Raw genomic sequence first — 72,089 nt, 5'->3', positions numbered from 1 at the left:
ATAAGGTAAGAGATAATTTGATTATGTATCAATCAAATAAGAAGGGTATTTTTGATAGAAAGGCCAAAGAAATTGATTTTAAAGTTGGAGACCTAGTATTAAGGTGGGATACTAGAAGAGAAGATAAGGGAAAACATGGGAAGTTTGATCCTCTCTGGTATGGCCCATTTAGAATTATAGAAGCAAGGGCAAATAATACATTCTTCTTGGAGAATCTTGATGGTGAAACTTTACAGCTACCTGTCAATGGGAAGTACCTCAAGTAGTATTTCCAGTTCTGAAGCACAAGCATCCTGTCATTGTAGATACCAGAGTGAATTCATTGTACAAATTCCATAGAATTTAAATTGGGTAAGCAATATATGACTCCATGCCCGAGGTGAAGGCACTGATCTACGGTTCTTAGTGCTTATATGGAAAAATCACTATCCCCAGGTGGAGCCAGATGTTGTAGCATCCATTGTCATTTTAATTTTATTTTCAGTTTTATCGTAAAAAAAAATAAAAATCAAATATTATGTTCTAATGGAATTAAAAGAAAATGTGGAAATCCAAAAGAAGTGATTTATTTTATATTATTGATAGCTTTTGAACGTGAGAAACCCAGGATAAGATCTGAGCCGTCCAATCGACAGGAAACAGATCTAACAGTAATCGCGTGCTAACAAGCGCATAGGATAACTCCAAAATCGGACGTGAGAAGTTATAAAACTGAGTTAAAACCTCAGTTAATCGAGGTCGTCCGCTTGAAGGATTCAGATATGACGGTAATCTCGTGGTTAAATAGGATGAGGTTTAATCCAGAAAATGGATGTGATGGTTTATGGAATGTGATTTAATCCATTGGAGCTCAGATCAATCACAACCTCTCATCAAGAAGGGACGAGATCCGACTGATATCGCATCAAAAAGTGCATGGGTTTTATTATGAATTTTGGACCCGAGAAGTCTATGAACTGTAGCTTTGTTTCCTTTCGGTTCCATGGGGAAGGTAAAGGTTTGTGGAAAAGGCAGACCCGATATGTTATGAACTAGAGTTTAGTTCCTTTTGGTTCTAGCCATAAGCATTTAAGGAATGATCCACGGTGATTGGTCGGGTTTCTTTGTGATTCCTCCAATTAAAACACTTCCGATATATACGTGGGCCATAAGGGTTTCTTTGTGTTTCCACCAATTAGAACGCTTCTGATATATACATGGGCCATAAGGGTTTCTTTGTGTTTCCACCAATTAGAACGCTTCCGATATATACGTGGGCCCATAACCCACAGGTCCATGCATAAAATTTTGTAAAGATGTAACTTTTTTGCGTTAAAGAAATTTAGCTATCATCAGGACATCTACAGGATACAGTTTGCAGAATACAGGACCACATACTCAAGCCACATATTCGAATAACAAGAAGCCATCACCAGTCATATTCTAATTTTTGTTACTTCTTGTTATTTTGTTTTCTTGAGAAGAATGATGTGTCTTTTACCCTCCAATGTAATATTTTGTAATGACTTTTACTTTAGATAGTTAGGCAATAGTTAAGAAGTCTGATAGTTTTGGTGATTACCAACTATCCCATGATGCATAAAAAGAGGCAAAATTATAGAAAAAGGGTTTGAATTTTCAAGAGCTTGGAGGCTATGCAACTATATTCTTGATAAATTGATGATTAATGAAAGAATCAGGAGTTTTCCACACATTGTTGGGTATGATTTTTTAATTTCTCTGCTATGTGTCATCATGTGTCTTCCTTTCTTTAAGTATGGTAATGAAGCTACAGGTCTTTGTTTACTTATGTGAATGAAGTTAAAATTCCTTAAAAGAGCACTCCTGTACTTAAAGTTCCTACTTCTACATTTCCTCTAAGTTACAGATAATAGTTTCTGTGAAAAACAACATATTGTCTCTAACTTCTCAAAGCGTTACAGATAATAGTTTCTGTGAAAAACAACATATTATCTCTAACTTCTCAAAGCATTCTTCACTCAACATTTATATCCAGCAATCATATGGCATTCTAAGACTTTCATATCAGCTAAGTATTAAGGGTTAAAAGTCAGTCCCTTCAGGTCCTTCACTTGAGGATACATCATACAAATAAGTGACAAGAATAATAAACATTAATGTGTTAGGCACGATTTCTACAAAGCCAAGAAATTGGTTTCTTAAGGGACAATAGAGTTAAAAATATAATGAGCTTGTATAACCATAAAATCCCCATGAAACTTTGTGTGCAAGGTGTACTTTCCTCATCAAGCTAGAATGGAGAAATAAAAATTCTAACAACTGGAAAGTAAATGCTCAACTAGTGAGCTTATTTATATAAATTCCTACTCATGCACATGGCTCAATTCACCTAAGTCAGTTCAACCCTCCAATGGAGCCAGACCAACATTAGAGTACTGGACCTTATGCCTTCACACTGCTGAAAAATAAAAATTAAAACAAGCATGCACCATGAAAAGTCTTCAAACAAAGAAGTTGATACAAGCTCTTGAGACAGCCTTTGATGCTGATTTAAGAATGTCGCTATGTAGTCAACCACAGAGTCATGGAACTAATAAGGATATTTTTCAGCTGCCTCTTTTTCAGAAATAGTCTACTGACCAATGTCTTCTAGGTCAGTGTAACCACAAACACTATTTATCTCCTCATCCTTAGATTTTTCAAGAAAACTTGTTGCTAATCGTTTACTGCTCATTCTTCAATGGGCCAACCCTCTTGGAAATACTCAATAGATTCTTCATTGTTTGAACTATAAGAGTTGTAGATTGGAGGATTTGCTGAGATTTCTTGGCAGGAATCTTATTGCGACAGGCAGTAACAGACTTTGCGTGGTCCTTTAGCTTTGGGCTCTTCTTGGAAAAATTGTTGTTGGGAGATTTCTCCCCGCTTCTTGTTCAAAAATTCCCTTTGAACCTTTGCGGCCATCTCATCCTCCTCTGAATAATATGAATCATAAATCAGAGGAAGTTCTTGATCATGTTCTCCAACTGAAGGATGGGCATCATGGACCAGAGCCTCTTTGTTGACCTCTTGGTGGGCCTCCTCTTCTTGTGCTTCCCATAACTGGGAGTGTTGTGGCTTTGCATCACTTGACTCTCCACCCGAGTCATATTCATCATAGGAAGGATAAACATCAAATTAGGTAGAATTAGACCTCCGAGGGTTTATTTGTAGCTCAATGATGTTTCATTCATCTTTTTCTTTCTCATTGGATGATGCTTCTTGATGCGAACCTTAAAGAGAAATGTCTAGTTCTGGTGGCCGACACACAACAACATGCAACTTTATATTGAAGTTGTAGTAAAGTGAAGAGGAGGAAAGGAAGGAGGGAATTTGATGCAGAGGGTTGTAGACATGAAAAAATCCTAAGCAACAATTTTCCAACAGAAATATGGAAGAGAGAGGATGTGGAAGAGTGGAGTACTTACTGAGGTTCCATACCAGATATAACATGGGTACCATTAGCGCTAAACAACAAAAGTAAATCTGGGCTCACACTGTACTGCAGGTTAATCAAATAACACAAGTAAATCTGTCTTGTACACAAGTACTATAGGTTATAGGCTAACACAAGTAAACATGTCTTATGCACAGGTACTATTCCCTTATTTAGTAGCCTAGATAAATCCACGAGTCAGAGGGAAACTGACATATTCATCACACTATTTTTAGAGAAGGAAAACATATATGAAATGAGATTACAGAAGGGAAAACATACTACACATCGATCTTCTTGGAATCACCAGGGAGTTTCATTAATCCAATATGATTCCAACATACCATTCCATTTACATTCAATCAGATATCACTCAAGTCCCTCATGGACAAGCAAGTAGAACCAAAGTGGAATTGCTGAAATCCTGACCCGTAGGTGTAGAACTTCGGAACCTTTTCTAAGTGTTTCTTCCCCATATTTATAAGAAGAGAGGGAGCTTGGGTTACAATTACAAAATATATTCACCAGAGTATCCAGCTATCTGCTAGACTAGATGTCTCAGCATGCAAATTTCTGCTTCCCAAAATGATTACAATCAGGATTTGATCCCGTTTTGGAAATACATAAAAATTACAAAATAATGAAAATAAAGAGGAAAATGGAAAGATGATGAAGGAAGTTATCATCCTGTGATTCCTATGAAGGCCCCTCATCAGGCCACATCTTTGCCATGATGTGCCAACGAGTCCACCCATTGCTTTTGGTCTTAACTGTTTGGCTTGTTTTCTCTTTGGAGTTGGGAATGGGAAACTGAGTTTGCTTGTTACAGAGAAACAACATAGTTTGCTCAGGTAGTCCTTTGTATTTATGACTGAGCAGGGCTCCATAATGAGCCATTAATTTTCCTTAGTTCCCCCATAATGATTTACTGCTACACCATACTTCATTCACTGCTTCAGCTGCCGACCCATCCACCCTTTAAATCTCTACACCATGCTATCAGAGTATTACCGCATCAGGACCTTTACTCTAAAAGACGTCATAGAACAACAGGTCCCGATCACCTTTGGCCCCTTGTGACCTAGCCCCCTTCTGTGTTTCTGTATAATAGGACCAAGGGATGTGACATGGGGCTTAGCCCTAATGCGCTAGAGCCTTTAAACTCTTCTCTAGGGGGTTTTTTTCCTTTGTTGCATAATATCCCGCATATCGATGGTTTATAATGCTCCCTTTTGGTATCTCTCCTTGAACCTTGCGATCTTCATTCTGCGGGATTGGGCCCACCCGAGGTATCACAATCGAAACACGGGAGAGGAAGCCTCTTTACCTCCTTTCATAGAGCTGGCCGATTGTCTGGACACAAAATCCTCATAACGTATAACACATAATATATCGCATCTGGGAGGGTCTTCACATTTTGTAATCACAAGCAGGGAGAGACTTTGGAGGAGGAAACTTTTCTTTGTGTGATCATCGATTAGAGGATTTATGATGTCATCAGTGCGATGTGGCACCTCCTAAGTGGTGACATGTGTCACTCGAAAAGGTCCCTATAAGACCCCTGAAAAAGCTAAATCTGCGTGCCACGTGTCCTTCGTACGACCACGTCATGCTAACGTCAATGACCCTATGGATTCTTAGGACCATTAGGATATTGCCACGTGGTCCCCCTGGATGAGAGAGAAGAGGGCCGATCTGCCGTTGGTTTTTCCTTGAATTCATATGTTAAATAAAATCTTCCCCTCCAAACACCTTAACAATAAAGCAAGATTTTTGGTGATTTTGTGTTATCGATGTGTTTCCTCTGGCAATTCCTTAAGAATGTTCCATTGGTACAACCGATTGCCAATTTTCTGATATTGCGGGACTGTGGGATGCAGGACTTTGATATCGCAGGAAAAGTTGATGGACTGTGGGACTATGATATCACAGGAATGTGGGATGCGAAACTGTGATATCATGAGACTGTGGGATGCGGGATTATGATATTGTGGGATTGCAGGATGCGATATTGCGAGATGCAAGACTGCGATATGGATGATATGTAGGATGCGGGAATGTGGGATCTGCCCCCATCGATATGTGGGATGCGGGACCGTGATATGGCGGGATGACATGATGTGGGACTGTGAGATGTGGGACTATGGGATATGGTCACCACCAATCACCAATTTACAGTGCCCGGGGCCCTCCAATCACCAATATGTGGTATTTTCTCTGCCTCGGGCCTGCTGAGATGCTCTTCTCTTTCATTTCAAGGCAACATGACCCCCATCTTCAATTTGCTCTAAATTCTGATCCAGATGTCCATTTTTGGACTTCTATATACCATTGGAAAGCTTATTCTGAGAAATATACAATGGAGAGGGTTTGATTGAGCTTAGAGAGCCTCTATGGCTTCAAAATTTCGCTGTTCTTTCTTACCCTTTTGATAGTTGAAAACAAATTTAACAGTGAGTGACAACGCACCTGATGTACTCTTTTGGTCTGATGGACTCCCTACCCAATCTACAACTATGAAGCCATACAAATTCACTCCCTCTATCCATATGTACCATAGTCTAAACTGGGTAGTGCCTCTAAGATACTGTAGAACAAGCTTAATTTCCTTACTAAAATAATTGGTTGGCCTAACCATAAGGTTGGCTTAGTTGGTTGACTGCAGAGCACATATTTGTGCATGTGTTCACAAGATACATTAGTGAACCCACCAACTGTCGGTAAATAGTAGAATCCACTTCCTCACCTAAAATGACATACTCTTTCCTCCATTTGGTCGCTAGAGGTGTCTCCATGGGTTTGCACCTATCCATACGAAACCTCTCAAGTATTGCATTGGCATACTTTCCCCGAGAGACAAACAGTTCCACATCACCTTGCAATACTTCCAATCCAAGGAAGTAGTGCATTTAACCCATGTCCTTCATTTCAAACTCTCTTGCAAGGTCATTCTTGCAAGATATGATCAACTACTCATCACTAGTAAAAATCAAGTTATCAACATATAAGAAAATAATAAAAAATTTACCTACTACCAAAATATGATAGAGGTTTTCATCTGCTTCACTTTTTGTGAAGCCCAAACCGGTGAGATAACTATCAATCCTAGTGTACTAAGCATGAGGTGCTTGCTTGAGACCATACAATGCTCACTTGAGTCTGCACACATGAGACTCTTGATCAAAAGTCTCAAATGCTTCTGGTTGCTCAATATACACCTCCTCAATAACTCCATTGAGGAATGTTGTTTTCACATCCATATGGTGGATCTTCCACCCCATTTGTGCAACCATAGTAAGGATTGATTTGATGGATGAGTACCTTGCTACAGGAGCAAAGGTCTCCTCATAGTCAATCCCCTCAACTTGAGAGTATCCCATGGAAAAAAATATGGCCTTGTACTTTTCTATGCATCCATATTCTGCATGCTTCATCTTAAAGATCCATATCGAACCCACCATTGATTTGTCCACTGGTCTTGGGATCACTTCCCAACACTGTTGTTTACAATGGATTTGTACTCCTCCACCATTTGCATCAACCCATACAAGTTGTGCTACTGCTTCCTCCAAAGATGATGGCTCAATCTCTACAATATTAGTCATTAGATCCATGTAGCTAGCGTACCGATCTGGTGACCTTCTCTTCATGTGTTGATTTGAAGGAGCGCCCACATTCTCCCTCACATCTTGCATGCATCTAAGCTTCCCTGGTCCTTTTCCTACCTTCTATAGATGGTTCTGCTTGAGTGGTTGTCTCCACTCTCTACACCTCAATTTGTGATCCAAATTGGATCATTATATTATTTGTCATCCATCTCGATGCATTTAGAGTGGAAAAAAGTGGAGGAATCAACTCACGTGACCGTTTTTACCAGCGAGACTGAAACCTTCCAAGAGCATTTTGAGGCGTCAAACAATTTTTTTTGGGGGTAAAATATTACCACTTTATTGTGTCACATTTTAATGTTATTCTACACAGAGAAATTTCCAACAATGCAAGAAGCGCGTCAATTGGAGTCCGCATGCAAATGTTATGCCACTCAAAAGTTGAAATTCCTGTTTTCACATCTATAGTTCGGGAGGATGTTGCATCATCCCCAATTATTCATGGAAAAGGGGCTAGCCACATGTTTTTAATGCAAAATTCTATAGAAGATTCTATATTTTAACTCTAGATAAAAGTTGACGTAGTCAAAATTAACCACTAGTAGGCTATTGGGTTGTGTTATAACCAGGCCACTAGGAGGAAGAGGCATTAAATTTTTTCGACATAATTTTGGTCCATAGTTAAGAAAAGATAGCTAGGAGAGATAGGAGGTAGAGCAAAAAGAGAGGATATGTACACTGTAACAACATATGGGACATAGGAATTACTTCTTTGTACCTACAACCATATTTCCAGATAGAGAAAGAGAGCGAAGCGACCTCACCTTTCAGCTGGTTTTTCTCCCGAAATGGTTTCCTAGAGAGCTTATCTTGTGTCTTATGTGTGTGTGAGCTTATTTTTCATTCTCTACTTTTTTGGTAATTTCCATTTTCATGCATGCACTAATTACAGTAAAAATCTATAGATCTAGAAATTAAATAAAACTGTAATAGTGTAGAACCTCAATTCTTTTAATATAATATTATGAGATATGTTGTGACAAACTGTCGAGTAGAATATCCACGGAAATTTATGGATTATTTGGTATCAAAGAAGGTTTATTTAGGTATTTTATGGAGATTGCGGGGATCTAGGTCGACGGGGCCGAAAATAGTAAAACCCTAATCATGGTTGATGAATCTATAAACGGACCTCGTGATCCTGTAGAGGTGAGGTTTTCACAGCTCGAAAAACAAGTCATAGATATAAACCGCAATGAAAATCTCCTCATGGTGGCCATAGAAATAAGCTGGGGATATTTGGAGAAGATGAGGGTTCAAATGCAAAGGAAAAATTAGAAGGGGGATTGGGAGGTCAGGAAGACACAGAGAACTAGCCGAAGAAAGAATTTGGAACCCAGTTTAAGTATCATGAATCAATCCATGTTTAAAATGGAAGAAAAAAGTTGATATCAAGCTATACTATGGTGAGATCAATGCTTTGAAGATGAACCATTATTTGTAATAACTGGAAGTTTATTTCAGTGTCCATCATATCGAGGAAGGGAAAAATATCTCTTTCGCATGACTGGAAATAGAGGGCCATGGACTGACTTGGTGGGAGGGCCACATGAAAACCCTGAGGTTAGAGGGATAACCTCCAATGACTAAGTGGGAGGATTTCAAAACCCTTATTAAGTCATGGTTTTATCCCATTGGGTACGTGGAGGACCAGTGGATCCAGTGGCATTACTTCAGGCAAAAGTCAGGCCAAAGCGTGCATGTATACACAAAAAAATTTAGAAAGATGGCTATAATGTTGTGTATCTCACCAAAGAACCCAAATGTACTCATCAAGTATTTTGGGTCTATATCTCCATTTGCATGAGCAAGTGATGTTGTTCAAGCTCAAATTGGTGGACGAGGCTTGTGTACAAGCACAATACCTGGAAAGCATAGGTCTGAAAAGAGCGCAATCAAGTGGATCAAAGTAGAAGGAGCAACATGAAGCTTCTAAGGAGTGGGAGGAGAAGAAGAAAGCGGGAAAATATAAAAATACGGTAGCCACAACACACCAATGAAAAGATCCTAGCAACCACTGCAACCACTGCAACATTGATGGCCATAGAAATAAGAAGTGTTGGAAGTTGTATCCAGAGTTAAACTCGAAGATCAAGAAGAAAGATAATAAGAAGAAGAATCTCATGGCCATGGATTCAAGCAACCATGTTGAAATAAACTCAGATGTAGATAAGAAGATTTTTTTTACATCAGTGTAGAAGGAGGTGAATATGAGCAACCTTTAGAAATAGGATGAGAAAGAAATGACCAAACTCTTCCATATAAAGGTATAGGTCAAGAAGACAAATATTGATGCTTTCATTTGACTTAGGATCACATGAGAATCTCATTACAATGGAGCTGGTCAAGAAGTTGGGGCTAGAAGCTTGTGATCATCCAAACCCATATCAGATGGGATGGGTAAATAAGGATGCAGAGTTGAAGGTAATAAAACAGTGTAAAATTCAATTTGCTATCAATGTTGATTTTACTGATGAAGTAGATTTAGATGTGGTTCCCCTTGATATATGTGGAGTTGTGTTTGGGAGTCCATACATGTACATGCATGATGAAATATTCATGAGGAGAGCTAACTAGTACTAGCTCATCAAGGATGGAAAATAGTTCATCATCAACGTGCACAAAGGAAAGTCGAAAATTTCATTGGTAAGTGCCAACTAAGACAAGAAATTGATCAATTTCAGCATGTAGTATGTTTTATTGTTTTTAAGAGAAATTTAGTCTGAAGAGGAGTCAATAAGAGGCAAGGAATCCCTAGAGGGGTGAACTAAGAAACATAAACAATAATTGGAGGAGTTTTTAAATGCATAGAATGATATTTTCCAAGAGCCTAAAGGGTTACCACCTAAGAGAGAAGTGGAGCATGTGATCTAGCTATTACCAGACTCCCCATTGCCAAATATTGGGATGTACAAGAAGTCTACTATAGAAGAAAGTGAGGTGAAGGCAACTACTGGAACAGGGTGTCATTCGAATGAGTACATCACCATGTGGGTCACCCATCATTATTCTATCAAAGAAGGATTGGACTTGGCGGATGTGTATAGATTACAGGGCATTGAATAAAATCACGCTCAAGAACATATACCCCTTGCCCAGGATAGATGATCTTCTAGATCAGTGGAAGCAAGAAAAGTATTTTACCAAGTTGGAATAGAAGTTAAGATATCACCATGTTCGAGTCAAAGAAGAAGATACATGTAAGACCACCTTCAAAACCAGGAAAGGTTTGTATGAATGGTTACTTATGCCATTTGGCCTATGTAATGCACTAGCTACATTTATGAGATTAATGAATGATGTACTGTGCCCTTTTATAGATTCATTTGTTATTGTCTATTTGGATGATATATTTGTATATAGTGCTAACTGGGAGGAGCATATGTCACATTTGACTCAAGTGTTGGAAACATTGAAGAAGCACCGCCTGTTGACAAATCTTAAGAAGTGCGAGTTTGCGCAACAGCCTTTGGTGTATTTGGGGTATGTGATCGGGGGAGGAGAGCTGAAGATAGATCCTTACAAGATGGAGGCCATCATGAAATGGCTGGTGCCTACTAATGTTTATGAGGTTAGGAGTTTCATTGCAGTACCACAGTACTTGATTTAATTCATAGCCTCATTTTCAGTGGTAGCAACACTGCTCCACACGATAACAATAAGCGGAAATAGTTTCCAGTGGGGAAAAGGTCAATAGAAGTCTTTCGAAGAGCTAAAGAAGAAGATCATCAAAGCACCAGTTCTGGCATTACCAAAATTGTAGTGACCCTTCAAAGTGGAGACAAATGTGAGTGGGTATGCTATGGGAGTTGTCTTGATGTAGGGAGGAAAGCTTGTATGCTACCATTTTGAAGTATTCATGGGGTAGTCGTTAACTACCCTACTTAAAACAAGGAGCTCTATGCCAAGGTGAATGATGTGAAGAAGTGAAAGCACTATTTGATTGGAAAGGAGACAATAATCCACACAGATCACCAACCATTATAGTACTTGCAGGCCCATAATAAGCTACAAGAGACCAAGCATTACAAGCGAATGGGCTTTTTATACTGGTTTCATTTGGTGATCAAGTATAAGAATGGAGGCACAAACAAATTCACTGACATGCTTTCAAGGTCACCCAGATCAAATATTACAACTTTGGGGAATCTTATGCACATGGAGCCATTCATCCATGATACATAAAGAGAGACATATTCAGAAGATGAGGACTTCAAGGAGGTGTATCAGCAGTCGCAGAGTCAGAGTCACATGCACGATGGTGATAAAATCCTTGAGTACCATCTCCAAGATGGGTTACTCTACAGGATCGATAAGCTATGTGTTCTTAAATGTGAGTGTTTGCAACTGATTAGAGAGGATCACACCTGCAAGGTTGCAGGGAACTTTGGTGTAGGGAAGACCATGGCTAACTTGCAGAGTCTCAACCCTAGATATATTTCAATAGCCATTGTACACAAAGTTTCAAGGCTCCGATGTTCCCATATCAGTTTTTTTAAGCACTTACTATATATATATATATATATATATATATATATATATATATATATAGTATTGACTTCCTTGATCCATAGATAACAGTGGGGTCCATAATGGAATTTGATCTATATATGTTAAATTGTATAAAGAAAAGGATTCATTTAATTTGTTCTTTAGTCAAATGGATAAATTCAAATTTCCACATCAACATGATGACTTGAGTTGTAGTTAGCAGGAGTGACATGGCCAAGTCACTTAGTTAAGTCAGTCAATTCGATTTTGTGGGAAAGAAGTAGAGTTGTGCATGAGTTGATTGCTATGATCTAGCAATATAGTGGAGTTATAGTTAGTGAAACTCAGTTATATGAGCTCTAGTCATGAATACAATCATTAGGATTTTGGTTGAGTAGTTGTAGCTATTGTTAACTCACTGATCTTTCAGTTAACTAGTCAAATTACTAAAAATATCCATAGTCATGCATGCAATTCAAATTGCCTAGTCATGTGGAGGAAAAAGGCACCAATGTAATTATTATTGTATACTAGTGAGTGTATAGAGTTTGTGTAATGGAGGTGAGAAAATTTCCTTAGGAATTGCGCAAGGAAATAAGAGCTTCCTATTTTTTAGGAGCAGGAATTGCGCAAGGAAATAAGAGCTTCCTATTTTTTAGGAGCAGAAATTGCACAAGGAAATAGAAGGAAGCTGGAGGCCTAATTTGGCTATGTGTTGGTCGTAGTAGGAGATCAATATTGTAGTGCATGTTGAGCTTCAAGGATTGAAATTTTCATTGTAATTGATCATTGTCTCATATAATATAATACAAACATAGGAGGGGTTTTTCCCAATTGGGTTCCTCAGTAAAAGTATTGTGTTCATTGTGATTCAATTATTGCATGTTCTTCTATTGTATTTTTTCCTTCCATAGATTGAGTAGAAGAAATTTGTGTCTATTGTTTTAAGTATGAATTCATTAGAAAATGCAAATTTTGAGTTATTTCTACATGCTATTAGAGTTAGTGAAAACTACATAGAATCTAGGTTCTTGATCATCTCCGAAAGAAATTTATAATAGCAGATATGTGCTGCAATAATTTTATTCAGTGGAGGAACACTGTCCTTCTATGGATTGAGGCTTGAAAATGCATTGGAGGGCACTTCAAATTTCATATCTTGGAAATAAAATATTGAAGTTGTGTTGGATGACAATGGAGTATTCGAGTACACACAATCTGATATTCCAAAACCAACAACTTCAGATGCACAACAACTGGCTCAATGGAAGAAAGACACAACAAAAGCTAGGAGGATTATCATGGAGGGAGTCAGAGACCACATGGTTTCAAGTTTGCATGGTAAGCAAATTGCTTATCCAATGTGGAAAACCATCACATAACTATTCGAAAGAAACAATGATGCCAGGAAATTGGCATTTAAAGATAAGCTCAGGGACATTCGAGTGTAGAAAAATGAAACCATTGTTTAATACCTATCCATATTCACTTAGGTTATAGATGAATTTGGAGGAGTAGGAGAGATTGTGCCACCATCTGAGCCTGTGAGCTTAGCACTACTTGGTCTTTAGAATTATTGGCATAACTATCAAGATCTAGTTAATGGAAGATAAACGCTGCCAAATTAGGAGAGACTTTGGTCTGATAGCGTACATGAGGAGATTAGAAGAAACATTAGAGATAGAGTCTCATTTAGATCTGATGAGGAAGAAGGTTTTGCTCTAGCTGGTAAAGGAAAGAACTCCAAAGGCAAGAAGGCCCAAGGTGAGGCATAATCCAACCAAAACCATGGAAAGAAGAAATACCTTAGCAAAATTAAATGATTTCACTGCCAAGACTATGGACACTATGCAACCAAGTGTCAACATAAGAAATCTAGTAAGGAACCCGCAACAACAGGAGGAGAAGATTCTCTCTCATCACAATTGGAGTTGGATTTCACCCTCATTGCTTGTACGGAAATAAGGAGTTCTTCAACATCCTAGAGGAGAAAGAACTACAATAACACATAAAGCTTGGAGATGATGTGAGATATAGTACCAAATGGATTAGCACTGTCACCTTTAAGAGGGAGTCAGATTCTCATCTTCACCTAAAGGATGTAATCTATGTGCATGTTCTAAAGAAAAATCTATTTTTTATAGGTGTACTAGAAGAGAGATGATATGATGTGGTGTTCAGTAGAGGGAAGGCATATTTGAAGCCTGTTGCTACTAGACAAGTAAAATAAATTGTTGTTCGAGTTAAAAATCTCTACAAGCTAGAGGTAGATTTCACCATGTATGCAGCTATACCTCCAAGAGTGAGGTGGGGCAATGTAGAGTTTTAATCCCAAAGTTGCAAAGATTTGGGCAGGGTCCATAGGAGAGAAACAACAGTTGTAGTATACTCTTCTCATGGATCATTACCTTTGATATAGGGGCCCACAATATTTAGTAGAAGAGGGATTAGTGTTAGTTGATGCAGTTAGATCTTGGAAGACAATTACAACATAGAGACACAATTGATTTAGTATTTTGGATGCTTCTCAGTTGGAGTTGTTGCAATAGCCACAAAAACAATGAGAGAGAGTGTTAATTGTGTTATAGTACATTCCTACAGAGGAGCATGATTGGGTTTCTGAAAAACCCTTTTCTTGCTAAGACGGAGTCTTAAATTGTAGTAAGAAAAGGCTTCATTTGACTTGTGCCTTAGCCAAATGGAGAACTTTGAATTTCCACATCAGGAAGACAACTTCAGTTGTAGTTAACATGAGTGGCATGGCCAAATCACTTAGTTGAGTTAATCAATTCAAGTTTGTGGGTAAGAAGTAGAGTTGTGCATGAGTTGAAGCTAAGATCTAGAAATATAGTGGAGTTATAGTTAGTGAAATTCAATTATCTAAGCTATAGTCATGAATAGAGTTAGTAGGGGTTCAGTTGAGTAGTTATAACTATTGTTAACTCACTGATCTCTCAGTTAACTAGCCAATTTACTAAAAATAGCCTTAGTCATGCATGCACTTGAAATTGCTTAGTTGAGTGGAGGAAAAAGGCATCAATGTAGTTATTGTTGTATACTAGTGAGTGTACAGAGTTTTTGTAATGCAGGCAAGCTAATTTATTTAGGAATTTCCCAAGAAAATAAGAGATTCCTATTTTTTAGGAACAAGAATTGCCTAAGGAAATTGGAGGCCTATTTTGGCTAAGTGTTAGTCATAGCAAGAGGCCAGTGTTGCAATGCAAGCTGAGCATCAATGGTTGAAGTTGTAGTTTTAATTGATCATTGTCTCATTGGATATAATACAAACAAAGGAGGGGTTTTTCCTAGTTGGGTTCCCTAGTAAAAACATTGTGTTCATTGTGATTGAATGATTGCATGTGTTTATGTTGCATGTTTTCTATTTCACAGATTAAATAAAATAGGTTTGTGTTTATTCTTTTCAGTCCAAATTCATTAGCAACTACAAATTTAGAGTTATTTCTACACGATTTGAAAGATTTTATTTATCATGTGACACTTCTGCTGTGAATCATATCTCTTCCAACCCAAATATTTTTCCCGATCCAATGGTCCAGAATATTTGGAAATTGACATTTTTTCAAAGAGTCAGATTAACTCGGTTCTAGATCTACTCAACGTCGGATCTATACAATTAGCTCCACACCAAATGTCAAGGGTCCATGAATATGAGATATTTGCGATTTTTAGTTTTTTTTGTTGAGCATTGGATATGTTTTGGGGCAAATTTAATCCTTTCCAGATACAATCGTCTCTATGTTCCTTCCATTCTTTCCACCTATAGTTAATTGAACTTGCAACTACCTATAGTTCAATTGAATCGATGACTACCTGGTTACATAACTTGCAACCACAATTAAATTTTGTGACTACGAATAGTTTAATTATATGCATAAAGACACAACCCTATTCAAAGGAATTAAACAAAGACATATAAATCCATAAGTTGGTTATGTTCCCTCGACTGTGATGGGATAAAAAGGGTGGGTAGTAGTCGTGAACCCTAATTTTTTCACTGTAATTTATCAGCTATTCAACTTTTTAAATAGAAACTAGTAGACAATGTTTTAAATGATCGATTGATGCAGAAAACTAGAAAGAAAACAAAATACAGTGATAATCAACAGATTCAATACCATTCACGAAAACATTATAGAGTTTCAGTTAATATTCTTAGAATGATCCCCACTCTATCTCGTGCTCCCATAAGCATGTTTGATCTGATAATCACCCTATGAGTGATCTCAGTTAAGAATTATTAATTGAAGGTATTATAGACTCATGTGCTGGTGTGTGTCCATGTTATTTTAGGCAACATATCGATCCGTTGCCTAAAATAACATGGACACACACCAGCACATGAGTCTGTAATACCTTCAATTAATAATTCTTAACTGAGATCACTCGTAGGGTGATTATCAAATCAAGTGGTATCAGAGCCTAGGGATGTAAGGTTAGACAAGCATGTGTTGGTTTAGCTATTGAATGCTCACTAGATCAAAGCTCAAATTAGGAGTAGGAGAGTTGGTTGAAACTAATCCAGAAATTGGGAGAGTCTATTCTCGGAAGACAATGTCAGAGGAAGGTTTTGTGGGGCTAGACCCTCAATTCATAGAAAGTTTCCTAGCTATAAAGTCCATGGTAGAAGAAATGTATAGGGACTTTAGAAAACATAAGGATGAAAACTCATCAGGCTCTAAAGAAGACAAAGAATAAGATGAGTCTCACTTCCATGACCACTCCAAAGGAAAAGGGAAAGAGGAAAGCTTCCTCACCCCTCCTAATAGCCTTGTGCATAACAAGAAGGCATCTTTAATCAAGCTAGATGTTAAATTTGATTTTCCTATATATGATGGAGAGTTAAATGCAGAGAAGTTGGACAATTGAATTAGACAAATTGATGTTTATTGCAGAGTACAAAACATCGACTTAGACAAGAGCAAGATTCAGCTGGCAAGCCTACGCCTAGGAGGCATTGCCTTGGTTTGGTGGGAAGGCAAAACCCAAGTTGACATGAAAGGACATGGTAAGACCATCTTTTTCTGGAGTGAATTTGTTTCTGCAATCAAAAAGCAGTTCTATCCATTGGCCTACATGCAACAAGCCATGATGAGTTGGCAAACTCTTCGGCAATTGAAAGGGAAAAGTGTGCAGGGGTACACTTAAGAATTTAGAAAGAGAGCATTGATTCTAGGAATCTCATTAGACTTACCAGAGACTCTGTTGAAGTATATTGTTGGTCTACACAGCTACATGAGGCATACCATCCTCATGTTTAATCCCACTAGTATAGATGAGGTATCTGTACAAGCTACTCATCTAGAAGCTAGAGGAAAGAATGGAAATATAGAAGTTGGGGGACCATCCCAACCCACTGTAAGCAAGAGCAAGGAGAAAAGAAAGCAGAAGTTGAAAGCAAGGAAGGCTAACACTGCAAAGAAAAGCAAAGATTCATGCACTCACTGTAAAAAGGATGGGCATGATGATGAGCATTGTTGGATTCTGTATCCAGAGCTGAGGTCTAAGAAGTTCGAGGGCAAGAAGAAGAAGATTGTTGCAACTATTCAGAAAGATTTGGGGTCAGACTCGGGAGATGAAACAACCATTGCAGCCACAGGTATAAAAGGTAAGGCTTCTGAGGCACATACTAGTAATTCTGCTCAATCTGTTATTAATGAAGAAAATGAGAGAAAAAGACATGAGCTTTTCCATATTCGAGTTGTTTCCAAATATCAAAAGATTGATACTTTGTTTAATAGTGGCTCACAAGTAAATTTAATTTCTGAAGCAATTGTAAAGAAATTGGGATTAGCAACCACACCTCACAAGAAACCATACCCATTAGGATGGTTGAATGATAAAACACAACTACAAGTGACTAGACAGTGTAAACTCAAGTTTTCTTTTGGGTCAGCATTTGTAGATGAGGTTGAGTTAGACATAATTCCTTTGGATATATGTGGAATTGTTTTAGGAAGTCCTTACTTGTATGATAAAAAAGCTATTTTCTATAGAGCTGAGAACAAGTATCTACTTGTTAAAGATGGAATTGAATACTTTGTAAGAGCTCATAAGCTCAACAATAATTATACTCTCATAAACACAGGGCAGATGAAAAGAATGATAAATTCATGCAAACAATTCTTACTGATGGTTGTAAAGGAAAAGAAACCTGATAAAACCAATGTATTTGAGGGCTATAATGCTAAACAACAAGCTGATATAGAAAAGGTTGTTTCAGAGTATGATATCTTTTTTCAAGAACCTAAAGGTCTGCCACCCAAAAAGGAAATAGTACATGATATTATTTTGCAGCAAAATTCTCCATTTCCTAACATTGGAATGTACAGGTTGTCTACTTTAGATAATGCTGAAATCAAGAAGCAAGTGCATGAGTTGCTTGAGAAGGGGTTCATCAGGTCTAGCACATCACCATGTGGGTCACCAATGATTTTGGTGAGAAAGAAAGATGGCTCGTGGAGAATATGCATTGATGACCGAGCACTGAATAAGATAACAATAAAAAATCGTTATCCCCTTCCTCGCATAGATGGTCTTTTAGATCAATTGAAGGAAGTTGTTTATTTCACCAAACTAGACTTGCACAGTGGATATCATTAGGTCAGAGTTGTAGAACAAGATGCATGGAAGACTGCTTTCAAAACAAAGTAGGGATTGTATGAGTCGTTGGTTATGCCTTTTGGCTTAACTAATTCTCCTGCTACTTTCATGAGATTAATGAATGATGTACTCAGACCTTTTCTTGATGATTTTGTTATTGTGTATCTGGATGGCATTCTGATTTTTAGTAAAACGTGGAAAGAACACTTAAAGCATGTTAGGCAGACACTATATGTTTTGAAAAGAGAAAAACTTTATGTTAAACTCTCAAAATGTGAATTTGGCAAAACATGTCTGAATTATTTGGGTCATATAGTAGGGGGTGGTGAATTGAAGATAGATCCCTCTAAGGTGGCAGTCATTGTAAACTGGCCTAAACCCAAATCTGCTACAAAAGTTAGAAGCTTCTTAGGAGCAGCACAATATTGGAGAAAGTTCATTTCTAACTTTTTCTCAATTGTAGCTCCCTTACATGCTTTAACGGGATTAAACAAGGTGTTTCAATGGGGAGGCAAACATCAAAAAGCCTTTGACACCTTGAAAGAAAATATTAGTACAACACCTATACTGGCACTACCTGATCTGCAAAGACCATTTGAGATCCAAACAGATGCCAGTGACTATGCCATGGGAGCAGTGTTGACCCAGCACAGTAAACCCATATGTTATCATTCTGAAACTTTTAATCCTGCAGTAGTTAACTATCCTACATATGATAAATAATTGTATGCATTAGTTCAGAGTGTGAAAAAGTGGAAACATTACTTAATGGGCAAAGAGACAGTAATACATACTGATCATCAACCACTTCAATATCTACACTCCCAAACTAAGTTGTAGCAATCAAGACATTACACATGGATGGGTTTTCTACAACAATTTCATTTAGTCATCAGATATAAAAAGGGCATACATAACAAAGTTGCAGACATGTTATCTAGACCCATTATAAATGCATCTACTATACTTAAGCATAATTCTGTGCTACATGAAAGCTACATTGAACAATATGCTCAAGATATAGACTTTAGAGATGTATATGCAACTTTGAGTCAAGGCAAAAGAATAGAAGAATTGGATTATCATGTAAAGGACCGACTCTTATACCATTGTGGGAAACTCTGCATTCCACAAACTAAGAGAATAAAGATAATTAGGGAAGCACACACTTCTCTGATATTAGGTCACTTTGGGGTAAGTAAAACAGTTGCACAGCTGCAAAGATTTTGTTATTGGCCAAAAATGAATGAGACAGTTTCTAGATACGTAAGAGGGTGTACTATGTGTGCTAAAAGAAAGCCTAGCAACATAAAACTAGGCTTGTACACTCCATTACCAGTACCTTCTCTCCCTTGGGAAAGTGTTTCCATGGATTTTGTTGGAGGACTGCCTAAATCTAGAAAAGGTCATGATTATCTATATGTTGTTGTGGATAGGTTCAGCAAAATGTGTATTATGATACCTTGTAATAAACAGATTATAGCTGAATAAACTGCAAAACTATTCTTTGAACATGTATGGGTTCATTTTGGATTACCCACTTCTATTGTATCTGATCAAGACACCCGATTCGTGGGAAAGTTTTGGTCAAGTCTGTGGGAACTGATGGACACCAAACTAAAGAAAAGTACAACTTTTCATCCACAAACTGATGGCCAAACAAAAGTAGTTAACAGGGCAATGATCTAGCTACTTAGAGGATATTGCAGCAAACATCCTAAGCTTTGGGATGAACATTTGTGTTATGTGCAACATGCTTACAACAGAGCCAAACATTCTTCTACACAGAGATCTCCTTTTGAGACCTGTTTTGGTTTCACACGAAGGTCCCCTTTGGATTTTGTCCTTGGTAAAGATACCACAGTTGAGGGACACAGTGATGTGGACAAGGCAACTAGGTTCATTGAACAAATCCAGGAGATCCACCAGGTAGTACAGGAATAGCTGAAAAAGATCCAAGCCAAATAGAACGCTAGGCATGACAAGCATCGGATGGAGTATAGTTTTCAAGTTGGTGACCAGGTCTGGCTGTATATCAGTAAGGACAGGATGCAAGGAGAAGGTAAGAAGATAAAGCCTATCAGGTATGGACTCTTCAAGATACTTGAGAAGATTGGTGAAAATGATTTTCGCCTTGATCTACCAACTTACATGCACATCTACTCAGTCGTAAATGCAGATTGCTTGAGACTGTTTGAACCTTCAATGATTGAGGATCCTGAAGAGCAAAGTCAATTGCCTTCTATTGATGACCTGCTACCTGAATATCTTAATAAATTATAGGAAGATACAGTGCTGGATAGGAAGGTGAGGACAATGCGCAGGGGAGATGTTTAGTACCTCAGGATTGGGCTCAAGGGTTCAAAGCCGAGCAGCGCAAAGTGGATTGAAATTGGACAAGTGAGATGACAGTACCCTCACTTAGTCGATGCCTGAAAACCAACTTTTGGTGGTCGAAAATCTTTTCAGTGGGAAGGCTGTGATCCGAATTGGATCCATGAAGAAAAGAGAACCATGACTGTATCAAATCAGGAAAAAAATTCGAATTCAAAGAGCATGGAGCGATAAGAAAAACCTCTGAACAGCGGCAGTTGGCAGCCAGCGTGGAACGATGAGGACCTTGGTCAAAGCGCGCTAACTGAGGCCCATGGAGACTATGCAGGAGGCGAAACTAGCCCCTAGGAAGCCCAGATCGGGAAAAGGAGGCAGTTTCTGAGAAGGAGAGGCCCCGAGTGCTTAGTTGCATGGGAGCCGGGAAAACCATGGGGAAAAGATTAAAGGCTAAAGGTAGGACCCGCGCTCCAAAACTAGTGGTATTTATCGAGGGCACCCTTGGGCAATAAGCAGATTTGGCGAAAAAGGAGCGATTCCACTTAGCGCCCAATGCATGGCAGGCGGAGGAGAGAGAAAACCGCTGCTCATCATGCGCTAACAGTTGAGCAAGTCAACCGCGTGAAACGAGCGAATGGCGTCGGATCTGGGGGATCCAGAGCTAACTGCTGAGAACGTGCCCGATGAAGAAACTGGAATTGACAGGGGATTAAGCCGCAATATGTAAGAATTTGAGGTCCGATTTGACACCGATGTGGCGGACGATTCATTTCCCAGCGTAACCAAAGAATCGAACCAACGAGGAAAAAGCTGGTGCAGTTCATTGGAAGACAAGTGGCCACTCGCTGTGAGCTGATGAAAAAGTTAGCGCAGTTCCTTGGAAGACAAGTGGCCAGGGCTACATCTCCGGTCCAGCTCTCAGTGGTGGCCTTCTTTTATTGTGTCTTCAAAGCAGAGAATTACAATGGGGAGCTCAATCTGAGTCTCCTGAAATAGAATTTCTTAGCAAGGTGGTTCTTGGATTCCCCAAGCCACTGGAGTGCACAGACTCTTTTCCTTACCAGCGCTTTGACCTCTCTGGCCTTAAGGGGAGGAGGCCAATGTGGTGCTCAGTTCCCGATAGATCCTCTCAGGGATTTTTCGATGCTGCCTTATGCTGCAGGTCAGCTCGGTTCTCTGTCTTTCTGCTTTTTGCTTTACTGTCTTCTTCACTTTTGCTTTCTTTGTCTTTGTTTCCTTCTTTTTCTCTGTATATATTATGTTCTGTCTGTTCATGGCTTTAAAGCCAATCGGCCTCACAACTGTTCAATTTCCTTTTTGCCTCCGTTGGATCACCTGCTGCTGTTCGCTTGGAATCCCCTGTCTCTGCATCATGGTCATTGGCTCACAGCGAGTGGCCACTTGTCTTCCAACGAACTGTGCTAGCTTTTTCCTCGTCAGTTCGATTCTTTGGTTACGTCGGGAAATGACTCATCCACCACCTCCACGTCAAATCGGACCTCAAATTCTTACATATTGCGGCTTAATCCCTCGTCAATTCCAGTTTCTCCATCGGGCGCATTCTTAGTTGTTAGATTTGGAGCCCCTAGATCCAACGCCATTCGCTTGTTTCACGCGGTTGACTTGCTCAACTGTTAGCGCACGATGAGTGACGGTTTTCTCTCTCCTCCGCCACCCACACGTCGGGCATTGAGTGGAATCGCTCCTTTTTCGCCAAATCTGCTTACTGCCCAAGGGTGCCCCTGATAAATACCGCCAGTTTTGGAGCACGGGTCTCACCTTTAGCCTTTAACCTTTTCCCCACGGTTTTCTCGGCTCCCATGCGACTGAGTGCTTGGGGCCTCTCCTTCTCGAGGGGTTTTTCCCAGCGAATCACGCATAAGAAACTGTCTCATTTTCCCGGTCCGGGCTTCCTAGGGGCTAGTTTCGCCTCCTGTGCAGTCTCCATGGGCCTCGGTCAGCGCGCTTTGACTGAGGTCCTCATCATTCCACGTTGGCTGCGAACTGCCATTGTTCAGAGGTTTTTCTGATCGCTCCATGCTCTTTGAATTTGAAGTTTTGTCCTGATTTGATACAATGATGGTTCTCTGATTTTTGTTCATGGATCCAATTTGGATCAATGTTACATATATTTACTTACAAAAGAAAAGGGAATATCTTATAACAAAAAACTAAGGCTACTTGCTTTGAGGTTACATCTTGACAATTTTCTAAAAAGCTCACTAAGCGACTAAATGCAACAGTCTCATAAGCAACATAGGACCATAGCAAAACAAATATTTGATAATAAATATTAAAAAAAATTCCATTAGGATGCTTCTACCTCACACACCTTCAACACACCTTCAATTTGTTGAATCTACATCAACTCTTTGACATAAATATTTCAAGAATTTTGAACCACTCACTAAGATCTTGCAATTGCAAGTATCTACATTAACCCTTTCACATAAATATTTCAAGAATTTTGAACCACTCGCTAAGATCTTGAATGGAATGTAGTAAAGAGCAGAGAAAACGGATAGATGTAGTTTAAGGAGGCGGTTTTTTGGTTTGGAATTCTATTTTTAAACCTATAAATAATCAAGTTTCGTCAAAAACTCAAGAGGATAACTTAACATTAAAATTTGTCAAATTTTTAATCATTCTGCCTTTTTAATCAAATTATCTACCAAAAAATCTGGGGAATAAAACAGAAAATCGACTCGTTTCTTAAATTACGCGAAGCCTGCCGACAACTTCGAATGAGTTGTTACGATATTATTAGTCCAGACTTTAGTAAACCTATTTTTTCTAGTTCTTTTCCATATCTGATTCAATGCCCATTGAAGAAATGGTGTATTTATACCTCTTTCTTCTAAGTTTAGTGACCTTGATTCATTTGTTTGATTATTCATGAGTGTATACAGCTGCTAGTAATAGCCTTGTCACTCCATCATGGGCTGCATTATCCAGTTTCAATATTCAAAATGAGAAGTTTCAAGATTCCATCCAGGATTTCTGTATAGGGTGGAGTGTCTGTATATTACACAAAGGTAAACTATGTTGATGGTTTGGAACAAAGCTGCATTAGTGGTGCCCAATGACCAGCTACCCCTCATCTTCACTTTATTTCTCACATTCTTCTTCTTCTTCTTTGTGATCAAGAAGCACAGAACTAGAAATAGGGTTTCGCGGGGAATTCCACCCGGTACGTTCGGATGGCCTCTGGTTGGTGAGACGTTAGATTTTTTGGGATGTCAAAAGAGGGGCACTCCCCATGATTTCTTTGACAGTCGGACAGAAAAATATGGCAACGTGTTCTCCACTTCCCTCGTTGGCCACCCGACTGTCACACTTTGCAGCGCCGAAGGCAACCGCTTCGTGTTCACCAAAGAGAACAAACTTGTGGTCATGTCATGGCCCACCTCCGTGACAAAGATCTTAGGAAAATCTCTGAACAGTGTCACTGGAGAAGATGCCAAGAGATTGAGGAGAATGTTGATGACGTTCCTGAGGCCGGAGGCCCTTCAGAAATTTGTGGGGCGAGTGGATTCGATCACGAAACGTCACCTAGCCGAGTACTGGATCGGTAAAGATGAGGTCACGGTTTTGCCTCTGATGAAACGCTATGCTTTCTCTATAGCTTGTGACTTGTTCGCTAGCATAACGGATCCTGACGACGTAGATAGGCTTGCGCATCATTATATGGTGCTGGAGAAAGGATTACTGCAGACTCCCATAGATCTACCCGGTACGCGATATAATAAAGCGAAACATGCAGCAAATGCCATTCGCAAAGAACTTGACGATGTTCTTCAGAAGAGGAAAATCGCGTTACAGGAGGGAAAGGCTTCTCCGGAGCAAGATCTGTTCTCCTTCCTGCTCTCTCATGTTGACGAGCGTGGTGAAAGGGAATCCCTCACTGATGACGAAGTTAAGGACAACTTCCTCCTGCTTCTATTTGCAGGTCAAGGCACTATCAGCTCAACATTAACAGTGTTGCTTAAATTTTTGGCAGAGAATCCTCAGTGCTACGAAGAAGTCTTGAAAGGTATTTACATCGAAATGATGCCCTCACTTCGGATTTATTAGGAATGTTTGGTCTATGAAGCATTAAGTCTGATAAGATATTGTAGAGAAATGAAATTATTAAGATAGGTGCGGGTTAGTCTTAAATATGTTTTATTAATAATATAAATATAGATAAAAAAATCCAATGAGAATTATGATTAAGGTCGATTGAATTGATTTATTAGATTTTAAAAATTAAGGTTTTTTAAGAATATTTTTGGAAAAGAATATTTCAATTTTTAGATTATCATATATATTTTTCTGACTTAATAGTTTAGAAAAGTTTTCTGGTAACATATATTTCCAAATTGAGCTAGATTTTGAGTATAAGTAGGGTATTTTAAAGAAAGTTGTTTTTTTGTTTTTTTGACGGTCACCATTATGAAATATTGCTTTATGCCATTATGTTTGGTGAGTTGTTTAGTTATGTAATTGGCATATGTTTGGTGAGTTGTTTAGTTATGTAATTAATAAAAATTGGTTTGTATTCTAGTAATACTGATTTTGTTTTTTGCTCTAGTCAAAATTTAGAGATCATTTTGATCTTCTAATTTAGAATTGGTCCATCTTTACAATATCTTAATCTTTTTTTATCCCCTAACTCTTTATTGCACCAATAATGCTTCTTCAATTTCGAAATAATAATATATTTAATATCGAGAGTACTATATAAAACAACATCTTCTTGTATTCTTCAAAGTTTTAGGAAAAAATTGAAATCTTTATGTTATTTCCACTTGAGCAACTAGTGGTTTTTGTTGAAGTTTGAAACAACTTTATAGAGAGGTATTGTCACCCATGTTCTTTATCTTGTTATTTTACATTAAATACCTTATCACCATGGTGCCAATTTCCATCTTCTATGAGGACAATAGGATAGGTTGTGTTTAGTTTAATTTTGAGATTATAAGTTAGGAAATTCTTTTGGATATGTTCTATTTTTTCCATTATTCTCTAGAGATATTGTATTCTCAAACTTCACATCCATAACAAGAGTTATAGCGAAAGTATCAAAACAAAGGTTTTTCCTATCTCAACTTACACTTGTTTTTGAGCCCATTATAGAATTTCCATCCTTAAGTTTATCCCTTTCTTAATGATATAGTTATGATCGAGTTTGTGATGACTATCAATTCAAAGATATTTAAAAGAAGAAACTTAGGTCATATAAGAAACTATCATAGATAATATTTTTGGAATTAATTATCACAGTTTCATTTTGTCAATGTTCATAGATACCTATATTAGAGTAGAAGTCCTTGAGGCTTCTTATTTTCTTTTCAATGTCATAGGGATTCATTCCATAAGAAAAATATCATCAACATGAAGGTTATACCAATAAGAGTTAGGAACAACCAACACCTCCCAAACAACATTTTATTTTATTAATGTATATGTTAAATAGGATAGGGGACATGGGACAACCTTCCTTGAATCTTATATTACAATTAATTTCTTCTTACTATTCAACATCATTCTTAAATTGAGCAATAACAGTCTCATAAACATTATTACAACAAATTTCAACTCAAAAGGAACTTTTGGCTCTTCTAACCTATTCCAATGATTATCCCTAGTACCTATGCACTGTGCCATAATCCTCTCTAAGATAAAAAAAAAAAAAGAGAGATTAGTTTTATTATTGTAACATTTCTCAGTAGTGATCTTAAAGGTAACAAGGTGGTAAATAGTTGAATGATAGCTTCGAAATCCAAGCTTGACTTTAGCTCCTTTTCCATGGATTTCAAGGTATATGCTAATACTATTTTCTTGATTACTTTCATATAACTCAGTTGCGATAGGGATAATCATAATGGTGCTATAATTGGAGGGATTGCTTTTATCTCCACTTTTAATGATAAGACAATGAGGCTTTGAGTCTGTGGTTAAGGGAAGCCCTACTTGACTTTAAATTGAAGAGCTTTTGTATGCGAGGATGAGGATAAAGGCTCCATTCTTTAAGGTTATGGCTTGGTATTCTTATATGATCTTATATTTCCCCTATCTAAGTCATTTAAACCCAAGCTTTATGTCTAAACTCTTCCATCTTTTATTGACTAAAATGTGTATTCATAAATATTATTGGTGTAGGAATTCCAATCTTTAAGTGGAATCATTCTATTTTCTTTAGTTTTGTGAGTCAAAATTTACCTTGAGAATCTATGAGGATTTAGCTTTGATATAATTTCTTTTTATTTATTTATTGACTTATTTATCTTTTAGTTAGGGCTCTGTATCTATTTTATAAGATTTTAAGAATACATTGGAGGCATCCTTTATTTTTGCCTTATCATAGAGTTTTTTTTCAATAAAAGCATAAAGAGTTGTTATGAAACTATGAAAAAGATATTCAAAAAAAATTCCCGCAAAAAAAAGACAAATTTTCTTTAGTAATGAAGCAATTACATTTTGTAGATGCATCAAAATGAATTCATTTCAAAAATCTAAAGTGATTGACTAAACAAAACTACAAAATCCAAGACATATGCTTCCCCATTGTGAGTAGATAATATGTCTCTAATACATATTACATCATCATAATATATAGTATCAATCATAAAGATGCAGAAATATAAATAGATATTATAGTCCTCCATGAGCATGCATATAAATATGCATAAGACAAAAAGTGATATCAGAATATTGCTAGCCCCAAACAAGCAATTAAGCATAAGAAGTGATGTCCGTGAATGGCCTATGGAGGTATTCCTATGTGTTTCTTCCTAGTTGCTCGAATATTTTCCACTTCCAAAGAACTTGTTGAGCACCTGATTTAGATAGTTTATATGCATTATATGTTGATGCATTGTGTTCCATGTATATGCGACAACATGAAATTTGAGTTTAAGAGTGTTTTAAATGAAGAGCCTATGAAAAATAAATGTCTCATTAAAAAAATTTATAACGATCAAAGAGTTCCCAAAAATCTGAAGCATATGGAATCAATTTTCAATGGCAACCAATAAGAGAAATTTTAGGGCAAGTAATTCAACGTAGTTGTTTGATACTCTACCAAAACTAAGTTACATTTTGAAAAATTGATGCTCCTATAGGAACACAATAATCCCATCACTACACATTACACTTTCTAAGGAAGCACCAAAAAAATAGGCCCATGGAGTAGAGGTGTCTATTTCTTCATATATGATAATATGAGGGGCATGCCTTGAGGCAGACACATGAAGCATAGAGGAAGTCGATACGAATACCTTGTCCACTGATGAAGGTTTGTCTTGGAAGATGTATTTGTTTCTTGCAAGCCACACACCCCAAAAGATGAGTGGAGGAATGTTTCTGTACTTATTTTTTAGGAAGCCACACCCCAAGGAACTCTCAGCTTGGGGGTGAATTGGAGGAAACAATTCTAGGTTGGGTGGAGAGAAGGTGTGAATTTCCAAGTATCATGTTGATAATTTTATTTACATTCCTGTGTTTTTCTTATCTAAAATAAAATATGTGCAAATGTTACTTTATCTGGTTAAAACATGTGTTGTCGGGTAGTAAAATCTAAAATGAGAATAGCATGTTAGTTCCAAGTAGATTTAGAACTACTTGTGAAAGCATTGGTGTACAAATATAAAAGGAAATCTTAGGATTTCATTAATACCACATATTAGATCTCTGAAATCTCGATGACTAAGAATGTTGATAGTAGATGTCTTATGAATTATAAGAAAGGGAAAAGATAGTATTAATAGTGGATTTTTCATATGGACTTTGAACATTACAATCAATTACGTGAAATGAGTTATTTACTCATGAAAAGTAGAATACGAAGAACTGTGACCTTCATGAAAAGTAGAATACGAGGAACAGTGACCTTGTGTGAGGGTTAGTTATAGGATTTCTTTAAAACTTTGTGCAGGAATACCTTCTGTGTAATGGTTAGAATAACTATGCACACAAGAAATTACAATTTATTAAGTGGATTAAGTGACAAGGGATAAATGTGGCACTTAAGGTAGAAGTTGTTAAGACTGTGAAATCCAAAGGAAATTACTAGATGAACTAGTGATGGAAGTAGAGTGAAGATGGTCAAGAATTAACAATTAGCCATGAGCAGTGGAAAAGTGTCTGAATGGCGAAGGATTGTATGCTTACGTGAACTCAAAATAGGGGCATGTAATAATAAGAACAACTAGGGGAGAAATATTTTCAACCTCAAACGATTAATATTAAATTCTATGAAGAAATTAGGTGCGACTATGCACCCACCAAACTCGTTGTCACTATATGTGGAAGTACTTTCAATAGAAAATTGGGTAGATGTACCAATTTAATAAGCATATAAAATGAAGGAGCTATGCATGCACATTAGAGAGTGTAAAGACGAAATTGTGCAAACAAATCTGTAGCATAAACTGAAAGTGTTGGGTAGATATCATACATTAAAATGACTGAAATATTGGAACACCGGCATGCAGGAGAAGTTGTTCTCGAATACAACAAAACCATTAAGTGCACCCAGTATTATCAAATACACAAAATAATAGTTAGTACATTACAAACATTATCCCTTCTACAGAAATTAGGGTCATAATACAGATTAACTGTGGGCATAAAGAACCTACCATGTAAATGTGTGAACCAGTAGCTAAGCAGGGTAAAATAAATGATGCGAAGGGTAAGCTTGCATTAAACAAATATCAGTTCATATACAAAAAAATAGAGGTTCATTGTATTGAGGGAAATAGCTATGTGTTAACCGAACAAACATTAACTACAGTGTTAAATGTTGTTCCAATTCTCTAGTAGAAGAGATAACTGCCTTGAGGGTTTCGCCTCAGGTAAACATCAATTGGTAAGGAGAAACAAACTCAAACTCTTGCGGTAAAAATGAGTTTGAACCTCAGAAAAATAGGTTATGTCGCTTCTGCCATAAGGATCAAATTACACCAACCTATAATAAAGGAAGCATGAGTAGAGATATCGAAGTTGAAGCATCAACTAGTTGTATCATGGAAGCGAGCAAAGATTTACCTGTAGAAAAGAAAAGGACAGAAAAATGAATTAAACCCACGAAGCATCAGTCATATTAAACCAAGGAAACAAGATGATCAAATAAAACCAATCTTTACCTTTGGGCTGCCTGGGAGAAATTCGAGGAGGCACCAGTCCCAAACTCTATTACAAATTATGATGGGGGTTAATAACAAAATCAAAACAAAACCCTACGTTAAGGGAAACTTGATTTGTAGCTCAGCAATAGTGAAGTCTACATGTGTGTTTTCTAAATGGAGGGATTTCCCTGAAATTAGCAAATTGGGCACACTAATAGAAAATCCTCTAGCTATGTTCTATCCATCAGTTAGAGGAACCTGTAAATTTTCAGAGTTTAGTGTCCCTGAGGAATATTAACAATTCGGAATGTCTCTGTGTAGATTTTTATTTCTAATCCTATTCAATACCTTACATTAGATGCATTGATTTCAGTGTAAACGTTGATTTATGGTTTGATGCAACTATATATATGATGTAAATTAATTTCAAAGTCATTAGATTAATATTGTGCATTGGTTTCAGTGTAAGCACATCTCTTCCCCCTTCATCTATATCTCTATCTCTCGTTGTCTGTCCTTCTTTATCTCTCTATCTCAGCCCCCAAACATACACACCCTCTGTCCATATATATATATATCCCTCCCTTTTCCACTCCCTCTCTCTCTTCCCCTTCTCTCTCTAACACTGCTCTCTCCATATCTATTTCTCTTCCTACCTCCCTATTGCTGTCTCTCTCTTCTTCCTTCTCTTCCCCATTCCATCTATATCTCTATTTCACCCCCAAAACATACACACTCTCTCTCAGTGTAAGCACACAAACTTTATTCATGACGTGAATTGACTTATGTGTTACAATAATTCAACCATAAATACAATACTTGAATTTTAATCCTAAATAAAATGTTCACTTACTCAAAATATCTTCTTCCGGAAAATCTTAACTATTTGTAATTGGATACATTCTTATTATTCCCATTTTCCATCATTCAACATTATTAATCACTTTGCATTCAAACGTAATGATAGAAAATAACTAATAGGTGCGAAAAAAAGAGAAAATAACTAATAGGTGTGAAAAAAAGAATAGTGGACTATATTCTTATTATTCAAATTTTCTATTATTCAACATTGTTACATTGTCACTTTGCACTTAAAATTTTATGTCATCATTTTTCATCATTAAGTTACTAAGTGTCTCTCTCATCTCAAAAAACTGTGCTAACTAAGAAAAGTTAAAATTAAATTGACCAAATTATTCTTAGACATATTTAGCATATTTAAAATGATCAAAATAATCAGATGTTCAACAAATTTTGTATGACCGCACACGACTAAAACTAGCCTAGATCCATTTTGTATGACCACACACGACTAAAACTAGCCTAGATCCGTCTTAACCCCAGATCTATCAAGAGCGGAGAAGAATCAAACCTCTCGAGGAAAAAACCTTTCCTCAAATTTTACACTCAAAAAAAATATATTTGCACCTCTAAGGATTTGATCCCTTAAATACTTGATAGATCCAATATTAAAATAAATCTAAACTAGTTAAATATATAATTATTTTAATAAAATATAAATTACATTACATCTTCTCTATATCTTTATTAAATTTAACTATAAAATATAAGATATAATCCACAAATTACAATAAAGTAATACCAAGAATATTAATATATTCAAAACTCGTTGGAAAGCCGTTTCCATCCGCTTGGCCAATATTTTTCTTTAATAACAAAAAAACTTATTTTATTTATTAATTTTTATATCTTAAATATGTATTAAAAAACAAATATATGTAGCTTAAGATCTAAGTACCTAAAATATCTATAGGCAGCCAATAGCTGAAATATATGTAGCTAGGATTTTAGGTAGCTAATTTTATATCCTAAATATTTAGAGGAAAAAATATATATAGGTTTTATAAAAAATGTGTTATTAATGAGAGTTTACTTCTTTTTGGTTTTGGGTGGCAAGTTATTGAAGATTAAAAGTTTAAATTTTGAGAATATAAATATAGATGAAAGTTTAGTTTTCATAGTAAAATTTTACATTAATAAATAATTCATTTTAATCCAGTGACCTGAATTACTTTTTTACATGTTATTATTAAAATAACAATTTTTTCGTTTTCTTCTTAGGTTTCTATCGCCTTTTTCCTAACTTATGTGTTTTAGTGATGAACTTTAAACTTTATTTGATGCTTATGAGATCCTAGGACAAGCTAACCAATTGATCTAATTTAAATTTATTTATTTATTTATTATATATTTTATAAATAATTTTGCATGTTAGTTTTTTTTTTTATTTATTTATGAGATTTTAATATTGGTTGTGTAGTTGATTCCACTTTTAAAATATCTTTTTTTATTATTTTTTTAATATCTTTTATTTATCCTAATCTGTGTGGTAAATATTTAATACTTTTATATGTGAATGATTCAATGATCTAGAAAACAAATATTTAAAAAATTTAACGTGTTATTAAAATTTTTACATTTAAAAATATTTAATTTTTTTTTTTTAAAAGAAAAAAATCATATATTAAGATCTAGAGTAACTTCCTACTTATTAAAAGGGGGTGTGACTCTCTCGGAAGAATATATATTACAGGATTATAACAACATCATTACATCATCGTTGCGGCAACATATGATAACATATCATGTATTTGCGATTCGAACAGGGGTGTAGAGATCATTAATGAACCGTCCCAACCACTAACGTCCGCAACCAGTAACTTCCTACTTCTTATACTTCTAAAATTAGTAATAATGCATATCTTGCTCACCCTTAATTGTAACAAGTTAACAACCTTAATGGAAATATCCATCCCATGGATGCAAACAGTAACTTCCTACTTCTTATACAACCTTTCCATCCCATGGATGCAAACAGTAACTTTCTACTTCTTATACAACCTTAATGGAAATATCCATCCCATGGATGGAAACAATAACTTCCTACTTCTAAAATTGGTAATAATGCATATCTTGCTCACCCTTAATTGTAAGCACCTTAATGGAAATATCCATCCCATCCCATCCCATATCACCTTACCATGTTATTTCCCTACCACTAAAGCATCGGTGGTAGCAGTTCCAGGTCGTCCACGAGTAGTTTCCCCAGCATGGCACATATCATGAACTCTTGCGATAGACCATAGGATCAACCATGGGGCATATCCTATCATGTCCTTCACCTTCCCACACAGGTCCTTCCCTTTGATGCAAGATTTTTACCAAGAATGGCTCCAAAAAATAAAATATTAGGGTAAGAACCTGATAATTTATTATCCAAGCGAATTGCTGGCATTTGTCATTTGTATTATGGGTGAATTTAATACCTCAAACACATTTGAAAACAACTTTTCAAATCTTAACGGATACTTCACCTGCATCGGGTGACTCGACAGAATTCTACCGTTGTGATCTCGCGATGGCTATGTCCGTTAGGGCTGTCTGCACTCTTCATCCAGCGTATAGTGCGGCTATACCTTAGTGAGATGGTCTCTCTCCTCCCCTCAGCTTATGGCTATATTTTTTGTTTTTTGTTTTTAATTGAATCGGTAACCGTTAGAGAACCGGTTTTTTAGACAATAGCAATAGTAGTTGAATTTATTTTGATTGTAAATTTTGAGAATATTTTGAAATTTAATTAACAATAATTAAATTAAACAATTAACACTATTATTTATTAATTAACATTATTGTTTATTAGTAATTTATAATATAATTAATTTAATTAACACAGTTAAACTACTAAAAAATACAAAAACATACCATTTTTAAATTTAATCAATCACTTTCCTTTTTTGTTTGAAATTTGCAGAGCAATTAGATATAGCAAATTCAAAAGAGGTGGGGCAACCTCTGGAATGGCCAGACTTCCCAAAGATGAAATATTCGTGGAGAACTGTTCAGGAAACGCTGAGACTACAGCCTCCTTCTCAAGGAGGGTTTCGCAAGGCTATGGAGGACTTTACATACGAAGGATACACAATCCCTAAAGGATGGAAGGTAAGTCCCTACACGAACATGAAATTTGTGTTTGGCGAGAGGCGTTTATAGAGATTTGCTTACAGTTATTGCGAGGGGCATGTGCAGGTGCTTTGGACTGTGAATTCAACCCACAGAAAATCTGAGTATTTTAGCAATGCAGAGAAATTTGATCCATCGAGATTCGAGCGAGCAGTGCCTCCTCCCTACACATTTGTCCCATTTGGAGGTGGGCTGCGAACATGCCCTGGCAGTGAGTTTGCTAGAATGGAAATTCTCGTTTTTCTGCATAATATCGTGAAGAATTTTAAATGGGATTTAATGAATCCACGGGAGAAGGTGATCCTGGACTCTGTCCCTACCCCTGTCGAGGGGCTGCCTATTAGACTTCTTCCACACTCTAGGGAGGGGAGTTTATAATCTGCTATTTGATGTTAAAATAAATGTGTATGAACGCTACAGAGCTAAGGATGTCATAGGATTCTAATCCTAATGCAAATAATGAGCTACGATTGGATTTCTTGCAGGTTATGGGCAGAGGGGTTTAAGCTCCAATGTTCGAAATTAAAATAATTGTGTATAAACCTCATAAAGTTAAGGAGCTGTCACATGGGATTGTGATGCCAATACTTCCTGCATGATGAGGGAGTGTGCTTTAAATTTTGATATTTGATGCTATGAGTAATGATTATATTAACCAATGTGGTTATCAGCATTATTTGTTATTTTATCATTTGTATGATAATTTTATAATGGTATTAAATAAATATAAAATGAGAAATATAAATTTAGAAATAGAAAGAAAATAATATTTAAAAAATATAATTAAAATATATCACTATTTTATTTATGATTTTAACATACAAATTTGAATTAATATTAATCTTCCAAACATTGAGCTGGAAACATAATTATATATATATATATATATATATATATAGTTAGTGGAAAAGCAAAAATTTAAAACAAAAAGCTAGAATTTATTGTTAGCCAAAAGTGAATGGAGATGAAGTACAAATGAATGCTTGAGATCCTCAACTTGATTATAAAGGGTCAAAATGGGAGGTAAAATGTTAAGGCTTAACAATGTTATTTAAAAATTTGTTTTTTTAAGAAGGATTTTCAAATTATTTTATTTTTTTTAATACAAATGAGCAGGTCTTCTACTAAATTAATGTAAAATATATAGGATTTTTATTAAGTTTTTTTTAAAGGAGGAATGATAAGTTGTTCTAAAAATTCTAACTTTAATACTATTGTAAATGGCTAAAATACATGCATTTTCTAAAACTCGCTTAACAAAAAGACAAATTTACAATAGGATGTCATGATCAAAAGGGAAAAAGAATTTCTACTAGGGGCTTATATGTATATCAAGTCGTATATTATCAAGAGATTGGCTAAGTGTTGTGTTTGTATGGCTTTGGTTTTCATTTGTCTTTCGTTGTGACTACAATTAATTTATTTATCTACACAGTGCGTCAATTTCGTCATCCTAATAATTGACTTTAACATTGAGTGACTGAAATTTATCCATGAGAAATATGCATTCATTCGGTGGTGGAATTTCTAATTCAGGTCCATATTTTTAAGGTGCAAGTCTTCAAATTTTTGAGGGAACTCATTAGAGTGCTACTACCACTTGTTACTACTAGAGGTCGTTTCTGAGATGACATTGGAAAGTTTATGAGAAGAGGGAGCCAATTTATAGTGAGGATAGGGTGCATAGGATACTAGGGGTTGGTGTGAAAGTGACAAGGAGAGGCTAAAAGGCCATCATCCGAGAGAAATCCAAATGAGTATGAGAGAGCCATCTTAATATTATAGGGAGGAGCTAGAGGAGATATAAAGAGCACAGGGCACTGATTATATGATAAACATAAGAAGGAATATCAAGGAGTTTTCCAATACTGGGCACAAGACTATATAATACTATAGGTGGTAGAGAGAATTTCCACAAAAATACTAAGAAATACCTGAGAGCACGAGGAGAGCTAAGCTGCCTGAGGAGACTCTCGTAAAATCATACCCAATATAAAATTGCACCACAATGACTAAGACTAAAGAGAATTATGGCTTGTTGAACTGACAGAGAGACCTGCGGTCCACTAGAGAAGCTAATTGCAGTGGCACAAATAACGTTGTGGAGAATTTTTTCTTCCCGTTCCAATAGAAAGAGCCACAACAAATGAGAGAAACAAGTTGCACTATCACAAGTAGGGTTGAAGAGGATTCATGCTTCCCAAGCCAATAGAGAGACCCATGACACACCGAATTTAATTGAGTTGCTCAATTCACCCCCGATAGAACAATATAAGCTCCACTCTCCACCAATTGTGTAGATAACCAAAAATTTAACTTGAATAAGTCTTAATTCATGACAGATGACACACTTACCTTCAGAAATAATTGACCAGCTTAAAGGAGTGTTCAACCGATACCATTGTAGACTAAACCACCATGGAGGATGATTATGACACAACTGGACACAATCCATGGATTTAAGCCCAGCACTGAAGAACCCACACACAACATAGGTCCATTCATCATTAAATTCCATAATAACCCACCTCCTTGGATCCATCAAAGTTTTGGGTGCAAGATCTATTTCTTGGTTACAGTCGCAACTCTTAACACATGGAAAGATATTGGGAATCAATCCTATGCATGGGTTGCATTCTTATAGCCAACCATGCCACCACATATGAAATGTCAATGATATGAGCCATGAACTATATAGTTGATGTCAATGGAAAGGAGGGAGGATATTAGGAAAGAGGCTTTATTGTTGATGGTTTTATTTTTCATAGGGGCTTGCAAAGCGGCTCTAAAAAAATTCATAGAAGCTAAGAATGAAGAGGATATAATCAAGGGATGTTTCAACATCCAAACAAATCATTAATGTCAATCTCACCCATTTTTAAAAGCCCCACAAGATTTGATTTCTTATTAGCTTCCCTATCTTGAGATTTTAGGATATGAAAAAAGTTCTTAAAATGAAAGTGGTCCAAGGCACCCATGATTCTATGAAGAAGTATTTTAAGTTTATTGTACTTGGGAAAAGATCCTCTATATAAATATTGAATGATGAGTAGAGAGTCTCCAAATATTACAATCTTGGTGATTTTCTTTTCTTTAGCTAAGTTTAGCCCAAGGAATAGGCCATACATTTCAACCTTGTTGGTAAAATTTCCTAGCCCCGAGGATTACTTAAAAACTTGTTTTTCATCAAGATTAAAGAGAACGGCTCCCCCTCCTACCACCCATAGATTTTTTTTGAAGCTCCATAAAAAAAGGATGATCCAACAATTCAGTGCCTTTTTCTAGTCTTCTAACTCGCCATATGAGAGACAAAGCTTCCATGCCCTCTCTATTTATCGATGAATGAAAGAAGTAGAGCGAGCATGTTCCAAAGGGTCTATTAATGAATCCATCAATTTTGGGTCATATTGATCTGAGGGTGGTCCTTGATCTCTTAGCTAAAATATCTTGAATTCAATAGAGAGAGCCTTGAGGGCCATTGAATTGGAAGGAATGTTGATATTTTTAAAAATCAGGCTATTATGAGATAGCCAAATCTACTAGCAAATATATTTGGGAACTCAGAGCCAAAACCATTTAAAATTGGGCTTCCATGAAAGTGTACTCATATAATGTTTGTGCTAGGAAGCAATAAAGGTAGGGAGATCAAGAGGCGATTTTGTTAATTTGACAGCTTAGGGACAAATTCCCTTTGCACAATCCTCAACACTAAGAAATACCCCTCGTAGCCATTGGAAGAATTTAATTTGGTTAAGGAAAAATATAATTTTATTATGGAAACCCACGTGCTCAAAAGGGTAGATTGACCCTAAAATGAAATTGGATACCTTTGGATGGCTATAAATACAAGTTAAGTGACCCTCATTTGCAGATTATCATCAAGAATTTTCTTCTTCTCTCTTATTTGGTTTGGTTCATACAGGTATGAAATTGGTTCGCGGAGGTTAGTTCGTACAAGTTTGAGATTGCAGGGTTCGAAGCTCACATCTGTGGATTAGGGTTTTTGGTTCACATCTATAGGGTTTTTACAGGAAATTTTTGACCATAGTTGCATGGATAAAAACCTCTCTCTGTGGCCATAATGCTTCATCTGCATGCATGATCACTTGCTTTGTGCATCTGAAACCTAAGGTTTCAAGTGGAAGTTGATCATAATTGATTGTAGATTTTGAAAATTGATCGTAGAGGTCGACAATCGAGAATAGGCTTGTGAACATTGTTTTGATTAGTAGTGTTGTTGGGTTCATCTCTTGGATATTGTTTGGTTGGTTTTGATGGATAGTATTGAATAATTGGATCATTATGCTCTCTCGTTGTTGAACATTTTATGAAAATCTAATAAGAAGAAGGATTTGAAAAGGTTTCCCCCCTTGCAGGGTTTTGCTATGGTCTCCGACCAATCCTGGTGTCTCTATGTTTGAATGCTTTTCTTCTATTGTTCCTTTATGTTTCACTACATTGTTGGTGATATTGTTCTTTCTACATAATTTCATATGATGTATGATGTTATAATTTTATGGGGTGAATTATGAAATGATAAAATGCAATTATATAAATCAATGAACTATATAGCCATAAGAAAAATTAACATGATTTCAGAGTTGGACTGAAGAAAATTCATTGAGATTACCCCTGTGAAAACACCTTTGATGGAAGCAAGAGAAGATGGAGGAGACCTAAAAGAATTCTAGGGTTTGAAGCTGGAAACTCTAAGAAATCTAGTTAATAGGGTTTGATGGATATCATGAGGTTAGGGTTCAGAGGAAACCTTGGAGTGTGATGAAGGCTAGAGTCTTGTAGTCTTGAAACCCTAGCATAATAAATGACAAGTTTTTCTATCACTTGTGACATATTTTGTGTAACTATAGTTGGGCTAGTCTCAATTAGGCCTCGTTTCTAATGAAATCGACGGAAAAATTAAAGGCAACATTGTTACATGGATAATGGACAATACTAACTCTTGAAGGTTGGTTCAAGAGGGAGGTGATCACCTCTCGTTAAAGATAACTACCTTTTAGATTTATGTCTCCATGACACTATTATTGTTCAGATTTATTGTTTTGATTATTGCTTAGCTTTCCTACATATTTGAGCATTCTAATACTTCTAACCTCCAGATGAGATGTAATAAGGAGATCCTTCTTGAGGATCATCTAAGTTGCAGGAAAAGAGAACAAGTGTAGGAAGTGAAGAGATGGTCTTGGAAAAGGAAATAAGTACATGAGGAAATTTTTTGAAAGTTTTCAAAGTAACATCCAGAAATTACAATATGCAAATACTTCAACAACTAATGACAAATAATTGTTACAAGTTGCAAAGGTATATGAATACTACAAGGTATGCATAATATATTTTTTCAGTGTTATGATTTAGTTGCAGGTTGGATGGAAAGGTAAACCCTAAGGCATGTCGAGAATATCACCTTCATAAATGACTCATTCATGCATATGAAAGTCAGTTTGATTTATGGTACATGTGATAGATTTGTTCTCTTGATATTTGGAAAGTATCTTACATTTTATTAGACATGGTGGATTTCCTGATTTTATAAAATTGGCTAGAAACATTGATTTTTTTATGGTAACTTGATACTATTGTTAATACTTTTGATAAGCATGGAAACCTTGATAATAAAAGTGATACCAGAAATCTTCTTGTTGATCTTGGTTAGGCTTTCATAAGCTTAGTAAATTTGACGATGTGGCTAAATTGGATGCCCTAACTTGATGTTGTGATTATGATCCTTGAAGTATGAAGATACTCTTATATGACTCTAACCCTTGATGAATGTTTCATGACATGTTCATATGTGATGATGAATCAAATGATGATGCCTGCCTGAGAACCTAATATAGTTAATATCTAACAATTTAATTTATGCATGACAATGTTATGATATATAGGTTGATGTATTAATTGATGATGATTGAAGAATATTCCATTCAAATGGATAAACTCTCCATGATATTGGATATAATACTCTTGATTATTGAAGCAATGTTTCTGGACATGAATATATGACCATTTGATGTTGTTGAAGTTCTAGTTTGATCAAAGAGAGTTTCTCCCAGTCCAAGCCCCAACCACTAGGAGAAAGGCTTAAAGGTGCAGTTATAGGCCTTCCAGTAGCACTGAGAAAGTCCTATGAGTGTCGCTGAGCCTGTAGAATAAAAAACCTAAAACCTTATGTACAAAAGTAGCAGTGCTCTAGGAGTATGAAATATCTAAAGACATGAAGTAGATGATAGAGAGTTCTATGAGTGGGGAAGTTAAGGAATAATAAGGTCTACATAATATTTGACTTGTTGCAGGGAATGTGAATGTCTTAACTCATCTTGTGTTTGCAGGAATCTGTAGTATGCATATCAGTATGTTATTTATGTTGATTTGATCATTGGAACTAGTATGATAGTTAAGGATCGTTCCTTGCTGTGTAGTGATTTTTATTGTGGTGATTGAAGCGATCTCACAATAAATGGATGGTAGAAACTTATATGATTTTTTCTTGGTGTGTGAATTTACATTTAGTGATAGAAATGATTCATATTATGATCATGTGGATGGCTTGTTGAAGTTTGATACTGCTTAGTAAATGAGAATTGTTGACATAACAATAGAGAAGGTTGTACCCTGGTACTTGAGTGTGAACTCTATTTGGTACTTGGATTGAAGAGTTTGACAGGGATATTTTTATGGCTTTGATATTAAATTGGTTTGGGATTTAAGGCTTGATAAACCGACTTGCGTGATTTGATTGCACAATATTGATTTGCTTGAGGTTGAGTATATTTGTTTAGCCAACATTATGTTTGCAAAAAACATTGTATGGTTTGAAGCAAGCTCCTTGAGCCTAGTATGTCCGCATTGACAATTACCCATTGAAGCTTGGAAGTAGTGCCAATTCAAATCTCTACTTCAAAGTGGTCCAAGGTATGCCTTTGATTTTTTGTTTTATATGTTGATGATCTATTCTTGACAGGTAACGAGTCTCTAATGATCAAATTAAGAGGGAGTTGGCCTCCGATTTCAAGATGAAGGATCTTGGCATGATGCACTACTTTTTGGGATTAAAATTTTAGCAAAGACTTTGAGAGTAAAACATGTCATAAAGCTATTGAAGATATTTGGAATCACGGAATGAAAATCCTTGGAAACCTCGATGAAATTGAATTTCAAGAAATTATGCAGAGATATTGTTGGACCTGACATGACATACTCCTCTAAGTACTAGTAGTTGATTGAGGCATTGATGTTCCTTGAGAACACCTGTATAATATATGATTTTCAGTAAACACCTTGAGTACAAACTGAGTTGTAACCAAGCACATTTTGAAATAATCTGCATGGGATGATTAATATTGGCCCAAGATATACTAAAGGAGATATACGACTGCATGGATGCACTAATGTTGACTGGGCTAGATACGTTATTGTAAAAGAGAAAATTTGGGTGCTGATTTAGCTTGGGATCTGCCATGATATCTTAGATGAGTAGGAAATAGAAGTTTGTAGCTTTAAGCATGACTAAGGTTGAGTACACTGTTGCTAGCATGGCTATTTGCGAGACAATTTGGTTCAGGAAACTCTTAGGAGAGTTGTTTGAGTAGGTTCTAGATATGATAGTGATATGTTGCAACAACAAGACTAGGATCTGATGGGAAGAGAGTCTCATATATATATGGGATAGAGATATATTCATAGATTGAGAAATTGCTACTATATGAGACAAGATTAGGCTTATGGTTGTTGCCTCCATGAGAGGGAAGATGAATAAGGTGTCCTTATATGATATGTATTTGTTCTAACATAATATTTGATTTGATGTCCTACATGAACACGAAAACATGGGATTACCTCTCTTGGTATTGTATGAGGTAGTCTGACTGAACTCTTTAGTGAATTGCTTGAGATAGTAATGGATATTAGCATGTTAATATGTTTTTTCAACATGGATTGATGGATGTGGACCTCCTAAATAAGGCTCTAGGCTTATTGAGGACACTAAGCTAACTCTTCCCCCATGTCTGAGATCATAGGGTGAGGAATTGAGTCATAGAGCTCCTGAGGTTGAGGGAACTCTAGAAAATAGGTTTTTGTGATACCTACTCTTGCAGTTATTTAGGTATCTCCCCTATTGTCACCCATAGGGTGTGCATGATCATTGTCCATTTTGACAAGTTGGGTATCTCCCCCTACCTTGGTCTAGCAGAGTATACCCTAGTTGGTGTCATAACCACAAGCCAAGCTTGTTGGGATAATCCCTCCCTATCTGGCCAATGGGCTGGGGAGGCTTGGGGGTGTGTGATCCTTACCTTTGGTAAGTCGGGTATCTCAATCAAGCTCAAATTATGATGTAAGTGTTCTACTACATGAATATTAAGGGTCATTGTTAGGAAGATCAACAAGCAATAGGATGGTTGTGATCCTTAACTTGTATATAAAGTGGTATTTCACCCATTGATTGCACAATGGGATGGTTTTGATCCTTTCTTTGTAAGTGATATCTCGCTTATTTCTCGATATAGGGTGGTAGTCGGGTGCTCCCCTATATGAGATGACTTGGGGTGAGAGTGTCCCATAGGACCTTCCCCATTGTCACATACATGAGGTGAGAGTGTCCCATAAGACCTTCCTCATTGTCATTGGATTATGGGTGGTAGCATTGGGCTCCTCGATGTAGTTTCAAGTTGAGCAGGGTTCCTTGATGTTGTTATGGATTGATATAAGCTCTCCAATGTTGATGGGTTGAGCTGAGCTCCCCTCCAATGTAAAAGTCACCTTCTTTTAGATTCGAGAGTGTTCAACATATGAGAAGAGATAAGCATAGGCGAGCAAGGATGAACACATATGAGAAGAGATGACAAAAGATAAGTAGGGATGAGAAGATATGAGCATATATGAGCAGGGATGAGTAGAGATGAACAAAGATGAGCGAAGATGACATTTGCCGATGAGATATTTGTGATGGACATATGTTGCAATCATGTTACGGCTTCAGAATTCTGTTGCCAAAACATGGGGATAACCACCCGGTCTCGACCTTAAGACAACTCCTTTTATGTTTGAAGTGGTGGCTCTGACTAGGGATAATGGGACCAGTTTCCCAATGTGGGTTTTAAGATGAGAGTGGGTGGTTTATGAATGTTTTGCAATAGAATAATGATAATCTAAGTGACTTATTCTATGATGCAATCTCTTTAACTTAACTTATTCTAATATAAACCTGGGTGTTCTTGCATGGTATGCGATCTACAAAGATATCCTTTTAATATGTGATAATAAAGATTGAACACAATTAAATGGAGATGATAACGTAAAAGATAATTCCTTTGACTAAATAGTTAGTCAAAGGAATTTATAAAATATATCGCATGTCTAATGAGTTATATATGAAAATTAAAACCTCAGTTATGGAATCAATATAGAAGTGCAATTAATGCTTCACAGAAACAATAAATCTCACATATAATTCATGAAAAGAAAATTTTGCCACTAATTAAATGTTAACAGAATTATGCATACATGATAATAGTACCAGATGTATGAAGTCCTACTCATTTGACAAATGATATAGACCAAATTCTTCCTTCAAATAAAATTATCTTCCAAGAATACAAAAGTGCATCAACAAAGGAAAGTATTCTGATATCTAAAAGAAAATATCATGTTCCATCATTTCACCAAAGCATTCACAAACTTACAATAGTGCATTCTTTGCAAATGTTTTTGATAAAATTCCAGACCCTTCTCCTAATGCATGAGAAGGGTATACATACTATTCTAAGTAAGTATGCAAAAATAGATTATACAAAATTTGAGGAGGTTTCAAACAACCTTCCTCATTCATAGGTAACTAACTCCAAAAATAAATAGATATCAACTAAATATAACTAAGAGGATGACTTTCTATCTGCCAGCTTGTCCTTTAAAGCAAAAATATCAATCATCGGTTGAATTTGTGGAGGTGGTCTGAAATGAGATTTGAGCTGTCCTTTAAAGATCACGTCAGCAAGAGGTGGCATCATCCTTTGAGTCGCATGGAGGGAACAATTCAAGGTCATGATCTGGCTATGCAGCTTGACCAAATACTACCAATATGACTACCAATTTGTCATAGTTAGTTAGGTAATTGCATCTCCTTGTTTCCTCGCTTTTTCTTGGTAGTCTTTACTCAGGGCAGTTAAGTCAGACATGTCTTTCAAATTACCCTCCTTCATGAGATTGGTAGTGAACATGGTAAGATTTACTACCTTAATGATGTTCTTTGATACTCTAGCTTCCCTCGCCACTGCCAGCTCGGCCTTTTTTTATCCTAGCATCTCAATCAGTAAAGAAGATGTCTTTGTGAGTTTTCTCAATCTCAGGTAGATTGACATTCTTTCTTTCTTATGATTCCTTCCATTTAATGAATTCAAAGATCTTGGTGTTTAAATCATTAAACTCCATTCTCTGGTCAATGTTTTTGTCTGTTACCTGGTCGTTGGTAATCAGGTAGGGAGTGATGCGCGATAGCTTTTGGCAGAAATACTCTTGCTGCTTGACTAGAAGAGAATTTAGCTATAGAGCCTCTTTGATGAATTCCTCAGCAGTGGGAACATCCTTGTACCTATCCAAGGATTGTTGTAATTCCTGGAGCTGCACGTTTTTGGTCGATAAGTCAGCTTCATGGCTTATTTTCAAGACTTCCATGTCCTGTTGCAATTGTGCAAGCTGCTTGGCTGCCTGCTTGTTTGCGCTTGCTTTTTCTGTCTCGAGCTCTTGTTCAAGCTACGGAATTATTTACTCCCTTTCCTTTAGCAAAGTATATACCTCAGTGGCCTTATCCATAGTGGCTGACGCGTATGCTCCTATGAATTGTGACAATCTAGTCAAGTTCTTGGCCATATTAAAAGGCATGTCCTTCCAAACAACGTCCATTGGCTCATCTCCAGGTGAGAATTCGGGTGCATTTACCCTTCTTATTTTCCTTTGCCTTCGAACTACAACCTTGTGGAGAGGGCTATAGAATGCTTCAAGTGGAGGTATATCCATCACTTTTAGAACAATTTCTGATGTGGGTAGAGTAGGGATGATTTCAACATGCTAGGATTTTGTTGCTTCATGATCCATAGGTGTAGACCGTTCGCCGACATAGTTGGGTTTTGTATCTTAATGAATTTTCAGAGGAGTCTTGAATTCCTCCATTTCTTGAGTATTTGGAGCTTTGGGGGTGACTTGCAATTTCTAATTGAATTGATCCCATTCCTGCTCCAAACTAGTGCCTTGGGCTTCTGAACTTGTCTCTGTGGCCGGAGTGTTTATTACCTATTTTTCAGCTGGCTTCCTATTAGACTCAGCCGTATTGTCTGCATCCTGAACTTTCCCTGTGTCTGTTGTATTCTCAGTGTTCACCTGAGAATCCTTTTGAGAGCTAGGGGTTGCATTATCGACAGTGTTACTTGGGGTAGGCTTATCCTCGGGCTTTAATAAATGCATTGGAATGACCCGAAGCCTCTCATTCCTAAATTCCTGAAATATTTGAAAATCTTTAGGTTTCAGGTTAGCCTTTTCCCATTCAAGTGCTTGCTCAAAAGAAACTACTGACTACAACAAATCCTCAAAGTAATTTTCCCCATGATTGTATGCCTTGAGCTTTAGTCCTATAGTGACATTGTATGCCACATTGTTTGGATCGAATTTCCTTGTAGGCAATGTATGAAGCCTGAGGGCTTCCATTTGTGTTGATTCCTTAGTAGCATGAACAAAATTAGCTAAAGTAAAAGAGTTGCATTTGATAGGGAAAGTAGGCCATAATGACTTCTTGCCATCTTTAAGGACTTTGGTCAGGCCCTTACCCATAGTCTGATAGGAAATATCCCTTGCTAATAGCTTATTAGAAACATGTAAGGGAAGGATGTGTGGATCAATAGTGCTACAAAAAACCCAAATGTAGGTGAACCATTCCTCAACGAAATACTTGCCTACAGCAACTAGGTCTACTCCAGCTTCTTGGGAAAACCTAGGGCCTTTCTATTGAAAATCATTTGGTGTAGGGGCAACATGATAGAGTGAAATATCTTGTAGAAGTGAGGTATATAATGCGATTCCCATATTTTCTTATGACTAACATGGATTTGGTAAGGATATTGTATGGTCCATTTCCAACCCATGGTTGGAAATGTCATGCAAAAGTAGATAGCATCCATAATATAAGCACAGAAATAGAAGGGAGGGAGGTTATTTGAAGAGAAGGCTTTATTTTGTCGACATTCAGTAATGGAGGTGGCTAAGTTGTTAGATAAGATAGAAGGCCAATTCATGATATAGGAATTAACACAAGCATCTATCGAGGGAATCCATTCTATTGAAAAATCAGTGTTAGTTGACAATCCATACAGTCTACATAACATTGTTGCTACATAATTATAGGGATTTGGCAAAGAGGCTATTGCATACATACCTGATTTGTCATACTTGAATTTTTTGTCTAACATTCTCCAAGTCTGAATTAACTTGAAGGGGTCTGGATTATGTTTTGTGAATTTAGCCACAAATGTGTTGTTGTAGATTTCCTGTGGGTCAGGAATGTGATACATAGCCTTCAATTCTTATTCCCTGAGTGATTCTACAAGCTCCATCCTTGAATTCTTGAACTGCCTATCTTCGATGATAAGGTTTTCAACCACCCATATAATCATGTTTGTGTAGGGAAGTATTTTGGCTCTTGCTCCTATACTATGAAGGAAAGAACAGGAGGCATTCTTGCATTGAGGTCCTGAAGGCTTTGTTGACCTAGTTGTTTCTCCCGTAATAGTAATTTTAGGACGCTCATCCTCCAATCTATTGTAAATTGCTTCCCAAGCTATTGCACCTCCAGCTGCATCACAGACTATATAAGCAAATATAGGAGCCATCTTTGTACGCTTTGTCTCAACAATGGCCTTCTTAGTTTTCTTCTGCATCACCTTTCTTAAGGACATGTCTTTTTTTGCTTAACTGAAATAGACAAGAAATATCAGCGCAGACGATACCAAGTAATTAAGACTGAAATCCTCTATGAAATGAATTTGGATCATGAGAAAGGTTTTAATGGGATACTCGATTATAACTACCCATAACCTGGAGAATGATTATCCTCCCTCGGGCCACTAAACATTTAATAACCTGTCAAATCGTTTGTTCTTATTATTTAAAACGTAATTATTCCACATGCTTTACCTCCTTAATCACATATCGTGGTCTTTAAAGGGGTATCGTGTAATGCTTTAACTGATATTGGGCGAAATGTAATTGGGAAATTCGCAACATTGCATTTCGCAAATCGTTAACGGTTGTCATATGGCATGTTCAAGTTTTTTGCGAATTGCGAAATGCGATTGCGTAGTGACGTGATGAGGGTATCGCAGTGGGATACCTTTTCACATATCGCAATTTCATAAAGGATTTATAAAATTATGATGTGAAAAAGCGTGATATGTGATGTGCGATATAAGTTTCCTCCTTAGCTCATTTTGCAAGGTTTTGCTAAGTTTTTCTTTAGAGTTAGGGATTATTGTCCCAGACTTAAATTTTTTAAAAGGGTACCCATTTATAACTCAAATGCTAACGATTGTTAGATAAAAATTGGGGGGGGGGGGGGGGGGGGGAGGTTGTTTCATAGTACAATAATTGGCGATTCACTTGGGAAAACCAGTTATCTCTAAGCAGTTTTATGGAATTTCTAAAAACTTTCAAAGTAATTGGAGCTATAAGAATAATGATGTCATGAGTTGTAAGGTAAACAACATATATCTTGAACTACCATTACTTGCTCATGCCCATCTGCTTAATTTCTTCACCCCTGAAATGATAGAAATATAAATGTTAACATCATTCAATAATAGGGTTTGAAATAATATAGTTGGTGTCTCCTACAGATTAGTTTTTTGGTTTTATACTCATTTATCACAGATAGAGCCTTTGCTACCAGCAAGTGTTCATAACCTCAACAGGGTTACCTTTAAACCAACAATGATCCATTATCCCATCTGTATGAATTTTCAGATTTCAAAAATGATATTCATTTGAATTGAATCTCTTTTGGATTTTGTCCCTTCTTTTTTACCTTTTGAGTGTAAGCCCTTAAAATTCATTGTCTAGGCATGGTAACCTACTGATGACAATGCCATTCACTAGTTGTAAATAAAATGAAAAAGCTGGCTCTTGATGAGACCCTTTGTCTTCTGATCAAGAAGATCATTAGCTATTACCATGTTTAGATATGCAGTATTGGTAATATACATTTTAATTAGTTCCCTATGAACATGGTAAATAAGCTTGTGATGAGACTCTTTATCTTTTAAGTTTTTTATATTTTAGAATTACACTCTGAAAAAAGAAAATTTTAACAGATGGGGTGGGCCATTGGCCTTTTTAAGGGTCTTGGGTGATAATGATAGAGTTTTTTAAGATACTAATCTGCAGGAAGTCCTTGCTAGGTTAAAGATTCTTTTCTTGACTGATAACAAAACCTTCATATCCTATCAAGATAAGAGTTTTTTGTAAAATAAATGTTTTTAAGAAAGATCAAGTTTTTCCAGAGGGATGAAGTTTATTTTAGTACTCAAATGTCCTAATTGTTCCATTAAACTCCAACTTTCTTATAAAAGCAAAAAATCAGAAATGTTATCAAAGACTTATTTTGAAAAGGCAGGAGTAAATACTAGTTTAACCATTATTTTCCTAAAAATAAAATATATTACAAAACTGGAAGAGGTTATCTCCTAAGAAAGGTATTTTTTCAACATTTTCCCATTGATGGGAAAAGAATCTTTCCTACCAGACAAGTCTTGTAAAAGAAACGTTGATGGTCTAATTTTTTCAATAATTTGAAAAAGGCCAAGCCATAGTCTTTGGAATTTTGGTATGTCTACCCTTTTCCTCATGTGCCTTGTCCCATTTCAGGACCAAGTCACCTACTTCAAGGGATTTTTTACTGGCAGAAGTCGTATCAAAAGAATATTTTACTATTTATTGGTGATGGAAGTGGGTTGCTTTAGCCTTTTCTCTTTCTTCTTCGACTTTGAGAATTTGAAATTTTCTAGCCTGGAGAGAAGATGAAGGGTTTTCATTGATAAATTGTACTATGGCAAGAGATGGTATTGCTAAGTTTGCAGTAAGAACAACTTCTTTTCCATAAACTAAAGCAAAAGGAGAAGAACCAATAGAGGCTTTTTGAGTAATCCTGTCTGCCCATAGAGAAAATGTCAATGCTTTATGCCAATTCCTATGATTTTGATCAATAGTTCTTTTGATAATTCTGATGAGGTTTTTGTTTGTTGATTCTACTAATTCATTACCTTGAGGATAATAATTAGATGAATATTTTAACTTGAAACCTCGCTTAAGAGTGAATTCTACCATTACATTCCTAGAAAAGTAAGATGCATTTTCAAACATTAAAGCTGAGGGTAAGCCAAACCAGGTAATTATGTACTGATCAATGAAATATGTGATTTTTTCCATATTAGCTATCTTTAATGGGACAAATTCTACCCACTTAGTAAAGTAATAAGTAGCTTTGAGGATGTACCTATGCTGCTTGGAAGAGTTAGAAATAATCTCACCAATTATATCTAATCCCCATTGTCCGAATGGTTGTTGGATGTTAACTGGTTGTAAAGGGAATGTTGGCTTTCTTTCTCTTCCAGCCGTAGTTTGACAAGTTTTTCACTTCCTTGCATATTCATGTGCATATTTAAATATTGTTGGCCAGTAATATCCTGCATGCAGGATTTTATGAGTAGTAGTATTTCCTCCAAAATGTCCACCAGCTAGTCCATCATGTAATTCTTGCATGACCCTCTCAGCTTCAGGTTTCTCTAAGCATCTTAACAACACTAAATCATAATTATTTCTAAACAATACATCATTGACTAGCTCATACTGATTTGACTTTAATCTTAAAGCTCTCTTTGTTTTATAATTAAGGTGCCTAGGAGCATATCCATTTTTAAGATAAAATTTCAAATCAACACATTGTGATTGCATATCATTGAGGCTTACCTATGATATTTGCAATTCATTACCTTGATCTTCTTTTTATGGCAACTGCGAAACCCCTATTAACATCCTGCAAAAACCTTGGCCCTTGACAATTTTTAGCTGGACGGATTTCGACATCATATTCTTGGAGTGCAGTTACCTAATTAGCTCTTTTCTCCCCTACTTCTCTTTGAATCAGTAGTTGTCTTACTGTAGGGTAGGGTACAACTATCTTTGTATGGGTTTTAGGAATAAAAGGTCTGAATAATTTAATTTTTCACCTTGTAAGTTAGAACTGAAAAAGGAGATGGGTGCCTCGACATTTTCATTGTTTAGCTATGCCAAAACTAGAACATATGAAGTATTAGATGAAAAAGTATATAATACAAAGGGTTTGAGAAAATCAAGATTTGTTAACGAAGGGGCATTAATAATGGCTTTCTTTATCAACTCAAATGATTCTCTTTCATCTTTGCTCCATCTAAAAACTGCATTTTTTCTTATCATGGCTTGAAGGGGTAAGACTATTTGTGAAAAATGTGGGACAAATCGTTTAACAAAATTTATTTGGCTTAGGAATGATTTCATAGTTTTCTTATTGTGTGGGAGGGGAATTTTTTCTATTTCTTGGACTCTATCAGGATTGATGTAAATTCCTTTCTTGGATACTATAAACATAAGGAGTTTGCCTTTGGTAAAGCAAAATACGATTTTTTGGGTTTAAGGAAATGCCATATTTCATGCATCTTTCAAAGATGTGCTTGAGGTCACTTAAATGATTGTTCCTATCCTTGGAATAGACTGTGATATCATCCAAGTAAATAACAATTGATTTATTTATTAGACCTCTAAAGGTAATGTCCATAGCACGTTGAAATGTGGCACCAACATTTATGAGTCCAAAAGGCATTTTCTGATAGGCATATGTTCCCCACTTGGTCCTCAATGCTGACTTTAATTTGTCATCTGGATGCACAAGGATTTGATTATATTCTGAGAATCCATCTAGAAACGACATTAATTCAGATCCTGTAACTGATTTCAGTACCTATTCCATAGTAGGAAAAGGAAAACTATCCTTTTGGCAAGCTTTGTTTAAGTTTCTAAAATCAATGTAGATCCTAATATCACCGTTCTTTTTTCTGACAGGTACCATATTCAATGCCCATATAGAATGCCTGACAGGGAATATTATCTTGGCCTTTAGAATCTTGTTCAATTTAGATTTAATTTGACTTTCAAGGGCCGGGTGAATTTTTCGAAGCTTCTGCTGAACTGGTTTTTCATTTGAAGTCATGGGTATGGTATGTTGAATTATAGAGGTATCATATGTTTTGAGATCTGCATAATCCCAAGCGAAGACACCTTTATATTTTTTCAATAACCTGATGAATGATTCTTTTTCTTGAGATGTTAGGTCAAGACCTAGGTTGATATTTTGAGGTTTCTCATTTGATCCTAGGTTTACTACTTCAAATCTCATAGTAGAACTTTGAGTTTTGGAGTTAGTAATTTTCTTGAACCTATCTTTCAAATCATAAAGATCTTCCATCTTGACCACGAACTTAGGAATTGGGTTTAGATCAAGATTATTTTTTATTTCTATATCATGCTCATGCTTGTCTATGATCTGCTCTTCATATAATCCTTCTAATGTAAAGAAATTTACTATATCTGCATCATTATTGAACACTCTCCAATTTGTTATGTTGTCGGGAATAGATGGTCTAAATATTAATTCTATTGAAAACCTATATGGACTAAAATCTTCTGATGGTATAAGTCTAGATGCCACATTGGCAAGTAAGTCAGCACTTGTGTTCTGGAGTCAAGGGATTTAAGAAATGTTGAAAGAAGAAAAGTGAGAAGTCAATTTCTGAGCTAAATATTGATAGTTTTTAACATGCTCGGAAACACAGTGAATTGTATTTCTCACCTGTTTCACAATTATTTCAGATTCATCATAGACTCGAAGATATTTGACATTAAGATCGATGGATTTATATAGTCCTTGGATCAGTGCTTCATATTCGACGATATTATTTGTACACTGAAATTCAAGTCTGCAGGCCAGCATAATTTTCTCTCCTTGCGGATTGATCAAAATGCATCCTGCACCTGCACTGTCTTCTGATTTAGAACCATCAAAATAGAGAGTCTAGAACGGAGAGTCATTATAAACTTTATCAATTAAATTTAAATACTTGGAAGCATCTATTTGTGAGAAATTCTAAATTTGAGAAACTACAACATTATCTAAAAAGGGAGATTTTTGAGCATTAAAAGATCCTAAAGAGGACTCCACTGAATAGTTTCCAATGATGTTAGTAGTAAAGGAAACAGGTTCATTGCTTCCCTCAAATTCTGTGACTATATACTTCATGATTTTTTCTCGGTCTATCCTGATTTGGTTTGGTTCATTGTTATGCGACAACCACATGTGAGATTAGTCAGTTGCAAAATAGTTGTCCAACTTTTCAGACCAACCCCTGCTGAGAATCAAACCATAAAATTCAGGAATATCAACCACCAATATATCAATTATTTGTGAGACTTTTGGATTAGAGGAAAGCTTAATTGAAATTGATGTTATTTCTCCAAGTACCTCTACTTTCGTCCTGTCTAATTGAACTATGTGTACTATAGATTTTTGAGGTGTAATGTTTAATTTAGCACACACAACGCTTAGCATTATGTTTGAGGAGGCTCCTGAGTCAACAAGGCAGTTATGAACATTCCTGTTGAAAATTTCATAAGTAAGAAGAAAGGGAGGGACATGAGAGATAGATTGATCACCAATCAGAACTAGATCTGAAGGATCTACTTTATTTGAGGATGAAGGAGGTTTTCCCATATTGTAGGCGGCTTGAATAACTATAGAAGATGGCAGGGGAGATACTGGAACTGCTTTCAATTCTCTTAACAGGATCTTCTGTTGCTGTTTGATTTTAGTGAGCTCATGCATCATAATGTTAGCTCTGGTATTTTTCATGTCTTCCACTATATTATATTCGACCGTATCTGAGATTTCCAATGTTTCTGAAGCATTTGGGGAGTTTGGAGGAATAGGGTTGGTTTGGATGGTTTTATATTTCTTAGTTACTATTTTCTCTTTTGCAGGAGTAGTGGCTTTTTGCTTATGATTAATGGTAGTTGTGTCAGGAGAATTTTTTGCTTCTGGTAGTTACTGGCATTGCTTGTGCCTTTTCTTATGTTGGGAGAACAAAATCCCACATCCCATTCAGTTCAATTTATTCTTTTGTTTCAACTTCTTCATCGTTTGGTGAATCTTGTGATGATTCTTGGTCAGATTCATCATTCGAAATGGTGTTTGGACGTTGTGATGCAAAAAAGGAGTTCTTTTTTACTGATCGGAAAGGTATTTTAGGAGCAGAAGATTCTGCTACTTGTTTTTTGATTTCTACCATTTCATTTTACATTGTTTTTAACACTTTCTGAAGGCCTTCCAAAAGGGTCCTTTAAAGTTTTCTTTTTAGAGTCATCTTTAAAAGTCACTTTCTTGGTCTTCCTTTCATCTGCTCATGATTTTTTTTCTAAAGCTAAGATTCTTCTTTCCATAGACAGGGCTTATTTCATGTTTTCTACAAGGGTAACCTTATTGGCCCTATCTACAAATATTGCAATATTATAAGGAAGAGATGATATATACCATTCTATTTGTACATCTACAACAGGTTTAGAGGCAACTGGGATTTTGTTTAGCAATTTGTTAAATCTGGAGTTGAAATCTTTGATATTTTCATTTGTATTAGCTTTTAAATTAGAAATATCATTGATCAAGGATGCTACGATTTTGACGTCACCAAATTTTGCAAGAAATACTTCTTGAAAATTATCCCAGTCTTTAATTGAACCCGCTGGAAGGGAAAAATACCAAGATCCAGCAGACCCTTGGAAGGTATAAGGAAACAATCTCATTACAACATCTTCATGTGCAACCCCATTGAGATTCATTGCTAACATAAAATTGTTTAGATGTTCTTCGGCCGGGAGAGAATCATCAAGATTATACTTAGGCAACCATTTTTCTGGATTTTCTTGAAGCGCATTTGGATTTGCAAGGAGGATAGACTAGGATTCGTCCAAGGATGAGTAGGTTGATTGGCCATAACTTGAGTTAAGGGCTGAGAAAATGGGAAGGTGAGTTCAAAAGTAGGTATAGATGTCGAAGAACTTACTACTAGGTTAGTACCGATAATTGTAGTACTAACAAGGGTTGTGGATATTTGAGAGGTAGTTGATTCAGTAGAAGTGGATGAAAGAATAGATAGGTGGAAAGGTGAAGTGATATTATTAGTATCTAATTTAGATACTGATGAAATGAATTTCCTACGTTGTGGAGGGATAGGGAACTCAAAAGGAGTGACCACAAGTTTTTGACTTTGCAGTCTAGCCAATACACCATTTTGTTGTAATAAGGAGGTAACACTTTCTTCAGATAATGTGGGTCTCTCTGGCTTCTTAGCAAAAATGGATATCTATTCCAGTTTCTGTATCAAGGAATGAACCTCGAGAGATTTAGGAATATAATCTAGAGATGGTGGTTTCCTTACTACTTCAAGAGACGAGGGAGATGTTTCTACAACTTCAGATTCCTGGTCAGGGGATTCTGAACGAGATCTAGAAGGTATAGAAGTGGTGGAGGGGTTTTGACTCTTGTGAATTCTTTCCGAATGATCTTTAGGTTTATATGTCATTCACAGCTGAAGGCCTTCCTTCTAGTGCCAGAATGTTGCGGCTTCAAAATTCTGTTGGCGAAACATGGGGTATAACCACCTGGTTCGGACCTTATGACAACTCCTTTTCCATTTGAAGTGGTGGCTCTGACTGGGGATAATGGGACCCGTTTCCCAATGTGAGTTTTAATATGAGAGTGGGTGGTTTATGAATGTTTTTCAATAGAATAATGATAATCTAAGTGACTTATTCTATGATGCAATATCTTTAAATTAACTTATTCTAATATAAACCTGGGTGTTCTTGCATGGTATGCGATCTACAAAGATATCCTTTTAATATGTGATAATAAAGATTGAACACAATTAAATAGAGACGATAACATAAAAGATAATTCCTTTGACTAAATAGTTAGTCAAAGGAATTTATAAAATATATCGCATGTCTAATGAGTTATATATGAAAACTAAAACCTCAGTTATGGCATCGATACAAAAGTGCAATTACTGCTTCACAGAAGCAATAAATCTCACATATAATTCATGAAAATAAAGTTTTTCCACTAATTAAATGTTAAAAAAATTATGCATACACGATAATAGTACTAGATGTATGAATTCCTTCTCATTTGATGAATGACATAGACCAAATTCTTCCTTCAAATCAAACTATCTTCCAAGAATACGAAAGTGCATCAACAAAGGAAAGTAGTCTAATATCTAAAAGAAAAGATCATGTTCCATCATTTCACCAAAGCATTCACAAACTTATAATAGTGCATTCTTTGCAAATTTTTTTGATAAAATTCTGGATCCTTCTCTAAATGCATGAGAAGGGTATAAATACTATTCTAACTAAGTATGCAAAAATAGATTATACAAAATTTGAGGAGGTTTCAAACAACCTTCCTCATTCATAGGTAACTAACTCCAAAAATAAACAGAGATCAACTAAACATAACTAAGAGGATGACTTGATGTCTGCCAGCTTATCCTTTAAATCACAAATATTGATCATCAGTTGAATTTGAGGCGGTGGCCCGAAATGAGATTTGAGCTGTCCTGTAAAGATTGCATCAGCAAGGGGTGGTAGCATCCTTTGAGTTGCATGGAGGGAACAATTGGGGGTCATGATCTGGATATACGGCTTGAACAAATACTGCCAATACAACTCCCAATCGGTCGTAGTTAGTTTTGTAATTGCATCTCTCTATTTCCCCACTTTTTCTTGCTAGTCTTTACTCAAGGCAGTTAAGTCAGGCATTTATTTCGAATTACCCTCCTTCATGAGATTGGTAGCGAACATGGTATGATTTACTGCCATTATGATGTTCTTTGATACTCCAGCTGCCCTCGCAACTGCCAACTCGACCTGTTTTATCCTAGCATCCCAATCAGTAAAGAGCATGTCTTTGTGAGTTTCCTCAATCTTGGGTAGATTGGCCTTCTTTCCTTCTTCTGATTCCTGTCATTCAATGAATTCAGATATCTTGGTGTTTAAATCATTAAACTCCATTATCTAGTCAATGACTCTGTCTGTGAGCTAGTTGCTGGTAATTAGGTAGGGAGTGATGTGTGACAACTTCTGGTAGAAATACTCTTGCTGCTTGACTAGAAGAGAATTTAGTTCTAGAGCCTCTTTGATGAATTCCTTAGCAATGGGAACATCCTTGTACCTGTCCAAGGATTGCTATAATTCCTAGAGCTGCAAATTTTTGGCTGATAAGTTGGCTTCATGGCTTATTTTCAAGACTTCCATGTCCTGCTGCAATTGTGAAAACTGCTCGGCTACCTACTTGTTTACGCTTGTTTTTTCTCTCTTGAGCTCTTGTTCAAGTTGCACAATTCTTTCCTCCCTTCCTTTAGCAGAGTAGACACCTCAGTGGCCTTATCCATAGTGGTTGATACGTATGCTCCTGTGAGTTGTGATAGTCTAGTCAAGTTCTTGACCAAATTAAAAGGCATGTCCTTCCAAGCAACGTCCATTGGCTCATCTCCAGGTGAGAATTCAAGTGCATCTACCCTTCTTCTATTCCTTTCACTTTGGACTATAGCCTTGTGGAGAGGGCTATAGAATACATCAAGTGGAGGTATCTCCGTCACTTTCAGAACAATTTCTGATGCGGGCAGAGCAGGGATGATTTCAGCATGCTGGGATTTTGTTGCTTCATGATCCATAGGTGTAGACCATTTACCGACAGAGTTGGGCTTTGTATATTGATTAATTTTCAGAGGAGTATTGAATTCCTTTGTTTCTTGAGTATTTGGAGCTTTGGGGGTGACTTGCAATTTCTGATTGAATTGATCCCATTCCTGCTCCAAACTAGTGCCTTGGGCTTCTGAACTTGTCTCTGTGGCTAGAGTGTCTATTACCTATTTTTTGGTTGGCTTCCTATTCGACTCAGCCTTATTGTCTGCATCCTAAACTTTCCATGTGTCTGTTGTATTCTTAGTCTTCACCTAAGAATCCTTTTGAGAGCTAGGGGCTGCGCTATAGACAATGTTACTCGGGGTAGGCTTATCCTTGGGCTTTAATAAATGCATTGGAATGACGCGAAGCCTCTCATTCCTGAATTCTTGAAATCTTTGAAAATATTCAGGTTTCAGGTTCGCCTTTGCCCATTCAAGTGCTTTCTCAAAAGAAACTGCTAACTGGAACAAATCCTCAAATTAATTTTCCCCATGATTATATGCCTTGAGCTTTAGTCCTGTAGTGACATTCTATGCCACATTGTTTGGATCAAATTTCTTTGTAGGCAATGAATGAAGCCTGAGGGCTTCCACTTGTGTTGATTCCTTAGTAGCGTGAAAAATATAGCTAAAGTTAAAGAGCCACATTTGATAGGGAAAGTAGGCCATAATGTCTTCTTGCGATCTTTAAGGACTTTGGTCAGGCCCTTACCCACAGTTTGGTAGGCAATCTCCCTTGCTAATAGATTATCAGAAACATATAAGGGAAGGACTTGTGGATCAAAAGTGCTACCAAAAACCCTAATGTAGGTGAACCATTTATCAATGAAATACTTTCCTACAGCAAGTAGGTCTGTTGCAGATTCTTAGGAAAAACTAGGGGCTTTCTTATTGAAAATCATTTGGTGTATGGGAAACACGATAGAATGAAATATCATGTGGAAGTGAGGTATATAATATAATTCCCATAATTGCTTATGACTTGCATGGATACGGTAAGGATCTTGTATGGTCCATTTCCAACCCATGCTTGGAAATGTCATGCAAAAGCAGATAACATCCATAATATAAGCACAAAAATAGAAGGGAGGGAGGTTATCTAAAGAGAAGGCTTTATTTTGTCGACATTCAATAATGGAGGTGGCTAAGTTGTCAGATAAGATAGAAGGCCAATTCATGATATAGGAATTAACACAAGCATCTATCAAGGGAATCCATTCTATTGAAAACTTAGTGTTATTTGACAATCCATACAGTCTACATAACATTGTTGCTACATAATTGTAGGGATTTGGAAAAGAGGCTATTGCATACATACCTGATTTGTCATACTTGAATTTGTTGTCTAACATTCCCCAAGTCTGAATTAACTTGAAGGGTTTTGGATTACTTTTTGCAAATTTAGCCACAAATGTGCTATCGTATATTTCCTGTGGGTCAGGTATGTGATCCATAGCCTTCAAGTCTTCTACCCTGAATGATCCTACGAGCTCCATCCTTGAATTCTTGAACTGCCTATCTTCGATGATAAGGTTTTTGACCACCCATTTGATCGTGTCTGTGTAGGGAAGGATTTTGGCTCTTGCTCCTATCCTATGAAGGAAAGAACAGGAGGCATCCTTGCATTGAGGCTTTGTTAACCCAGCTGTTGCTCTTGTAATAGTAATTTTAGGATGCTCATCCTCCAGTCCATTGTAAATTGCTTCCCAAGCTGTTGCACCTCCAGTTGCATCGCAGACTGTATAAGCAAAGATAGGAGCCATCTCCGTATGCTCTGTCTCAACAATGGCCTTCTTAGTTTGCTTTTGCACGACCTTTATTAAGGACATGTCTTTTGTCACTTTCCTGAAACAGACAAGAAATAATAGCGCAGACGATATCAAGTAATTAAGACTGAAAGCCTCTGTGAAATGAATTTGGATCGTGAGAAAGGTTTTAATGGGATACTCGATTATAACTACCCATAACCTGGAGAATGATTATCCTCCCTCAGGCCGCTAAACATTTAATAACCTGTCAACTCGTTTGTTCTTATTATTTAAAACGTAATTATTCTACATGATTTACCTCCTTAATCACAGATCATGGTCTTTAAAGGGGTACCGTGTAATGCTTTAACAAATATCGGGAAAAATGCGATTGTGCAGTGACGGGATGAGGTTATCGTAGTGAGAGACCTTTTCGCATATCTAAATTTTGTAAAGGATTTATAAAATTATGATGTCAAAAAGCGCGATATGTGATGTGCGATATAAGTCTCCCCCTTATCTAATTTTGCAAGTTTTTTCTAAGTTTTTCTTTAGATTTAGGGATTATTGTCCTAGGCTTAAAATTTTTAAAAGGGTCCCCATTTATATCTAAAATGCTAACAATTGTTAGATAAAAATGGGGGGGTTGTTTCGTAGTACAACATGTCGGTAATTTTTCCCTAGCTAAGAGGGAGTTTTAATTTGGTAGCTTGGGGACAAATTCCCTCCTTTGGAAAATCTTCCTCATCAAGAAAGACCCCTCCTAGCCCTTGGAATAAGTTAATTTGGTTAAGGAAAAATATAATTGTTACACAAAAATATCGTCACCATGATTATTTGTAGTCAGTATGGGTCTATCATCACTTGTACTGCCCTCCTAAGCAAGTCTCAGACCTCAGCTCTTCAAGTCAAGCTTTGAAAATGGGAGAAAGACATTGAAAATCAATGAAACTCTGGTTCCGCACTTTCTCTCACTGTCACTTGTGGTCCCGCACCTTCAGTTTACAAAACCTGCTAACCTTCCCGCTCTGTCCCTAAAGGTGTGGGTGCGGACCCCTGTGAAAGTCAAAAGGCGCAAATTTTATCTTAAAAAACTCACTTTGGGTTAATTCTAGAGGATTCTAGAAGGAATTTTGACGTGGATTGTTCGCTCTGAGGTGGTTCATGCTTCCCAAAAGAGAAGGAGCTAATCCCTTGATGAGAGGAGCTATCTGTTTGAAGGAGGGCTTTAATCCTTTGAAGGAGGACCTAGTAACCTCCCTCCATTGCACTATAAATTCAGGCATTGGGCTGGTTGCTGGGGAGGTTAGAAGCTGAACATTTTTGAGGGTAAATGTTGGTGAAATTAATACTTCCTAGTTGAGCTTAAGAGGATAGATCACATACCTTTTTGGCTTCATTTGGAAGAGAGTGAAACTTTTCAAAGTAGAGGAGACTTCTTGCTGGACCCTGGGAGGAGCTTGTATAGCGTCAAGGCACAGGTTGTAAAGTTCTTCTTCTTTTGAATTAATACAATCAAACTCATTTTTTCAACAAGTATCTCATGTTATTTGTTTCATGGACTCCTTGACTTTCATGTTAAATATGTTTTATGATATTGGCTTTTCAGGTGCTATTTAATTTTTTTGCCTTGTTTGTGTTTGCAGATTCGCAACAAAGGATCTCATTTGGATCGAAGGAGCGAGAGCATCCACAAACTTGCGTTGGACCTAAGGTAGACCCTAAGAACACTTGTTTGCCTTTGTTTATAAAAGCATATTTAGAGAAAGATAGTGTCTGGTTGGTTTGCTTGTCATTAGGTCTTCTTTAGATTCTAGGAAGGTCTATCTTGTCTGCAAGATCGACTTATTCCGTGTGACAAATTGGCGACTCCGCTGGGGACTTGATTGTTTTCCTTGTTTTTACTTTGACTTGAGAAACTGTGTTTTTTTTTCTGTTTTTGGCTTGTTGTGTGTAAAATTGGGTAGAGTTTGTAGATCCAGGGTTATTTTTCGTTTTTCATAGCTTTGGGAGAGGACCGCACCCTAGCCTTTTGACACAGTGCGTACCTATCCGCACCTTTGCTTTTAGCACAGAGCGGGACCGCACCTATGTTAACTATGAGCCTGTGGACCCTGTCAAAATTTTGAAAAAACTAAGATTTCCTCTGTTAGTCAGCTTAGTTTCTTTTTTAGAAATTGTTATCCACTGCCCAGACCTGCATATAACCTGTCAGAAGCTTTCCTTAGGTTGATTTCATTATTGTTATGGTTTTAGGTGAAATTCCTAGGAGTTTTGCTTGTTGGGTTTGTTTTTCATTTTGGTTGTGTAGTGGCTCTGAGCTTAGAAGCTGTAGGGACTTCAGATCACCTTGGTGTCTACCAGCCTTCTTATGAGTCTGACCATTTATGAAATCTCCCTTTGTTGAGGAATCCGCTTTGAGTTTTTTCTTTACAAAACTTCGAAAAGCTTGTGTTTAAAAGTTTGGATTTTCATTTTCAAAAAGAAAACAAAATTGGTTGTTCTTGACTGATTTGTGATTCTGCATAAATTGGTCCTTAGCTCACATTTAGCTAAGTAAAACATCCTTAAAAAAGACATCTTGTAGGCTTTGACTTCAAATAGGTTTTTATAATTTATAGATCTCAAAGTTAGTCATTTCCATAGTTTTGAGTGTTTTATAAAAAAAAAAATAAAAAAAATCTCTTTTGGAAAAAGTTTGTTTTTTGTAGTGGTTGAGTGCTTTGAAACGAAAAAGGGAAATTTTTGTGAAATAACTAGTTGTCTCGTTTTGAGTGCATTGGAAAAGGCAAAAAGATCTTCTTTTAATTTGTTTGATTAAGAAAGATTTGTGTTTACAAAAGTATTTGCAATCTCAAACTCTTTCTTAGTTTAGAAGTTCATCGAAGAGAAAAAATTGTTTAAATCATCTTAGGTGCATTTTTAGTGATTTTGAGTCGAGTCTTCATACCACGAGTTTCATCTCCGCACCTTTTGACTTAAACAAAAAACAATAAAAATAATGCTTAAAGTAAAATTCATCTAGTAACATTTTTATTTCTAGGGCTCTGATACACCAACTTAGCTTAGGCTAGTGTCTTGGAGTAGGAGAGTAATTAACTCTCCAAGACAGTAAAAACAAACAAGTAGCTGTATCTTGTGGTAGGGAAGAAATACAATTGTTGCATTTATGCTCTGGGAAAGCTCCTCTTAAAGGAGAAGCACGAGATCGTGTCTGAACCAGTGTGGGAATCAATCCTTCCTCATTGGGAACGACGCCAGATATTCATGTATTAAAAACGGTAAACCTCGGATTAACCATTGTCGAGGAGCTTGGGGTCACTTGTTGGTAAACCTTGGATTATGTCAAGGAGCCTTCAAGGGGATTGAGCTTGCTACTCTGCCCTTGCGTGCGTATCGGATCGTAGATTGTTCCCCCAGGTATATTTGTTTCAGTTGGTAACCTTAGTGGCCATATTCTTTAGGATTCTTCCTAAGGTGACAATGGTGGGAAGATCCCACTGTACCTGGAGCAGATGTTGGCTAGACTCACTTGGATTTTCTGGGGGGTTTTCTTCACTCGAGATGGTTAAGTGGAGGAACTTGTGCCAGTCTATTCATTAAGCAGGTTGCCGGGGTAACTGTTCCAACCGCCATTTCTGTATTGAACTCTGCGACATTGGATTTCATCACCAACTAGTGTTTTCAGTACGGAAAGTTACTGTTCGTGTGTGTTTGATCTCTTAGATTCTTTAGGCGTGTGATTCAAATTTTTTTGGTTCTTTAGAGACTTTAGGTAATTTTCATTGAGATTTTACTTTGTTTGTGTGTGAAGTAGTTAAAAGTTTTTAACCGTGGCTGAATTACTGAGGAAGTCCTGTAGACTTCAGGGCCAACCTCCTGAGGAAGTCCCGAGCCAGCTTGAAGGTTTGAAAGTCCTCGTAACTCCTAGAGACAGTAGAGTTGGGTCACCTGAAGAAGGAGAATATTATTTGATAGTACATCCTAATTTTCAAATGTTAGTGCCAGATTATAATCCACAGTCAGTGTCTATTTCCGAAGTTATTGGTAGCTTTTCATCTACTAGTGATATAGGTGAGGAACCTGAAATATCCGAGCCTGAAAGTGAATTTGCTGCTACTTCGACATCGGGGTTTGTTTCTCCAGCTTCTAGTGGTCCTGGTTCACCTAGGGTAGAAAGAGTAATCACCCAAGATCTTCCTTCTGGACTTATAGCTATTGAAGAACTTGCTACTCTGGAAGAAGAAGTAGGCATCCCTATCCCTGAAAATCAACCTGTTATTGAGCTAAGGGAGCGTGAATCAATTTTTTACAGTCCACCTAGGAGCAGTACTTGGTATCTTTCTTTGACTAATTTCTTAGAAAACCCAGGGTTAAGTTTTTTACCACCTCGCGCTCCTTATGACCCAACACCTAGAGGTTATTATCCTCCGTTAAATATTTCAAGATAGTCTTCCGTGTTTACTCAATCACCTGAATCCTTTTTGTACGGCGGTCCCTCTGTTCCCTCTGGGTATCAGTCCCTTTTTGGTACTTTTTCGGGAGCATCTCCTCAACCCATTGAGCAGGGGTTATTAACTGGAAGCAATGGTTCTAAGTCGTTGAGCATAGAAGACATTCTTATGATGTCAGGTTCTATTCCCAATCCTCAACCTCAAGGTGGCTAGTTACCGCCTGGGGGGTAACCTCAAGGTACCCAATTTGCATCTGGGGGGAAACCTCAAGGACAGTACATACCTACGGGATAGTACGTTCCTCAAGGTCAACCCCAGACTCAATATGTACCCCAAGGTCAACCCTAGTATCAATTTATGCCTTAAGGGTATCAACCCCAAGGTCAGTACTCGAACCAAGGTTTCCAACCATCCTCCGGTCAAACGTATGTTCAAGGAATGGGAAATGTACCTTTAAATTATCAATCCTACCCTCAACCCGGTTATGGTCCTCAATATTCTCAACCTGTTATGGGTCAGTACCCCAGAATGAATATAGTGTGGAATCCATCGCAAACTTAACAGGTGTTGCAGCCAAATGTACATTTGTCATCTCAAACGAGACAATCCTTAGTTTCTGGTACACCCCAGCAACCAGTCCAGTCTAACATTCAAACTTCTATACCTTCGGTAGTTTCTCAGCCTGGGCCTAGTACGCCTCGTACTCCGCCTCAAACGACTGCTACAACTGCCACAACATCTGTTCAATCTACCCCACCTACTTCCGGAGTATCGACAGCTCCGGTTTCTAATGTTCCTATATATACTCCTCAGACATCTTTACCACTGTCTGGATCTACGATTCAAACTTCAGTTCAGATGCCTGTAGGACAACCTGGTTCAAGTACGGTTGTCACAATTCAACCACAATTTACTTATCAACCGTACCAGGGACAGCAACAATTCAGTCCTGCTATGCAGCAGCAAGTCTATCAGTATCAACCGTACCCTGGGTACACTTATCAACAACCTCAACAACCCCATTACAGTTCGGTTAATCCTGGTTTTCTGGGAGGATACAATATCCCAAATGAAATTCCTATTCCTAGTTATCCTGGATATACTCCTCCTGGGGCTGGTCTCATGACCCATAGTTTTAGGGACCCTAATCGTCAGTTACCATTTATCGCAACTTTGGACTTACCTGAATTGTCGCGCCTAACGAACGATCCCATTAATTATCTTCTGTTTTGGCCGCCAATGCCGAATAAGTTTCCCAGTGACATTCCTAAGTTCGAAGGTAAATCAGGAGAGGACCCATCGAACCATGTGATGACTTACCACCTCTGGTGTGCGTCTAACTCCATTTCAGATGATTCAATCCGTCTTAGACTTTTCCAGTGCACTCTAATTGGTCTCGCGGCCAAGTGGTACATTGAGTTACCGCGAGGCACTTTTTATAATTTTAGTCAGTTAGCTACCTCGTTTTTAACTCATTTTCAGTTGCCAGTCTGATATGACAATGGCACGGAATTGTTAACTTCGTTAAAACAATCGACATCCACTTACATTTCAGATCATATTCATGAGTGGAGACGTCAACGGTGTTTAGTGAAGGTGTTTATTCCGGATCAGATCTTGGTCGAGTGGTTTGTAAAATCTTTGTTGCCAAAGATCACTAAAGATGTAGCTAAAGCCGGAGTTGTTACTGAGGAGAAAGTAATTGCTCAAGCACAATACCTTGACTTTTTCTATACTCAGTCAGGTACGTTACACGAGAAAATCCCCGATCTTCCCAAGCAAAACCAAATCGCTGCAGCTCCTTCGGGATCTCATGCCGCCGATGGTATGATTGGTATGGTTAACACTAAAAATAAGAAGAAATCTTCCAAGAATTCTTCTCCTATCATAACCTTGCCTGATTCCCCAACAGGAGATTCTTCTACAGAGATTTCCGGCGATATTCATGTTGTAGAGTCATCTACAGCCAAATCAAAATTCGGTGGGAAGAAGAAAGGAAAGAAGAAGAATAAAACGAACAAAAAATTCAAAGGAGAAACTTGAAAAATCGGAATCCAATGATGAAAAGCACAAACCTCGTTATCCTTGTCTCATTTGTGACGATGAACATTTTACAAGAGACTGCCCTCATCGTGCAGAGGTTGTGAAAATTGTCAAAGGAACTCCTGTTGTTTTGAAGGATCCTTTTCCAGCTCAAGACAATAAGATGATAGGTTCGTCCTCGAGCGCAAATGAAGAACCCATACTGATGATGTCCCATGTTCGGATTGTGACTCGATTGCAAGATTATGGTAGTAAAAGTCTTGTTGATGGTAAAGAAGCAGAATCTTCTCATTCTAATCCATCAACCTCAGCTCCCGGTTCCGATCCACTACAGATCGAGAAACCTAATCCAGACTTGGTAATCAAACCGCCCACCAAGGGTATAATTCGAAAGTCAGCTTTCAATCCACATGCGAGAGCAGCTCAGAACTATAACATTGTTGAGGATTTAGCTGTTTCACCCTCAACAATGTCGGCTTTGGAAGTGCTGCAATCATGTCCAGCACAACGTAAATTACTTTTGTCGGCTATAAGAGCTGTTGATATTCAGGACTCGAACCTAATAATTTTCGATCTAGAAAATAGTACACCACGTTTGCCTCATCAAATGGCTTTCCAGATTCCAGTTATAGTAAAAAACAGGCCTATTCATCGGATTGTAATTGATGAGGGAGCCTCAACGTGTATTATGTCGATACAGTGTTGGAGATCGCTTGGTTCTCCTACGCTAAATCAATCCCCAACGATTCTAAAGGTCTTTGATGGTCGTGGGTTTCATCCTTTGGGCATTCTACAGGATTTGCCTATAGGGGTTGAAGGAAAAACCGTTAATCTAGATGTGGAGGTGGTTGATGCTCCTCTAGGTTACAACCTTCTCTTGGGTCGAAGTTGGTCTTATGCTATGACAATGGTCGTTTCATCGGTCTTTCGGGTTATAAAGTTCCCACATAATGGAAAGATCGTAACAATAGACCAGCTGGCTTAATTTTCTTCCGACCCAGCCTCTTCTAAAAGTATTCAGCATGTCGGTAAAACGACAATCCCGTATAAGGATGTTGGAGTAGGATTAGTTAAAGATGTCGGTTTACTGGGAACTTTTCCTTTTCCTTCGATCAAAGCATCGTCTTCATTTGCAACCATTCATATGATTACATCAAACACCATTGTTTATGATGATCCTTGGATCATTCCTTCTGAGTCTGAGATAGACTCATTTGGTGATGTCATGCCTTTGAGTCCATATGAAATTGCGTATGAGGCCGTGCAATCGTTTACCGACCCATCTTCAACCAAAATTAACTTCATGAATGTGGTCCGTGAGGAATCACTTTTCACATCAAGCTCGGATTTAATCACGTTTTCTGAACGTGTTCACTCTGATGAGAAAATTCGTGAAATCCTATGTGTAGATGATTTACCATGGGAAGATCTCCATCACAGATCTTCATTTTTACCCGAGAATGATCATTTTGAAAATGATTTCTCATCAATTTTTACGACTGAATATGTCAAGGAACCTCAAAATCCAATGAAACATCCCGATTCAGAGTTAAATTTGGGAAACATCTCTCGAACTATTCCTATTGACATTTCGGTTAAGCCTGGAATTGTTGAGAACATTCATATAGGTGCCTCGTGTACAGATGACAAAATTTAGATATATAAGGCCCTATTTCAAGAATTCCGCGACGTGTTTGCCTGGTTCTATTAGGAAATGCTAGGAATTGATCCCACGATTGTTGTTCATGAGATCAAGACTTACCCGGATGCTAAACCCGTCCGGCAACGTTTGCGTCAGATTCACCCAAGAAAAGCTGCTGCAATTAAAGCAGAAGTTGAAAAATTACTCAAAGTAGGTTTCATTTATCCGATCCCATTAACGGATTGGGTATCGAATATTGTTCTGGTTAACAAAAAGTGGGGAACAATAAGAATATGTATCGATTATAGGGACATTAATCGAGCCTGTCCAAAGGACAATTACCCTACTCCCTATATCGATCAAATTATTGATGATTGTGCCGGCAGCGAAATATTCTCCTTCATGGATGGTTTTTCCGGATACAATCAAATCAATATTCTACCTGCCGATCAACCGAAAACGGCTTTCATTTGTCCATGGGGGACATTTTCTTATTGCAAGTTACCTTTTGGGCTCAAGAATGCCGGAGCAACTTTTCAAAGGGCCATGTATTATGCGTTTCATGACATCAAGCACATTGTGCAACCGTATCTCGATGACTTGCCTGTTCATTCATTATATCGAGCTGATCACCTCGTCCATTTACGAGCAATCTTTATAAGGTGTAGGCATTATCGAATTCGGTTGAACCCATACAAATGTGTCTTTTGTATAGAAACGGGTCAATTGCCGGGGTTTGTAGTTTCGAAAGCCGGCATTAACGTCGATCCCTTGAAGGTCGAAGCTATCGTCAAATTGCCTCCTCCTTCGAGTCTTCTCCAACTCCAAAGTTTGCAAGGGAAAGCAAATTTTCTACGACGATTCATTCCTAACTACGCTGAAGTTACAAAGGGTTTAACCCGGTTGTTGAAACAGAATACTCCATTCTATTGGGATGAGATAGCTCAAAAATCTCTTGATGCACTTAAACATGCATTGACCCATGCGCCGTTATTGCATCCTCCCAACTACAACCAGGATTACTTCTTGTATCTCGTTGCCTCTCATTCCACCATTGGAATGGTCTTAGTTCAGGAAGATGAATTCGGAAATGAACATGTGATATATTACCTTAGTCGCACTTTAAATCCAACTAAGCTAAAATACTCACATGTGGAGAAATTGGCATTGGTAGCTGTTCAAGCTGTCCAACATTTTCGTCACTACATTTTACTACGTAAAACTACAGTAATTTCAGATTGCAACCCTATGATCTACATTTTGACCAAGAAATTGCTAGGGGGAAAGTACTCTAAATGGATTGTTATCCTGCAGGAGTTCGACTTGGAATTTGAGAAATCCAAGTCTAAGAAATCTTTAGTTTTTGCGGAGTTAATGTGTGACTTCCAACGTGCTGACACAGAAATTGTGGTGGAGGAGCCCATTGCGGACGAATCCTTGTTTGTAATTAGCACTTTAGATCCGTGGTACGGGGATATCATCATTTATCTCCAGACCCAATCCTTTCGGCCAGAAATTTCAAGGTCAGAACGTCGAAAAATTCGATTCCAGTCCCAACAATTCAGGATTATTGGAGATACTCTTTATCGCCGTGGGGCGGACTCTGTGTTTTGACGTTGCTTAACTCACGAGGAAGTTGAAAGGGTTCTAAATGACTGTCACTCTGGAGCGTGTGGCGGTCATATGTCTGGGTATGCCACAGCCCAAAAGATATTGCGCGCTGGCTACTTCTAGTCGTCTTTATTTAAAGATTGTATTACAGCGGTCCGAAAATGCCACAACTGCCAAATTTTTTATCGAAAGATGCCCACTCCACCTGCTCCTCTCCACCCTATAATTGTCGTTGGTCCTTTTTCCAAATGGGGTATCGATTTTATTACATGTAACCCTCACTCGGCCGAGGGGCATGCGTATATCATCCTTGCGGTAGATTATTTTACCAAGTGGGCCGAGGCGATGCCTACATTTGAGGTAGACGGTAAGACAGCTGCAATTTTCGTGTTCAATCATATAATTGCTAGGTTTGGTGTCCCGCAAGAAATAATCACTAATCATGGGCATCATTTTTGAAACGTTATGATGACCGAACTTACAGGCCAGCTTGGTTTACGTCACGATAGTTCAACCCCTTATTATCCACAAGCTAATGGTCTGGTTGAATCCATCAACAAAGTTTTAGTTATCATGATCCAACGAATCATTGGGATTCATCGGTCGAATTGGCATAACATGCTATTTTCAGTGCTTTGGGCGTACCGAACTTCAGTAAAAACATCAACAGGGTTCACTCCTTTCCAACTAGTCTATGGTTTGGAAGCTGTGTTACCCATTGAATGCGAAATCCCGTCACTGCAAATGGCCATCGAGTTACTTCCAACCACTTCCGAATAAGAAAAGCGTTTGTTATACTTGGCTCAATTAGATGAGAATCGACGTGATGCTGCATTGGTGATCAAGACTCACGCAAAACGCATGAAAGCTCAGTATGATTGAAATGTGACCCCCGAAATTTTTCGAAAGGAGATCTAGTCTTAGTTTATGATCAAGCTAATGATAAATTAGGCATTGGAAAATTCGTTCCTATGTGGCATGGTCTGTATGTTGTCAAGCGAAAGCTAGCAAAAGGGGCCTATAAATTGGTAGACTTTGACGGGGACTCTTTGGGTAAACCCAGAAATGGTCTTTACTTAAAGAGGTATTATGCTTAAAGAATGGGTATGGAGATTTTTAGTTATAATAGTTTTTATTTCTAGCTGGTGTGCTTTAGTTTAAACAGTGTGCTTAGCTTAGAGAGTGTTTTTTCATCATTATTCCTGCTTATCTTGGTTTTACTCTTGATATTGCAGATGTCGATGCCTCTCCAAACATACATTGGTTTCGCTGATGGTGCTTGTCGTAATACACGGAACATTTCTTCCGCAGCTTGGGTTATCTATTCGCCCTCTGACGAGTTAGTATCTATGCATGGGGTAAGCCTCGGTCAAACAACGAACAACATTGCTGAGTATAGTGCAGTGATTGAGTTATTATCTGAATCTATTTCATTTGGTATTCGGAGTTTGATAGTGAGGTTAGATTCTGAACTCGTTGTATTACAGCTTAATAGAGTGTATGCCATTAGAAATCCAGTGTTATTAAGATTATTTTTGAGAGTGCATCTCTTGGAACTTGAATTTGATTATATTGAATATCAGCATATTCCAAGATCTTTAAATACATTAGCAGATGCAATTTCTTCTCGAATGTTAAATAGACATTTGCAATAACCATACATGTAAATTTAAAACCATTCCATAACATGATTTACAAGATAAGCTGGTAATAGTGATATATATATATAGGAGTGTGTGAAAAAATACATCGTCCTCGATCATAGGTTGAAAAACACCTTATGATCGGCAAAAATGATAAGTACGAAAAACAAAATGTCATATGTGCCCACAATAGGCGATCATACTATCACTGGTGATGATCTCGATAAGAAACCACTACGTGTGCCACTTGAAAAGGAACCTCCTAAAAGGTCCCGGGACCCCAATCACATAGCGCTGAAGTCGACGAGGAATGTCATCTATAGTGGTCTCCAGAATATCTCCTGTCAAGCGCTCCAGATGACCCTCCAACTCGGCCAAAACCTCTGTTGATTCGTCCTGTGGGGCTGGCACGGCTGCAACTGGTTGTTTCCTCTTGTAAGGCCGGAGAGTGGCTGGTCGCTGTGGACCCACATCTGCATTTGAAACTTTTGCTATCAATTTTGAGACGATGGAAAAATAATAAAACAAATTAAAATAGGAAAAATGTTGAAAATGATTTTACCTGAGTCATCCCACTGCTCTCCTGGTGGATGAGCCATGTCTGGGTCACCACGAAAATCTACCCCAACGTAAGGGAAGTTCTGAATAGAAAAGACCTCGTTTTCCAGCCATTGGAAATACTCAGGTTTGAATTGAGCAACCCCTGTCCTCTCATCTGGGTGACGGGCCATAACTGCGACCCATCGCATCAGTTTGGGCTCTCGAGGAAGCCCAGCTCGAACAGTAAGGTGCTGCAGGATCAACATGGGAACCCTCTCCAGGCCAAAACTCATAACCAAAGCCCCATAACCAAAGGTCTTTAATTGTCCATTTTTGGCCCTGGTCAGTTGGCCTTTTAGATTGGCCAACACGGCATCACACCAGTTGAAGATGGTGCCTCGAAAGTAATCAACTGCCATACGCATCTGGGATCCGGTGGCAATATGTAATGCGGTAGCCCCGAAAAGTCTGGTGACAGTAAACGCAATCACCATGAGTTCAGGACGGGATATGGTCTTTATGTCTATCCCTTTGTCTCTAGCCTGGCTGTTGCAGTACTCTAGCCGGAGGCTATCGACAAACTGGCCACCGAGCCTAGCCCCTAACAGAGTCAAGTCTTCGCCTCTCTTAGGAAAACCAGTCAAGAAGTATATGTCTGCCGGCTCGATTTCGAGCTGGTGGCCACAAATGAAGAAACACTGGTCCTGTATGCTCCATCTGTCAACCAACCACTGTAAGAAATCCACCTGAGCCCTCATGCCAGGAATGGCCCAGAATTTGTACAAGCCGCACGCCCTCAAAGCCTCAAGTGAAGGTTGATGATTCCATGCGGCAGCATCCACGTCCTCATGCTCTCGTTCACGCCAATCTAGCATGATGTACTCTCTGCATCAAGTATAAAGATAAATTAAAATGCTAGATATTATTTTGTTTGGTCCAATTTTGAGAATTTTTGGGTTAAAAACCCTTGCGATGGGGACCACACCCTCTGGGTTAGATACAGTGCGTGGGACCGCACCTTGTCTACATGGAAGGTTCGGACCCCTGGCTTTTTCCCAATGGAGAAAAAGTCGGGGTCCGCAGGCCAGCAGTGGTGAACCTGCGGGCCCCCGCGCGCGGGTTTTAAGCCTAAAAACCCTCCCAAAAAATGAAATGAATGACTAAAACAAAAATTGAAACGGTAAAAAATGAAGAGTAATATGATTTGGATTACCTGGTGAAGACGGCATTCGATTCCAACGGTTGGATTTTCCGCAATCTTCACGGGAAGTTTTCTAAACAAAAGCACTATTTTCTCACCCAAAACTCAAACGGTAAAAGTGAATTGACGAAGGCCCTTTTTATAAGTTTTTTGAGTAAATAAATTGCAAATTTGTTTATGTTTCACTTTGGAAAGGTATTTTTGCGACATTTTTATCCATTTCAAACAGGTATGAATAATGTTTGTGTTTTTGTGCAGGATAACGGATTATTCAGGCGAAATCTATCGTTTTCAACGAAAAAACATTTAGAGTCACCTTTAAACTCTTTTCTGACTCCTAAAACATGAAAAGATCGCCGAGTTTTTATTTTAAACTCGTTAAAACGGAATTGAAAGACGGTCCACTTACAGCTCTTTTCCGACTGTAAAAAACATGAAAAGATTGCCGGATTTTTGTCGTTCCAAATCCGATATTGGTTATAAAACGACGTGTCGTTGATCGCTTTTTTACTTTTTCGGATCAAGGGCACTAATGACGAAAAGTACTCCTTGGTCGTAAAAGATCAAGCGGTTCTCTCAAGTATTATTTTATAATTTTTCGATCTTGGGAGACACAAACTTACGAAAAAGGTCAACCCTGGAGTTTTCTTAAGTTTTTTTTCAGACTCTCTAAAATT

The 72,089-nt window shown here is 37.4% G+C and overlaps 1 pseudogene; it reads left to right on the top strand.

Moving 5' to 3' along the window:
- The first annotated feature begins 23,589 nt into the window (after positions 1 to 23,589).
- LOC149163756 (cytochrome P450 716B2 pseudogene) lies at positions 23,590 to 34,019 on the top strand (annotated as a pseudogene).
- The last annotated feature ends 38,070 nt before the right edge of the window (positions 34,020 to 72,089 follow it).

The sequence above is a fragment of the Pinus tabuliformis genome, chromosome 5_1, assembly GCF_031772625.1.
Source record: "Pinus tabuliformis cultivar Carrire ecotype Pingquan chromosome 5_1, CPIR1, whole genome shotgun sequence".
Classification (NCBI taxonomy): domain Eukaryota; kingdom Viridiplantae; phylum Streptophyta; class Pinopsida; order Pinales; family Pinaceae; genus Pinus; species Pinus tabuliformis.
This window is presented reverse-complemented; position numbering and strand designations above follow the sequence as displayed.